The 72,089-nt window shown below is 42.0% G+C and overlaps 2 protein-coding genes and 1 long non-coding RNA gene across 3 annotated transcripts in view; 2 read left to right on the forward strand and 1 right to left on the reverse strand.

Annotated features, from left to right (window-relative positions):
- Window positions 1–7,570, forward strand: part of hcrtr2 (hypocretin (orexin) receptor 2) — an 18,930-nt gene extending 11,360 nt beyond the window's left edge. The window contains exons 3-7 of the mRNA XM_064317895.1: window positions 1,310–1,553; window positions 2,907–3,022; window positions 3,807–4,027; window positions 5,462–5,583; window positions 6,003–7,570. Coding sequence (XP_064173965.1) covers window positions 1,310–1,553; window positions 2,907–3,022; window positions 3,807–4,027; window positions 5,462–5,583; window positions 6,003–6,172 — 873 coding nt within the window. The 3' untranslated portion in view covers window positions 6,173–7,570. The remainder of the gene's footprint in view (window positions 1–1,309; window positions 1,554–2,906; window positions 3,023–3,806; window positions 4,028–5,461; window positions 5,584–6,002) is intronic.
- Window positions 7,571–11,699: 4,129 nt separating this feature from the next.
- On the reverse strand, window positions 11,700–28,197 carry edrf1 (erythroid differentiation regulatory factor 1). The gene is made up of 25 exons (XM_064317129.1): window positions 27,665–28,197; window positions 26,618–26,826; window positions 26,292–26,358; window positions 25,924–26,049; window positions 25,516–25,640; window positions 24,862–25,009; window positions 24,607–24,708; window positions 24,082–24,203; window positions 23,493–23,604; window positions 23,239–23,386; window positions 22,669–22,780; window positions 22,100–22,211; window positions 21,539–21,814; window positions 20,581–20,652; window positions 19,585–19,732; window positions 18,529–18,720; window positions 17,958–18,158; window positions 17,409–17,627; window positions 16,568–16,794; window positions 16,126–16,284; window positions 15,699–15,848; window positions 15,161–15,314; window positions 14,689–14,816; window positions 14,232–14,389; window positions 11,700–12,768 (listed from the first exon to the last, which is right to left on the reverse strand). Exons 1-25 carry the CDS (start codon window positions 27,746–27,748, stop codon window positions 12,606–12,608), a joined length of 3,714 nt encoding a protein of 1,237 aa, XP_064173199.1. The 5' UTR covers window positions 27,749–28,197; the 3' UTR covers window positions 11,700–12,605.
- A 479-nt stretch (window positions 28,198–28,676) lies between these two features.
- LOC135245116 (uncharacterized) lies at window positions 28,677–30,669 on the forward strand. The gene is made up of 3 exons (XR_010327151.1): window positions 28,677–28,872; window positions 30,292–30,372; window positions 30,612–30,669. It is a non-coding gene; the product is annotated as an uncharacterized LOC135245116 (long non-coding RNA).
- Window positions 30,670–72,089: the final 41,420 nt, after the last annotated feature.

A 72,089-nucleotide genomic window follows, 5' to 3' on the forward strand; every position in this document is an offset into this window, starting at 1 on the left:
GTGAAAGTGAAATATTTTTATAGACGAGAAATTCAGTTTCTTACATGTGGTTGATTACTTGTGGAAAGTAATGGGGTGGTTGTGGGGTGTTAAATGGTGATTTTGTGCCACATGGTATTGAATGTGGGTGTATAGACACATTGTGCTTTGGAGGAATATTTCTCATGCCTATGGTAATGTAATCAATATACATTGATAGTGCAGTATTATAGAAAATATGATTTAGACATTTCTAATACTTATTTTTGTATAATGTTTTTAATTTCATGTTCAAATTCAATAAAGGTTACATGTATAATAATGCCATCCCAATAATACATAATAAGTCCATTTCAAATACCACCATGACTACCTTGGAAATGTAACATCAGTCTTAATTTTCCACAGTGCAAATATGTATATGGTTGTCACTATAAAGAGCATGAATTAGGCTCTTTGAGAGAAAGTTTTAATCTTAAGCAATCTGCCCAGTGGTGAGTACATGTTGTTTGAAGTACAGTAGACATATACAGAGCTGTAGCAGTTGTCAAAGATCTGTGCTGATACCCCTTGATGGAGAACAGGCTGATGTGACCGTTAGGGATGATCAATTTCATTTCCTGTCTTATGAGGCTTTCGGCAATTGCAAACATTTCACTTAAAACATAGTTTTTGTGATCAATTAGGAAATTTGTATGGTTTTCTGGCTTAACATTTAGACTTGTTATGTATGTCATTTACATCAATTCAGGATCACTATTTTGGATGTTGGTTACATTAGTGCTTGTTGCATATACACTCACTGATCTGGGAATGTTTTAGCCATGTCTGACACAGTAGCTCACAGAACTCGGGTGAATGCACTCACCTGAACCAGTAAGAGAAATGATGTTCTTTTGCATTGTAATTTGTTGTGATTAAGAGCAACCTACACTGTAATGCAATGTGATGTCATGCAATTCTCTCCAGTCCCTCAGCTTTGAGTTATGAACTGTATTGTTTGTGCCTCACTACTGTGGCTGGCCAAGTCAGTTGTAAATCGTGTGGTAAAATTGGCAAATTGCAGCTTTGCAGCCATCTGATCAAAGTGTTACACATTTCACATTCTCACTTAACATAACCTCCGCCTCTTAAAAATATGTGCCGGAAGAACGGGCATCTGTTACTGTATGCACTGTGAAGGCTTTTGCTGTCCATGGCGAGATAGCGATACATTTGCAGTAAATTCAGTCTTTTAGCAGATGCGGTTAACCACAGAGTGGCCTACAGCGTACACGCTGATTCCTTGGTGCCCTACTGACCCCGCTGCCCGCTCTGGCTCTGTCTCCAGACCATCTCCGTCTCCGTGTCGGTGCTGACGCTCAGCTGCATCGCGCAGGACCGCTGGTACGCCATCTGCCACCCGCTGATGTTCAAAAGCACGGCCAAGCGGGCGCGCAAGAGCATCGTCCTCATCTGGGCGGCGTCCTGCGTCATCATGGTCCCGCAGGCCGTGGTGATGGAGTGCACCAGCCTGATGCCCGAGCTGACCAACAAGACCAGCCTGTTCACCGTGTGCGACGAGCACTGGGGAGGTGAGGCCTGCCGCTAACCTGACCTGCTGCCGCTCCTCCTATCACGCCTCAGTGCTACATGCCGTATTAACCAATCAGATATTCAGCTGAGCGCGCACAACACTTTCGAAAAAAAAAAAAAATTCTGTCTTTGTTGTCACGGAACCTTCTGAGCACGGCAGAATGTTTTTGATGTTGCGTTTGATGTTTTTTTACTTGTAAAGACCCAAACGCGTCTTCAGGGGTTTCATCTGTCTGATGAAACAGATGGCGCCCTGAAGTACGATTCCGATTTGACATGAATAACCCCCCTCATCAGTTAATACTCGTCATCATTTATTACTCTGCGGAAACTAATTTTAACTTCTGAAAGTCTGTGTAACTGTGCCAAGAATTACCCATTCCATATGAACCTGCCAATCTGCAGTGAACCACGAGACACTTTCATGAGATCAAAGTTATGATGATGATGACGATGATGACGATGAACATGCAGTGAGCAGCTATAGATGACTTCATATCATCATGATCATAGTAATAAGATGATGATGATGAGGGTAATGATGATGATAGTGATGTTATTGTAACATCATTGTGGTATTATAGTGATGATGATGATGATGATGATGATTGTGGTTATGAAATGTGATGGCGGTTGCAGCTCCTTCATTTACAGCATCTGTTTGTGCCGGATCACCAAGTAATTTTATTCAGAGACAAGCTTTGTCTCATACTCAAGCTGTCTCAGATTCCATCATAACCATCTGATCAAACCACTGCCACATCGCCACGCCATGAATAATGGACAAAAACCTCCTTCACCAGCTAGGGCTCAGTGGAAGCTCTGCGAATTTCCCTGGTGTAAAGCAACCTGCCGAAGATTGAATAAATATTAAATTCATCGTAAGAGACTTCACATGGCGTTTTATGTGTCAGGAAAAAAAGAGTGTTGGTGGTCCCAACAATCTTCCATGGGCAATAAGCAGGCTGTACTGCTACTGAGGATCCTGCTGGGCTGGATGACAGATAGCATTATTTAACCAAACAATTGAACTGATTGAGTCAAAAGTGAAGTAAAAAAGTTAAGTGAAAGCCATGTTTTGTGCTTAAGCAATGCTTTCATGGGTTTATCTTTCTGTATGTGGGTGCCTATGCCTTTGAAGCTCTTTTTCATGTATAGGTGGGTTTGTGTGTGGGTGTTCAGGTCCTCATGACAAACGCCTTTATTATATGTTCTGATCGGCAAGTGTATTATACGCCTCAGTACAAATCGCATTGTGCAGAATACAAGGAAACACAAAAGCTAAGCGAATATGTTATTGTCTGTGCCTAATGTGACAGGTGCCTGTCAGTGATTCTCCTTTCATGTTGCAGCTGAAATCTACCCCAAAGTCTACCACACCTGCTTTTTCATCGCTACATACTTTGCTCCCTTGTGTCTGATGGTGTTGGCCTACATTCAGATATTTCACAAACTGTGGTGTCAACAGGTACGTGTGCATGACAGAGACAACTACCCAATTACTAATAACGCAAATGTGATCATCTGTATGCATCCAAAGCTTTCAAAATGTCTAGAGGTGAAGTACAGTAGACACCCTGCAGGGAAACTACGCTGACTAATTGCTTGAACACAAAGGCCAGTATGCTTGAGATGCAAAATGAGAAGAACTGAAATCTTTAAATAAGAAACACACCCTTCAGCACCACCCCCCTACTGACAAACACACACTGACCTCACCATGGAGGACATACGAGAGGCCATGAGGAGGGGGTCACGCTTCCCTGGAGCAAGTTTTATTACTAGTTTCAGCACAAATCCTTAGGGACAATCAGAAGATTACCTACATGTTCCTAACATTGACACTCTCTCTCTCTTTTTGTATTTAAAAGATGTTCCTGTAACCAAATATTCATGAAGAGGCATGGCAAAGGACATGAACATTCATGAATATTCATTTGATTCTTGTGATCTGTAATAAAGCACAAGACACTGTTGTACCAACAAGGAACCTGATAAAGTAAGGGAATGTAGAGAGTGGAAGGAATGCAGCAGCTGACAGTCTGGGGAGGGGGATGTTCAGTCTCATCTGAGAAGGCCCAGTGTGGGTGTAAGCTTTTGCATTACCTCAGCTCTAAAAAAGCAGCTAATCAAGGTCTGCAAGCTTAACGGGATGGTGCAGAGACAGAAGAAAAGGCAGCATGCTTCTCATGCGTAGGATTTGAACCTGTGGTCTTCAGTGTGTGGTCTTCAGATAAGCCTTTTCATGGCAGATTCCGGGAACGTCCACCGTGCTGCAGAGGAAATGGAAGTCTCTGCAGTGTTCGGCCCAGGCCCCCGGCCCGGGCGAGTCTGTGAAGGTGCGGACCAGCACCGTGTCGGCTGAGATAAAGCAGGTGCGGGCCAGGCGTAAGACCGCACGCATGCTGATGGTCGTCCTCTTGGTCTTCGCCCTCTGCTACCTGCCTATCAGCGTACTCAACATCATGAAAAGGTACCAATGCTCGGTTTATAGTTAAAGGATAACACCATGCTGAACTACTTATTGAAAAAGAAATCGCAATCGTTGTCACTTTATAAATTTGTTTCAGTAAAAATGATGAAGGCCAGGTTCTTTGTAATGATGAATTATGATAACCAAAGCAACAGTACGTCTCTCTGACTTGTTTTAACAATTTTGGACAGTTCAGTGAGTGGTTTGGCTGCATGCTTGTGGGTCTATATATCATTATCAATAATTATTATCATTCACTTATCAATAAAGTAATTACATTCCCTACAAGATTCATAGATCCATCCATCCATTATCTATACCTGCTTATCCTGGTCAGGGTCGCGGGGGGTGCTGGAGCCCATCCCAGCATGCACCAGGCGAAAGGCCCCTACAAGATTATTTTCGTAAACTAAAACTAAGATGAATACTTGCGAAAAAACATTGTGAACTGAAATAAAAATAAAATAAGTTATTGCAAAAATGAAAACTAAACTATAACTATGTACTATATATACCAAGATCACTCTTAAAACTAACTAAACCCAAATGGAACTTAAAATCAAAAACTAGAAAAAAATGAAAACAAAATGATTGTTTAAATTAGGTTAGTTGATGTGGTTAAAATCAATAGTTTTATATAGAATATTTGATAATCACATATAATATTAATGATTGATGAACATTTTGTTGTTAATATGATGTCTGTAACTACTTAAATTGGGTAGGTATAATAAAGCATTCTGAATATAAACAGCTTATTTGAATGCCTTTACATGTGTTTCCAAACACATAGATTTTGATCTTACCAAACAGTTCATTCAGATAAAAAAGATGAATGCCGAAATGTTTGTCTAAACTTTCGTAATCACAATAAATGATCAAATTTGATGGTGTGCAAGGCCCATTGTTCTTCCTTCTAATTTTTCAAACATTGTTTTCATTTATTTCATAAATTGGAGTTCCCCTCTTATTTTACCAAACAGAAACATGGGCTGTGAAAAAAAAGTTTTGTGGTGGAAAAAAAAGATATTCGAGTTATTGAGATATTTGTGTATATAGATTTATCTGAATAGCAGGTGACAATAGAGAGCCGTGGGCCTTTGTCCTAGAATTCTTTAGTAACACACTGCTGTGCATCAGCCCGGAACAAGGCACTTAATCTCCACTGCTGCTGTTGAGCAAATGTGAATGAAATATGTAATTTCCTGCCTGTAAATGTAGTCTCCACTGAGCAGTGAGTCAGTAGAAGCTTTGTGTGCATACCACTACATATGAATGGACTCAGTGAAATAACGGAGATCAGAGGACCTGCATTTGTTGGCTTTGTGTGCCTATGAATCAGTGTTCCACTTACACTGAATTTGTTATCTTCAGTTTACTAGCATTGATAGTTTTTCATCATGTGACTGCTTTTCTGATGCTGCCTCCTCGCAGGGTCTTTGGAACATTCAAGAACACCAACAACAGAGAGACCGTCTACGCCTGGTTCACGTTCTCTCACTGGCTAATATACGCCAACAGCGCAGCCAATCCCATCATTTACAACTTCCTCAGCGGTGGGTTTTTATTCAGTTGCCCATCAGCCTTCCTTTTTTCCAATGTGTGTCACATAGCTGTCTTTAGGAAGCATGCGCCGCCATCTGCTGGACACAGCACCACATTACAAGAGGAAGCTTCTGTGTTCCGTCAGTATGTAGCGTTTCCACCGGGAGCTTCGCTTCAGTTATTCAGATGCACTGTATTCAGAGCTTTTCAGTGTTCATTGGCTCAAGCATCCTCATATACACCCTTAATGGTATGAGTTGTATTCTGCTACTCTGCTCGACCTTTTTGACCACCCCTTTGCTAGCCTATACCACGGCATAATTAGAATTCACTCTTGTAATACCCAAGCCCCGGCACATTCTGTTGGAATTCTCCCTATGGATTGGTACTGAAATATGTTATCAAACCCTCTCTTTCTGCCCATCGACAGGAAAGTTTCGAGAGGAGTTCAAGGCGGCGTTTTCCTGCCGGTATTTGGGGACGAGCCCTAGCAAAGAGAAGCGGGTCAGAGGGAGGACCAGTACGGACAGCCGAAAATCCGTCTCCACCCAAGTCAGCCACTTCGACAACGTCTCCCGGATTTCTGACCAGGTGGTCTAGACCAATCGAGTGAAGGGTTACTGTGAGGATACTGCTGAGCAGGGCGGGAGACACTGCTGAACAGGGCAGGAGGCTTAATCTGGAACTGAGAAAGAGGTTGTACCTGAATGGGACACGCGGCTTGTTTGGGTACTTCTTACGCTATCACTGATGCCATCTTTCAAGGATTAATCCCTCCTTTCCAGCAGCTGGCGATAGAAGTGAAGTGGAACAGAGTGGACTTGAAATGGATGTCGACCAGGCCATTTGAGCAGAATGTAACACAAACTGACCAGGCACTGTTCACTTTCGCTGTGAATATTCTGTTTGTTTCCTTTGAAGAATGAGCGGGTGAATGTATGCATGGATGAGTGTGTGAGCTAGAGAATGAGTGAATGATTTAATGAGTGAGTGAGTGAGTGAGCTTGAGAGTGAATGTATGAATGAGTGGGTGAATGGATGACTGACTTCAAGGCGCTAAAGAGAGAGAGAGTGAGCTGGAGTAAAATAGGATCAGTGGTTGAAGTATGGCTTCCTTCAGCCCCAGGCAAATAAAAAAACACAATAAATTTGTGACACGCATTGTGCCAGGAACAAGTCCGCATACAGGGTATGGAAAAACACAGAGATAAAAAGAACGCAGGAACAGAGAGAAAGCAGTGATCGAGGGTTATTCTGATTGACTGAGGCTCACGCCGTGCACAGTACAGCTAGTTCCTTTTCTTTTTTTCCCCGGTAACAGTGAAAAAGACATACTGTGCTAGGCGAGTTGTTCAGATTTCTCTGTGGTTTCCTTTTGTAATTCCAGTTGTGTGCCTGTGATATCATGTTGGCAGACTGTCTAGAAAGTATTTCCGTGATGCCAAACATTTTATTTTTCAGGATTAATAATATAAATTTACCAGATGATACTTGGCAAATTAAGGGAGAGGGTGGGTTGTGTCCTTCTCAGAATGTCAGCGAATCCTCATCAAATGTGAAAGCCCTGTCTGTGAGGGACCAGAGAAGTAGCCCAGCAGGGGGAGCCACTGTCCCAGAACTTTTTCTCTTTTTCAGAATACTAAACCTAAGTTTCTAAACTCAGTCTCACGCGCTTAGCATAGCTTTGCTCAGTCACTTGCTGTAACTACTGTACTTCAAGGGAAACATCATGCTTTGCTCTGGAAGTTGATTTTGCCTACAGGTATTGCACAAAATACTGATTACAATTTATGTGTGTATATACTTGCTCTTTGTTCATCCTTGGTTTATTTACCTTTCAAAAATGATTTTGCTGTATCTTGTTTGTTGGGTTTGTAAGTTATTAATGTACTTATTTATTGTATTCAGTAAGTTCTGCCAGAAAAGGTTGTGAAATCTTAAATGAAAGCATTTAAATTATCTTATTTCAATAAAGTATTTTCCTTTTTTGTGGACAGATACATTTTCAGCCATATTGCCTTCAATGTCTTCTGCATGACTGTGATGCTGTAGTGAAATCAATTGCAAGTGACAGTATTTCCAAAATAGCACTATTTTTCTTATTTTGATGACACATTCCTTTTGTACTTAAATTCACAACATACCAAAGCACTTTGTGTACAAAAATATGAGGGTGAAGTTGGGATACAGAGTAGTGTAGATGTTATTTGAGAAAATTTACTGGTAAAGTCCAATCATTGATTTGCACTGAAACACTCCGTATGTAAAGTGAACCCTGCTTAATTTATGCATGCATATTTTGCTAGATATAAGGGGTTTATTGTGGTTTCTATTGCCTTATAGTTTGCCTTGAATATAAATAATACACTCAAGGTGAAGGTTTGTTGGATCAGCCTAACCTGCTAGATTCACAATGGTCCAGCAATATCCGCACTCTCAGTCAACAGCCTCATATTCAGTACCGTCAGTGCAGTAATTTATTAATGCAGATCGCTAAATAAAAATAAAAAGAGAACATAAATGGAGAGCTATTTTACGGTACAGTTATGAATTGTCCTTGAATGCGGCAAGTTGAGTTGTAATTATCTGGATAGACTTGCTGAGCATTACAAAGTCCAAAGCAGACTAATAATAAGCAAATGCGGCACCATAGGCCAGTAGACAAGTGGAGACTTGATGGACTAACTTACCCATTCATGATAGCATGATTCCACACAATTCTAATGGGTTGTGTTATGGAGTCTATATGTGAACTGTGGAATCCACTTTACTGCATAACTGATTATCACTATAATGTGCGTACGCAGGGTTTTTTCTGCACATACTGAAGTAAATCAAGGAACACATTTCCAGTGGTAATGTGAGACCCGCCACATGCTTAGATTATGAAGCATGGGGTTTTAATCATGAAAAGAGATGCTTTTTTCCAGAACTTTTTTTAGCAAACTTCTTAGCATTCTGTTCTTGAGGTATCTTGCAGTGAACCCTCCAAGGTTGTGCTGATGTAGTTTTCTCTTTATTTCAGTCTAGGCCAACATCATGGAGAGGGTTCTTGATCTGTCTGATGGTTAAAAGGGGGTTTTTCTTCTCAACTGAATGCATCCCTCTGTCATCCACTACAGGGGTCTTCTGTGATCTACCAGGTTATTCGCTATTACTGAGCTCACAGGTGCGTTCTTGCTTCTCATCAACATACCAAACCATTGATTTTGACACATTCAATGTTTTGGCTATGTCTCCAATGAATTTATTCAGATTTTTCCACCCCATGATGGCCTGCTTAATTGGCATTCACACTTCCTTGGTCTTCATGTTGAGAGACAACAGTAACAAACTCCAAATGCAAATACCACACCCAGAATCACCTCTAGACCTTTTTTTAACTTTCCTGTGCAGGAACTAATGATGCAACAACACACAGCTGGCCAAGAAACAACTGAGCAGCCAACTGTCCAACTACTGTTTGTTCCCCAAAACGGGGGGGTCTATGTATAAAAAGGGTTGCAGTTACTACACAGTTCACCCAACATGGATGTATATACCTGCAAATTAAAGCCGTTACAGTACCGCTTGTACCACACTGTTTCTGCTTGGCTCTGAGACGGCAGGTAGTGTTCCACTCACCAATACAGTTTGTGTCAGGTGTTCGTTATGCTTCTTCTCATCATAATTCACAGCTTGGTGTATGATTGTGTAAGCCATCTAACACTTCCAGTTTGTCGCCTTGACAATAAACCTCCTGCGCGAGATATTTTTATACCCCTGCTCCATATCCGTGTTATTATTAAAGTCTTGTAGTCTTTCATTATTTTTCTCTCTAACTCTCTAACTATTTTGAATATTGAAGGAAAGATGCTCCTTCAGAATAATTTCATAAAAATGTACTTCTATAATGAATGAGTGGGGAAAGCATTGACAGTTTGTTATGAATAATTCATAACATGAGCACATTAGTAATCCAATTCAAATATAAAGGGCATTGTTACTCATTTTAAAATGACACTGATCATTTAAAAATATTTACAGGTACTCTGACTGCTGTACTGTGGTAGCATTTGTGTGGAGAGAAACATTACCTGGAGGGGCAGCAGGATTTCTAGTCCTACTGTGGTCCCTAGGGCATATTCAGAGAAGTGCTAGAAAAACCGTGTTTTATAAACAAATATAAGGAGAACATGAATACAAGTACAGGTGACAGAAAAACATCCCTTAAAATTGCCTTCAACAAAGAAGCTCTCAGACTCTTAGCTGCTAATAAGCATGGCAATAAGCTTGCTACCGCAACAAAAACTTGACAGAATAAAATTATAATAAAGGATCATATTTAATCCTATCCATCAGTTTGGAAAATGTGGGAAACATTTATCAAAATAACCTCAGCTCCACTGTCTAATGCTGGTGAATGGCAGACAGTGATTTCTTAATTTATGTTGTCTTTCACTGAAATATTTCAAAATATTTTAAAATTGTATTTGTATTTTAATGTATTCTTAAAAGGCCCTAAATACAATTTGAAAAAATGTTTGGTTTTCCATTAAAATATACATTATTTAATACAAATTATTTAATGTGTAAATGTATATGAAAATACATAAATGAGTATTTAATTACATTTTCAAATACAACTACAAATACGTATTTGTATTTGACCCAGGTCTCCATATATTCAGTGCATTAAGATACAACCCAGTTTGACACTCCTAACTTCAGAAAATATAGCACATGTGCTGTAGCAATGGGCAAAGTGTCATTGCAAAGTTGTCCAAGCTATCATGGAGGAACTTTAGATTAATGAACCTAAACAATACATTACATCACATCACATGGATGAGATGCTTTGGCTTTAGTGTAGAATAGGTATATAGCTGTCTGAAGCACAGCAAAGCCTTTGTAAAAAGTAAAAAGCTTGATGAATACTGACCATCTTACTGCTTGCAGTGGTTACTTAAGATGCTCTGCCAGTGTACTTTCTGCTTCCAATGGAGAAAATAATAAATAATGAATCACAAAGTGCTGATGAATATGAAGTTCAAAGGACTGTCAGCTTTAAAATGCAAACAAAAATGTGTTTTTGTCAGTGCAAATTTGATCCAAGAGCTATATCATACAGAGCAGGGCACGAGCAAGAGTTTTTCCATCATAAGTGCATTTTTATAATCTCATACCCACAGGGCAAAGTTTGTTCTTATTAAGTGTTATACATAAAAAAATGTCTTTGTTGTGCAAAGGGACATTGGAATTTCCCTTGTGTATCATAGCAACAAGGCTCATTTGGATTCCAAATTTAAATAAACATTATTCAAAGTTGCACAGCATTAAAAAAAAAAAAAAAATTCTCCTGAATAACCATTAAGACTTTACAGTGATTACCATGCAGGTCGAAATGAGAGCACAACTCATTTAGCTAAACTCTAAAATGCAGCATTTATTATCTTAGCCACGGGGACAAGCACAAAAGAGAAAGTCTGAAAAGGTTCTTGTGCTGTGTTTGCCAGGGAAATGAGCTCAGCACGTTTCCTCTGATTATCAAAGCAGCTGAACGTTCATGTGCAACTTTAACAGCAGCATGCCCTCAGCTATGACTCTGTGCTAAGAATATCTGCAGATTTTAAGACAGCTGTTATTGCTTGGGAGAGTGACGCTCCTGGTGACTATTTAACTCCATTGATTAAAAGCGACTCATTCAGTGACTCATTCCTCACCGAAACAATGAAGTCGTTGTTCCTCGCCCATCATCTGAGCCGCCACTTTGGGATAGTCACCTAGCTGCCACTGATTTGGATCAACAGATCCTGTACCATGGCAGCTCTGTGCCTTATAAAGGAAAAAGGGGGAGGAGCCAGACCCTCAGCAGCAAGGTATACCAGGACCATACAGGAAACTAGACTTATGACGGGCGTGTCCAGCAGAGACCCCGAAAATAACGCGTCCTGTGTCCTGACTCTCTCCTCGCTCTTTCTCCTACCTGTACACCTGTACATCCATTGAGGCCAGTGGCCTTTTTTTGGGATCGCACGCCATATAAACTTTTTCTTTATTGTTTGAGATAATTGAAATAATAAAGTGTAAATAGTTTAGAATAATAAAGCGAAGAGCACATTTATTTAACATTTCTGACAACTCAAAACAGCATTAAAGCCTTTATTTTAAGTCAAAGAGCCAAAGCAAGTCACACTCAAACCCCATGATAGTAACGCCTGGGCAAACTATCCCTTCAAACAAGTTCCACCGAACGTTGTCTGTGTATTGCACAATTATGTCATCATACAAAGATTATTTCCACATTTTTAAACATTATGCTTAAATTTTCAAACCTTGTTTTTCATAAACAGTAGCTGTGAGGGTAACACAAATATCTTGCATTGCAAGTCCTTATTATTAACAAATATAGTAATTCATCAGTGTAGTCAGAACACATTCAATGCAGTTCATTAATTACTCCACTTAGGAAAACACTCAAGGGTGGTTTGCACGCTCACCTGTCCATTTATAAAAATGTGGACTGGGAAAGGACAATCATATAAGAAGTTTTAAAAAAGTATAGAAGGTGTAACACTAAGAAAGTTGTCCTAAAATGACGGACAGCCACAGTTGGCAAGGCACAGCTGGCAGAATAACATTTTTTTTTAATATTCACATTCTTTTGAGCTTGTAGGCATGTGTGTTCAAGAGCATGCATGCATGTGTGTGCTTGTGCATGTTTTCATGTCCATATGGGTGTATGCACGTTTGTGTGCGTATACGCACGTTTACAGTACACCTTTACTTAACCGAGAGACTCTAATTTCTCTATCACGTCCTGCACAGTCCCTAAGCTACACGTCTTTAAATTGTGGGAGGAAACCGGAGTACCAGGAGGAAATTCACGCGAGCATGGGGAGAGCGTGCAAACTCCACACAGGAAGGATCCAGGCCGGCTGGGACTTTAACCCGGAACCTCCTTCTAGCGAGGCAACAGTGCCATCCACTGCGCCTTTGTGTGTGTGTCATGTATGTCAACCTGTCTGGTGAGTGAGACCTGAAGCAGGTGTTGTCATGGCGACGCTCTACTGTCCGAGCTTTCTACCTGGGGCGCCAGCTGATCCAGCAGCTCCAAGCACAGCGCCACCCGCTGGAGGAGAGGGGCGGCCTTGTCAGCGCGCAGCAGCTTGGAGTAGACCTGCTTGTACAGCTTCACTGCCTCTTCCTCCTTCACACTGTTACAGCACAAACACAAAGATCGATTTGACTCGTATACACACTGGCTGATTTTACTCACAATACACACACAGCAAATTTTACAAATACAAATTTTCAGCGAGATATACTAATTTAAATCATAATTGTCACCAAACTGTTTTTGAGAAAAAGAGTTGAAAAGAGTTCAACTGTCCGTTTGACGAAAATGAATGAAACGATGGAACATGTTTCCCAATGCATTAAATGTGTATTAAAACATCATAAACGCTGGTTTTATTGATTACCGAACACAACAGAATTTTGTATGCCTTTGCTTCCTCCTACCCCGAGTGGCTTATACAGACTGCATTCTTTCCAGACAATCCATGTGTACAGCTGGACTTTTACTGAAGCAGCTCTGGTTACCAGGCTGAAGGGTAGAGCAGCAGTGTCCTACCTGAGAATGAACTCTAACATATATACCTGTGATTTCTGATTCTAAAACAGGTGTGTGGCAGGACCACACTGTCTCCACTGGGCAGGACTGACGTTTAGCGGATGTACCATTTCATAACGCGCTGCACTACCTCAGACACAAACTCAGTTTCAGGCAGCCCCACGCCCTCAAAGTCACGTTCTGAGCTGCCATTAACGTTACAGCTTAAATCAATCATCTCCCAGCATGCATTTAACCCGTCCCATTTACCTCCTCTGCGTGAGAGTCGCAATGCCGGTCATTATCGCCGCGGAAACTACCGCGCGCGCAAGGGCGCTGCAGGAAGCTGCGATGAAACTGCGGCTCTTTAGCGCACAAAGACGTGACTAATCGCAGCGAGTCTGTCTGCGGGAACGGCAGCGAAGCCCAGAGCCCTCTGGGTAAAAGGACGCGGGGATGTTAAAGAGAATCGAGCGATGGGCCCTCAACACGCTTTGATTACCACTTCCTCCTGATGCGTAGCCACCGGCAGACGTGAGCAAATAGCCGACTCCCCACAGACCCAAAACAACACAGGAAGGCAAGACAAGAAACAGGTCATTCAGCTCATCTAAGAGCATCCAGCACTGCGCCAAGGCCGGAATCCAAGTCCCTTTCTGTGACACTTCCAAGAACTACTGAAACTTTCTTTAAGAGCAGTGCCCGGATCTGTACACTGTGCTCTTAAGTGTGGCCTGACAAGAACACTGTATAGTATCACTATAGCTTTCATTCATTTATACGCAATGATTTTTGCCAGTCATTCCAGCACCCGCTGGCCTTTTAAAACACCCTACCCTACCATCACACGATGTAATGAGAATCAAGCAAACCAGTATGTCTGCTGCCACAGGGAAGTGATGTCACGTACACATCCTGCTCTGAGCTATGGACAGGAGCAACAGCTGAGGGATGAAAGGAGAGGTAAAATGATGGTGTAACGCAGGCAGGAAGGATGGAGGTCAGACGGTCGTAAGCACAGGCGCGTGCGGCGGAGGGGGGCGGTCGGACCGCACAGGACCGCACCTGGGTTTGCGTTTGCCGGTGGAGAGCAGCTTGACCAGGTGGAGCAGCAGGAAGGAGATGCTGGGCTCAAACACCCCGACCAGCTTCAGCACTTCCTGCGTGCTGAGGCCGGAGGAGGCGGAGCCGTCCGACACGGTCGAGGTCTCCGCGGCGCCGGCCTGCAGAGGCGAGAGGAAGCGACAAACCGGATGCGATTTCAATTATGTTTCATTTCCTGTTCATTAAGGAAATTCCATTTGAAAAAGTTGAAAAATGCTCAAAAAAAATGCTGTCCCCACAGTACAAAAATAACCCACTCATCTGGCAATAAAAAATGTATCAAATCAAGTGAACATAGTGTTCAAATATTAATTGAAAGAATGTGAAGAAACTTCCTGAATTGGCTGAAGAGAAACACTAACGACCCCACCCCCAGAGGTGCAGCCCTGGCTTGTTTCTGGATGTGCCCACAGGAGGCGCTGTTGCGTACCTCTGCCTGGTCCGCGAGCAGCTCTGTGTGGATGAGCCGGAAGGCGTGGCGCGTCTCGGTCATGATCTCCAGGGCTCCGGACAGGGTCTTCAGCTTGGCCGCGCTGCTGTTCTGCCCTGCACACGTTCACACCTCAGGTCTTTAGCAGCTCTCTCACCCCGAGCCACTCACACAGCTTCCACTTATCCAGCCGTGTATTTACTGAAGCAATTCAGCATGAGAGCCTTCGCTCACGGATATATCGGCAATGTATCAGTGGCTGTGTCAATGTCAGCGACTGCGTCAGCCGCTGTGTCACTAGCTGCGTCAGTGGCAGTGTCAGCAGATGTGTCAGTGGCTGTGTCAGCGAGTATGCGTCAGCAGCTGTGTCACTAGCTGCGTCGGTGGCTGTATCAGCATCTGTATTGGTGGTTGAATCAGTGACGGCAGGCAGGCAGGCAGGCAGACGGACGGCACGGACCTGACATCTGGAACTCGGCGAAGGCCACCCTCTCCAGCTGAGTGCGCAGCAGCTCACAGGGCGCGTCCTTCAGGCTGAGGAAGAGGCGCACGGCCTTGCAGTAATGCAGCTCAGCCAGGCTGCGGTGCTGCTTCCTCAGGTGCTCATCTCCTACCTGAGAGAGACAGTGCATTTATACAACCTCATATACCTACTGTACCACACTGCTCCTCTCCCACCTGAGAGAGACAGCAAGTTTATACAACCTCATATACCTACTGTACCACACTGCTCATCTCCTACCTGAGAGAGACAGTGCATTTATACAACCTCATATTCCTACTATACCACACTGCTCATCTCCCACCTGAGAGAGACGTGTTTATACAACCTCATATACCTACTATACCACACTGCTCCTCTCCCACCTGAGACACAGCATGTTTATACTGCCTCATGTACCTAATATACTACAGTTCTCATCTCCCACCTGAGAGACACAGTGCGTTTATACAACCTCATACACTTAGTTTAGTTTAATGGTGGTAGCGGGGCGTACCTGATTTCGGAAGCAGCTGTGGTACATGGAGGCCAGGCGGTGGTGTATGGTGGCCGCTCTGTACTGGTACAGGGGCTGGCGGGCCGATTCCGTCTGCAGGTCACAGTACTTGAGCGATTTCATCATGGCCTCTGTCACCTCCCTTTCAATCTGCCAACACAGACAAGGCACCCTTTAAACCATATCACCCACAGCATGTAGCATACGGGCATATGGACATGTATTATGCATTTTATCCAAACGTGTTTGTATTTTGGTTTTATGGGACAGATGAGATTTTCTGAACCCCACAATGGATGAGCTACAATGAGTTGTCAATCAGTTGTCTGAATAAGTATTTTTGGCTCTGCCCACTCCTGGTTTCATTAAGCCTCGTTTTCCCATCCCCAATGATGACAGAGAGTCTGGGCAGGACGTGGACTCCTACCTGTTCCTGGGCCTTCCTGGAGAGAGGGGCGTAGTCCTGCTGCAGGGTGGCCAGGGTGAAGTAGGTGGTGGAGAGCTCCCAGTTCACTGAGTCCCACACGGCAGGGTGGCTCTCTCTGCTCCCCAGGGACTTCACGGCCTTCAGGTAGTATTCGATCGCCTGGAGAACGAGACACACCCACCATCAGAACAGAAACCAGCGCAGGACTGGGGCCAATTCCACTTTAATTCATGAAAATAACCGGAAGTCAATTTATTAATGGAAAACACCTCATATTTTTCTATGATGATTTTTTAATTAAACTAATTTGCAATAATATCCTAAACTGACCTTAACCGGACCGATAAAACTTTCTAAAAAATCAATTCAAAAGCTCATTCTGTAGTTTAATGTAACACTCATTAACAGAGAAACGGAGCGGTTTCTGCAGCGCTTCTTGTACCTTGTTGTAGTAGAGCGCCTCCTCTGGGGAGAACTCGCCCCTGCTGAGGTCGGCGGAGACTGCGCAGTGGCCCTGCGCGCAGATGCGCATCAGCCTGCCCGTGTTGCACAGGAGCAGCGCCGTGTTGGCCCCGTCCCCGATCGCCTCAAAGTCCCTCACGCCCTTCTCAAAGCACGAGAAGCTCTTCTTCCACATCTCCTGCTCGGCCACCGACACCGTCTTCTTCTCTGTGAGGAGAGCCGCCGTTCAGACGCTCGTAGACACGGAACGCCAGCCGCACCCACCCCCCCCCCCCAAACCTGGTGTACACAGCGCTGCACGCTCAAGGGATCGTTTTTAAGCAAACGTGTGTTTATTCGTTTGTCAGCAGTAAGATAAAGTTGTTGCCGGAAAGATGTTTTGCACAGAGCTGGGTCAGCAGGACGTACAAGAGTGTGTATGTGACTGAACCCATCAATAATGCAATCATATACAAGGTTGAAACACTCACACAGTATATAACCAGAAAGCTTGTTGCCTTTCTTCAGAGCAGCACTAAACTGATGTACTGGGTTTATCTCTCCATGCTGTATGTAATCAAGAGTGCCTTACCATGTGATCCTGGAAAACACAAAGTGATTTATTTCCACGGCAATGCTTACAGCACAGGTCCTTAAGCTTTTTAATATCAGGACACAAATTAGAACTACTTTTTAATGGCGGGGACCCAAATGAGAAATTTAGTACCATTCAGGAACCCTTCCAATACACATGCTAGTATAGCCTAGTGGACTACAGACCCATTCCAGGGCCCACCTCACACACTTCCCTGATCCATAATCCAGTAATCCCCTCGGCTCACCTTCCTTCTCGGTCTGCAGGGCGGCGGCCTGGTTCATGTAGAACACGCCCATCTCGTTCCGGATGTTTCCCAGCCTCTTGAGCAGCTGAGCCAGCTGGTCGGCGCTGTGGTCCTTCAGGTCGCCCGAGGTCAGCAGCTCGTGCCCCGCCTCGTAGCACTTGGAGCTCACGAACAGCTGGTACTCCGCATCCATGGACAGGTCAGTGACCAGGTTAAAGGCTGGAAAATTAAGCACAGTGCACTCAATCACCTGTATCCTGGCAACACACATCTCAACCACAGATAACTTGCATTTAAAGTCCACAAAGATACTATGCTAAATGGTAAATTAACTTTTCTCAATTCTGTTTTTAAAACTGATGTAAGAAATTAAACTATGAACCAAACTGTAAACTACAAAACCAAACTTTAAACCAAACAGACGCATGACCTGTGAGAGAAAACCATAAACTGTAAGACAAAACTCTGAAGCAGACAGAACTCAGAACTTTGAACCAAGAAGACCAGTGAGCGATGATTCAGAGCCATGAGCAGCGAACAGCGCCTCACCCTGGCAGCTGCATTCACGGTGCAGGCTGTGCAGGATCTCCTGGTCCTCCTTGGTCTGGTAGCTGTACTCCTCCAGGTAGGCAGCCCGGTTGCTGGCGTTCTGGGCCAGCATGAGCTGGATGTCCCCGCAGAGGGACAGGCACTGGCTGTGGAAGAGCAGCACCTCGGGGTGCAGGCTGCTGCACACAGAGCAGTACGCGTCTGCGGGGGAGGAGACAACCGCTAAAACCACAGGCCGTGACTCACAGGGGTAAAGACCATAAGAGCAGAGTCAATACAGACAACCGCTAAAACCACAGGCCGTGACTCACAGGGGTAAAGACCATAAGAGCAGAGTCAATACAGACAACTGCTAAAACCACAGGCCGTTACATGGTAACATGGTAACATCAACCAAAAATCCCCGATTACCATTGTCTGAAGTTTACTGTTACTTATCTGGTTAAACTGAATGAACAGAAGAGACATGGAGCTATAATGCTCAGAGACAGGGAGGGGATAGGCAGGTCTTCAGTACCCCCTCCCTAATTCCAGCCTACAAGCAGACCTGGCGTACTCCAGGGAGACTGACCGTGGCATTGCAGGGCCAGTTTTATGTAGCGCAGGGCCCGGCCGTACTTCAGCAGGTTGGTCGCGGCGTCCGACAGCACGTAGTAGGCTTTGGAGGCCTTGAGGACCAGCTGCAGCTTCATCCTGTACTGCCAGGAGCCCGGGATCATGCCCGAGCGCGTTGGGTGCTTCAAGTCCTCGTGACAGGGTCCGACTGCACCCCCGGGGAGAGGGTGGGGTCCCAGAGGAGAACGGGGAGGGAAAAAGAGAATCACAAAAATTTCACAACACGCAGGGTTCTGCATGCTTACCTATGCCATAATCTAGTTATTTCAGGGTTGGGGTCAACTCCATTTCAGCTCAGTCAGTTCATGAAATTAATTGAAATTTACTTCATGACCAGAAAAATGCACACAATGTTCAAAGAATTTTCAATTTACTTATTTTTTTCCAGAAGAAGGTCAACATTTTGCAGTATTTTTACATAGTTCCAAGAACTAAGAAAATAAAGGGTCAAAATGAACACCTTACACCCACAAGCATTGCTTTTACAATGCATTTCAAAAACTTCTGACCTCCATATTGTTACTGCATTAATACTTTATACATGAGCAAACCTGAATTGTAATGGAACTCACTGCTACTCAAGGTCCCATGAATCCCTGCACAAACTGCACAATGGGCAATATCTCAAGTGCTGTAGTCCATCAGGAAAGCAAGACTGAAACCACCTCATTATGGCTGAAAATGAACGCTGTCCCAATGTCCTCATTTTCTACTCAAACCGCGTTCTAACAGAATGTAGCTTCTGTCCCAGAACAGGTCATTAACAGCATAATTTACCCAAGAAATGGATATGGAGCTTTTTTTAGAATACCAAAACACCAAAATCTCATCAAAAAAGTCCAGCACCTCTGTAAAACATTTTAATGAATTTTGAAGTCCTGGATTTTATTTATTTATTTACTTTCACTCGGGGGAACCTCAGGGGCTGCCAAAGGAACCTGCATACATAACGAGAGATGGACGGCAGCTTGATTGGCAGCAGGTGGGCGGGGGAGTCGGGCACGAGGCTCACCTCTGTCCAGGAGGGGTGCGATCTCCTCCACTGCGCTGGGGCCCGCGCTGGGGCTCCCCTCCTCGTACTTGAGGGGGATGGGGGTGTTGGGGTCGGCCGCCGGCAGGTCGCTCTCCTTCTTAATGCTGCTGTCCACCGCTTTCAGGCCCTGCCAACGGCAGCCAGCGAATCAGAGCCCACGACCACGGCCGCGTGCTGGTCACAACACGCTACTGACAAACAAACTTCGCTATCATGTTAGTTAGCTATCACTGCACAACCCACCTGAAAGTCAAAGCCACTTAAGACAAAGATACAGATGGTAATGTGTCTTTATTACGTAGGGCAAGCCCTCAAATGAATCCCTTGCTTCTTCTCACTTCACATTAAGGCAAGCTCTCTAAATCATTTGAACAGGAGGTGGGAGAAGGGCTGTACAGAGTGAAACACGAATGCCGTTCTTTTTCGTCGAACGGGGGGGGGGGCAGCGCTGTGGGCAGACACTGCTCAGCTCTCTGGGCAGACACTGCTCAGCGCTGTGGGCAGACACTGCTCAGCGCTGTGGGCAGACACTGCTCAGCGCTGTGGGCAGACACTGCTCAGCGCTGTGGGCAGACACTGCTCAGCGCTGTGGGCAGACACTGCTCAGCTCTATGGGCAGACACTGCTCAGCTCTATGGGCAGACACTGCTCAGCTCTCTGGGCAGACACTGCTCAGCTCTCTGGGCAGACACTGCTCAGCTCTCTGGGCAGACACTGCTCAGCTCTCTGGGCAGACACTGCTCAGCTCTCTGGGCAGACACTGCTTAGCGCTCTGGGCAGACACTGCTTAGCGCTCTGGGCAGACACTGCTCAGCTCTCTGGGCAGACACTGCTCAGCTCTCTGGGCAGACACTGCTCAGCTCTCTGGGCAGACACTGCTCAGCTCTCTGGGCAGACACTGCTCAGCGCTCTGGGCAGACACTGCTCAGCGCTCTGGGCAGACACTGCTCAGCTCTCTGACACCCTTCTGCTCACCTTTAAGACGTAGCTCAGCACGTGGCGACAGCGCTCCTCCGTATCGTGGGAGACCGGGAAAGTGTAGTTGGGCTGGAGGGGGACACACAAGAGCACTTTTACAGCCGTATCGTCACACAACAAATCTCTGCGGTGAAAATGGCATAACTACAGAGACTGAACAGACACAGCAGAGTACTCCTGTCTCATGTGGCGCTATAGTTAAAGTAATGGCCTGAAATCCCGCAATGGGAAATTGATTTTGCACCCGTGAGCAACTGCTGTACCCCGAACAGAAACCAGCAAAGGCCAGGCTGGATGAAAGGCTCACAGGTGTAAATCTTTTCCCATTGCTGCTTTCCACAGATAAGAATGCCCACTAAGTAATTAATTACTGCCATTAAGCTTACAATACTGCCCATCTCACGGAAGATCAATACGTTTTGTGTGATTTATGCCCTTAGAAACTGGTCCTGGATCAGCAGCGATATTCTCCGGATATGTGGTTTGCACAGGACGGAGTGTGGCACAGTGGGTAAGGAACTGCGCTTGTAACCGAAAGGTCGAAGGTTCGATTCCCGGGTAAGGACACTGCCGTTGTACCCTTGAGCAAGGTACTTAACCTGCATTGCTTCAGTATCTATCCAGCTGTATAAATGGATACAATGTAAAGTGCTATGTAAAAAAGTTGTGTAAGTCGCTCTGGATAAGAGCGTCTGCTAAATGCCTGTAATGTAATGTAATGTAATGCATTTAAGGAGTTCATTTTCAAGAAAACCGAGCCGACTTTATATAGACATACTGTTGCTACGCAACATCTGCGACATAACCATCCGCATGCCATGGTGAGTATGTGGCCAATATGGAGAAGGGAGACCTTGAGTTGGGATCAAATCCATTTGAAGTAAAGCCCAGGACAGAGCCCTCTGATCTGAATATAGCTCCACCCCCCTGTATGGAGGACTGCACAGACACTCACTCTGATCTGGTGTGTGGACTTGTACTTCTCTGGGACGGACAGCTCCCCCACAGACTTGATGACGGCCACGGCTTTGCTGTCGCCCGGCGGGTCGGAGCCCGTGCTGTACGAGCCGTTCTCGTCGCTGTCCACCGGCAGCTCTTCGTCCTCGTCTTCCTCCTCCTCGCTGTAGCTGTCCTCGGAGCCGCCGGCGCGGAGCGAGCCGCTCCCGTCCTCGTCTGGCCTCTCGTCCAGCTGGAACAGCTCCGACAGCATGTAATTCGCAGAGGCAATGATCTGGAGACGGACAAGCCAATCATAGGAACAGTCTTTACTAACAAGCCAATCAGAGGAGCAGTCCTCGCTAATAAGCCAATCAGAGGAACAGGCGTCACTAACAAGTCAATCAGGAACAGTTCTCACTAACAAGCCAATCAAACTAAAGAGCCTCGCTGGCAAGCCAATCAGAGGCATAGTCCCCACTAACTAGCCAATTAGATACACAAGCCAATCAAAAGAGTGATTACTGATAAACTCATCATCATAAGTATCAGGTGTAACAGGTGCAGTGACATGCTGTACCTGAGGGTGCCTCTCCTGATCCAGCAGCTTCACACAGTTCAGCAGCAGAGTCCTGATGGTGCCGTAATGCTTCCTGTTCTGGCTCTTCTTCATCATCATGTTGCTGGCCACTCTACAGAACAACACTTACAGTCACTCCACCACAGCCTCGGAAACAGAAGAGAGCTCAACTGCTTGTGCCCCACGTTTACATCTCTGTTCCTATATCGATGAATGTCGCTGACTACACAAAAACACACAAACAGTGATGCCACATTATATTCAGAGTGATTGCGTTTTATCTTTGTATGTGCACAATAGCCTCCCACTCACTGACAGCCCAAATAACTGGCAAGACCGCCTGCTCATGAATATTCATACAGGATTTCTGAATGCTCCTGCTTGACAGTGGCCTGATTAACGGTGGCCGGTCAGAATCCCATACAAAACCAGAACGTTTGTTTCGCCTCAGATTAGACCTGTGTGGTTTATTGCCCCCCAGTGGGCAGACTGTGCCATTACAGCATGTGCCCAGAGCACATTCTCAGTATTCACTCAGCAGATGTGTCACGGACAGGCCTTGTACGCACTTGTAGAGCAGCACAGCGACAGGAAGGGTGAAAGGGTTCTGGCATTTCTCTTCTGTGGCCTCCTCGCACAGAGTGGTGAGGTCATACAGCTTCACGATGTCGCTTCCACTGGCTGGGGAAACAAGTCAAACACGAGATTTAGAACAGGTGGAACTGACGCTTGAAGAAAGCTATAAATAAAACTAAAACTTGCAGAGCTTTACCCTACCACCACATGCACATGCTTTGTTTTAAATATCTCATACTCACAATGTCTTTACTGTAGAACTCTTGCACACAATATTAATACACAGCTTTTTTCAATACGACTCAATCAGTTCAATTAACTTTACCATCATTAAAACAGTTGTAAGTATAGCCTTCATAATGGTTTATTTTATTCAAAATAATACAATAATGGATATATAATAAATATTTTATGAAATATGAAATTTAGAAAGAAAAGCGACAGTTTTACAGGCACAGTACATAAAACAGTTTTTTTTTTCCTAGTGGATTTTCTCTTTAAATCTGGAGAGCATTATATAGCTTAGCTGCAACATGACCAGGGAGCTCTGTCTCCTGCAGTACCTTTGAAGAGCCAGTAGGTGTGTCCTTCTCTGGTGCAGTTGGACTTGAGGAAGGACAGAATGTTCTGAGCGATGTCCTTTACCACCTTGGTGGAGAATGTGGAGTTCTCCAGGTCCGGGATGTCTTCTGTTTTGATCATCTCGTATTTCTGCAGAGGGACACGAAACAGAAGACAATCGAAAAGACATCGTTGTCATGACAGCCTATAATACGTATGAAGACTTGTTTAAAAAAAATAAAAAGTACTCAATTACCTGCACAATGCCGTTGACATGAAAACACATGACAAGCTCAGGCACGTTGCACATCAGGTTGTCCAGCCAGTAATCGATACCCGTCAGAATGTTAATAGGCTTATTGTTATCCCTGAGAGAGGAGAGAGAAGCTGCATTAAATAGTGCAGGTATCAGCAGGGTATTTAAAAAAAACTCATTTTTACCATACAACAATGACAACAACAATCATCTTCAAAAGCAGCCCTTGACAAAGATAAATAAATCAACAAAAACATCACCTTTAAAGTTTCCCAGGGAAATATATACTGTTGTACTTCATAAAACACAATAAAGACAGAGAAACTCTCTCAGTCACTGGGATTATATATTAAACCTCAGGTGTAATGTGTCAGATAATTAGCTTTCTGGTGTAGGAGTTCTCTTGTACAACCATAACACACTGCTAAAGCTCATTTCGCATGTCAATTTGCCTCTAGGAAAGAGGGAAAAAAAAGCAAGCAATACTCTGATCAAATACAGGCTCTCTCTTGTCATCGCACACATTGATTTTCGGTAGGTCCCCGCCCCACGGATCGATGAGGATGGTTTTGAGGTGGAGAGCGCTGACCTGAGGCGGAGACTGACCGCGGGGTAGCGGCCGCCGCCGAAGATGGGCATGTTGGACCCCACCAGCATGTGAATGTCCTCGAACGTCCACAGGATGTTCCGCACAAAGTCGTTCCTCAGGCCCTGTCACATTTCAACACGGCACAAGGTCAGGTCTTTGCAGTCTACTTCACCAGCCCGCTGAGCGTCAAAATGTAACTAAGCAACACAACCCCTCATTTCTAAATGACATCCAACCGCTTCCCATAAGTATTCATTATATTTAAACAAAATATTATCATTTTTGTGTAAGTAAAGCACAGTGCCAAACATTCTTCATACTGAATTAACTGTACAGAAGACATCAGAGTGAAAGTAAGGTCAAATAGATCACATTAGAACTACTTCTTCGGTATGATGTAAAAAAAATTCCATTATGGCATTTATAAAACAATTTCCAACATCCCCCACTAAAGCCTAATCCATGTAGGAATCAAATGGGCTTTGCTTTGTGATGGAGTAGGAAAAGGCTGGGTATGAATGGTACCTGACTGTTCTCCCCTTCATTAAAGAGCGTGGGGAGGTTCTGTTCTTTGGGAACCGATGCCACGTGCCCCAGGGCGTACTTGTGTTCCACGGAGACGCCGTCCTGAAAAGCAACGACCCATTACTGGCACCGCCAAGCCGAAAGATTCGATACAGTTTGACTAAGAGACTTCACAGGAGCGCAGGACAGATGGGAAAGGCTGGGTCGGAATGGAGGCCTTTCTGAAAAGCCTATCCTGGGAAAGGGTTGCTGTACCTCTTTCGGGGTGTCCGACTCGGACGGTGAGCTGGTGAAGGTGGCAGGCCACGAGGGGCCAAACTCTTCATCCCTGCACTCCTCCTCTCCCTCGTCGGTGTTGCCCGAGTCCGATGGGACGGGCTCCACTGACCCGTCGCCGTTAATGCTGAAAAGACAACATTCGTCATGGCAACGCAGTCCATCACGTTCGGGCGGAAGTGGGCATAGTGCAGACAGTACAGAATGTGACATCTGGGGCTCCTGCAATGTAATAGTATTCTTAATTTACCATTTTCTGAATTTCTGAGCTCATGTTTTTTCATTCAAATTGTACCCTGGTTCACCCTCATAAACTCTTGTATTTTCCCTGAATCTTCTGGATATATGAACACCTCTGCTGCTCCACTGCTCTACTGAATTATGCTCTGCAGTGGAAAGCAGCCCTTAAGCTGTTTATATGCATTGCTTTCAGTTATGGTTGCATTTAAAACCGTGATTGCTGCCAACAAGACACACCGTGAGAAGATTCGGCACTATGTAAGTTCTAATGTTCCAGAAGGCCTAGTTAACAGTCTCTGAGATACAGCAAGATCAGAGGAGAGGTGGACAGAGTCATCCACCGCACCCTCAAGCAGGGAGGTCACCGGTGTCACCTGTGAAGGACAAACTCACCTGTAATACAAGAACTTGGACAGAATGGCCTTCTGGTACCAGTGCTCTTTGCTCTTCTTCTTCCTCTGCCATTTTTGATCAACGAGCCTTTGATAAAATTCCTTTAACCACGTCCAGTCTCCTGTCTGTAATTTACAATTAAAGAGGAAAACTGCGTATGACTAAAGTCAGACGCACAATTTACCGTTTACAGCCTAGACCCCAGACATTCAAGAGAACTGAAACAGTTACTCCTAATTTTGAGTTAAGCAGCAGTTCTGGCTCCTGCCAAATTGGACGCAATCGCCCCATCTATGTTTAGACACTGTTATTACATTCCATATTTATAACGAGGCAGCACTGTACCTGTTCTTACATCATTTCCACAAAAAGAACACACACATACAAATATTTATGCCTCTTCCATACCTGGGATGACCTCATGAAGAGCTCCTGGATGTCCAGCTCATCCAGCAGGAGAGTTCGCCCCACACGATGAACAGCCATGCTGACATGAGATTTGCTATACGGGATCTTCAGAAGTTTCTTTATGTTCTGAGAGAAGTCCAGTTCTTTGTGTTAGTTTTTCACACTCTTTAAAACAGGCTTGTCCAGCAATAATGAAACATGATTAACAAGTAACTGGCCAGAATATTCCAGAATGTTCCACATATCAGGAAGGGTACCCCATATTCATTGCGGCTCTCAGTTAAACGTCACCAACCACCAGTCTGATATAGTTAAGTGTGAATCATAACTCCCAGACATAACGAGTTTAGGACATATGTTGCACCTACCTCTGAGTCAGATACAACATCCACATCATTGCCTATGGAGTCAATGAAATCATATGCCATTCCAAAACTGCAAGAGAACATTTACAGAAAAACTGTCAATAACCAGCAACAGAAAACTAAACAACAAATTGATAAATTGGACACAAAATCAGCAAATTTACCCATGTTATTGACAGATAAAAATTAACTACTATTTCAAACAGAAGAAATGGCCCAGCCTAGCAACATAGCTAAATAAATTCTGAACAAATGAGGAAGATATGAATGCATTCTGGACCACTGACCTGTTCTAAAGACCCATAACATTTACTCTGGAGTAGGCTTACCTGGAAAAGGGTTTGTTCTTGCTACTGGAGCCCAGGACAGTTGTGCCAGCCGCCCCCAGCTGGGCGCTCTCTCGAAGCCAGTTGGCAGGTGGCAACTTCAGGTCCGTCTTCTCCTGCAGAAGGGCGTAGGTAGCGGGCGGTGGGGCAGCAGAGTATTTCACCACCGCCCGACTCTTGATCTCGTTGCCCAAACATATCATTGTGTCCTGCTGTACTGACACAGTGGGGTACATTTAATTACAGCACTCAAACGCACAAATTAAACTTACTAACATTTCTGTCTTGAATTTTACATTAATTTTGCATTCACATCCCAATGGCAAGCATCGATCAAGTCCAAAGCACTGCTTCATGTGTCCTTTCAAGAGTTTCAAATTAACACATGCTGTAACGTTACCGTTACGGACTGTCCGTGATTATATTTTCTCGTAAAAAAAAATGTTGCACATTGGCGTATGATGCCTCTAGCATTTGCAGTCACTTTGTAGCATAACGTCAACATTGTGTGGAATTTCTGCGAAATTACCGAATCAGCTGTGTAGTGCAAGCACAAACAGGCATAAAAACGACCAAGTCCTAAGGAACCGTGTCTTTTACAAGTTTATGATTTGTGACATAAAATATATACGTAGCTAACAGTCCGCCACCTAGTTAAGCAGTAAACCATCTGACAATTCCTAACGATTGCCAGAGCATTTGCTTATGAGACAGCAGAACAGCAGGCTAACGGTAGCTAACCAGACACAACATGTTACCAGGGGTTAGAGAAGCCCGTCCAACTAACTGCCACTAACTTAACGTTAACTTTTAGCCACCGTCCTCAATACTGTTACCAGCAAGCATTAGCGTAATACAACTTAACTACCTAGCTATAGTGAAACAACCTACGTTACAAACAGCAAAGTTATGTAGCTAGCAAGCTATGTAGCCTAGTCACCCATGGGGCAAATGTTGTTATATCCTGGCCACCCACCCAGCTATCGGTTTAGCTCCCGGTTAAATATAAGATGCAATTACTGTACCATTAGGCACAGACTGTAACGTTACCTGTCTGTTGTCATCTCTACATTCATCTTCGTTTCCATGGACTGTAGAGACGGGGCACCGAGTCCCATCTTCTTCTGCGCTCATTTTTTCCCAAAGAGCAGCAGTGAGTTAAATTAGTTTGCTAGCTAGCTCCCTAGCGGATGGCTAGCCTAACTAATAAGTAGCGTAGCCAGGTTAGCTTTTATCCAGATGTCCTGAGTCTGTGTGGCAAGCAGTGGGCTAAACGGTAACTACATATACGTTAGCCTCCATTTGTAAACTGTTTGTTGGCTAGCTTATCTGGCTGGTGGGAGCTTAAAAATCAATCACGTTTACTAGCTCGTAGTTTGCTAACACCTAACTGGTTGCACCCACTCTGGCTAGTTATGATAATGTTAGTTAACGACCGGTTTTCATCCACTGATTAAATAAGTGGAGTCTGATGTATAATACCTAACCCTCGCCTTTACACCTAATTTCACACTATAATGTCCACCGATAGGCACAGCACATCGTAGAAAAGCACAAGTTTAGCTACGACCCGGATGTACATGAGGTCACTAGTTTTTTTCATCCTGTCTTCCAGAAAATGTAGAATGTTCTTTGTATTCGATGGTATATTGTGGTTGCTGACTCCAGATCAGCCTCAGATTTTTCTCTCGTGGTTTTTGTCGAGTCGATTGCGCGAACTTAGCTGATCCTGGATCAGTTTCCTAGTGACGAATCGAAAAGTATCCAGAGCATTCCAGAAAAAACCCTTAAAGTTGTATTATTTATTTATTTATTTATTTATTTATTTATTTATTTATTTATTTATTTATTGCAGGGGAAATGTTGCTACATACATTAAACCTTTCTTTTAGGTGACATTTGAAAATTTATATGATTATTATCTGTGAAACATAATGTAAGAACAAGTTATACAATTCCACTCTCATTTTATCACTAATTTTAGTGGTCTAAATAAAATTTTACTTCCATGACAGAATATCTACGCATGAGCGTTCGTTTCTTTAGCAACAGTTGGGTTGTATTGTGTTTCTGTGGTTACGGTTTGCGGAACGGCTGCGTGCTTGTGATTTGTTCTTGCATAACTTTTATTGACTGAAACGAAAGGCATCGCTTATTTAGCAGACCGGGGCTTCTTAATAATGCAACGTTATGCACATAGATTGAATCAGCTTTCAAATGCAACACAAGGACTCTCATCAATGGAAAGTGATGGCTGGGTAAGGTTTTATTACATCAATTTGATTACGTTTATATACTGCGCGCACGCGCACACACACAAATAATAATAATAGCAATTGTTATTATTATTATTATTATTATTATTATTATTTGGCCTAGTTCAAAAGTTAATTACCTGGGATACTTGTACCCCCTGGAACTAGTTCAACTAGTTTAATTTGGTTTACATTAATCAAAGTATGTAGGCAAACCACATTACAATCACCATATCATGCAAATGTCCCAAGGCAGGGTTCTGTGGTAGTGCTTAGAGGGTTCACATTTTTTAATGTGTTTGAGTTTTGGAAACATTAAAAAGCAACTATTGAATTTGTGATGTATCTATTTCTCCATTAGCTACTGAGATGTCAGCAGCTATTCCTCCTGGGACCCACATACATTACGAATCATTCTAGATTGAAATATAGGCTCACAACAGAAATAACGGGACTAACCCATAGCACAACAGAAATTTAAAGAGAATTCGTGGGGTCATTCATAGGAGAATTAAAGAGGTAATACATATCAAAATGTAGTTTGGCCATTTTTACAGACTTTACTCCTGCTCATTTGCTTTGATTTTATTTATTTTATTTTATTTTTTTGTGGTAATGTGCACGGCTTCTATAAGTCAGAGTGATTTGACAGCATGGTCATTGTCTGTACCCACTTGACATATACACAATGTTCCTGATGATCATGTATTGACTAAGTCTGGGTGAGAGTGGAGCAATCATATAGTGCAGTAGAGCTTGTTACATCAGCAAACACCCACTCATCTTCACAAGGAATAGCTTTCATAAACTCTTTCACTCGAGGCAAACTTGTAGTGCTTGTATTTATTTCATGTCTATACTTCAGTATTGACAGCATTCCCTATAACACTGCCACCAGTTGTATCAAAAAAAGAAGAAGAAAAAAACGAACACAAAAATAACAGCATTATTTTTGCATGCGCATAGTGCCATAACATGCCATTTAATAGTGTATCGTCAAATTATATCATTACATAGCCCCAACATGTTACTAAACTGTTTAATTATTTGTCACCATTTATAAGGAAGAGAAACCTCTTACACAAGCACTGGGTCCATGTATGTTGTTGCAAGCCATCTAATCACCTGCACTGACTCCTAGCACAGATAACAGTTCTGAAAAGAATATTATAATATAAATATTCTTTTCAGGGGAATCAAGTAGTTATTTACAAAGGAATTGTAATTTTCAGAATTTCATTTTTGCTTTTAACATTTTTTGCCTTGAACACAATAAAAAGTAAAACTGACATTTCACAACTCATGATGCATTTTACAAATGTGTCATTTGGTGCATGCACATAATCATGCTATTTGTGATAAACACATTTACAGGAGTTGGTGTTATTGTATTAAAATGATTGAATGTTTGTTCTTTCTTAGAAAACAGAGGACAGAGATTATCCTTATTCAGCCCATGATAACAAGGCTACATTACAAAGCAGCATTGAAGCATATGACAATGTGAGTATATTAGAAACTATTCATCTTACGGTAAAGTGCTTGGCACAAAACAATTTACCTGGTACAATTTGCCATTTTATAGAAATATTTGTTTGAAATTTATTCTGAAATAGATGCTTTAGATGTACAGTGTACATGTTTTGCTGATGATTGTAAGGTTGTGTCTGGCTGTTAGAGAAAGAAGAGCTTCGCTGTGGGTCTTCAGTGTTCAGTACTGACGGGTGTGCGCCTCTTTAAAGGGACTGGGCCGCAAGAAGTTCCTGGGTGAGAAGAGACAGCATAACTCCCATTTCTGCTTAAGCCATGATGGCACTGCTAGGAATGATCGGACCCAGGGCTTCTCAGCCTATCAGACGGACTACCGGGGTTGCCAGGAGACAGACGGCGTGTACAGCAGGCGATTTCCCAGAAACCACTTGGAGAGGACCCGTGGAGCGGCGGCCCAGGCAGACGCGGGCTTCATGTGGTTTGGAAGGCACGACTCGAAAGGCTGCGCACCCCTCGGAGTCCTGGCCGCCGCCAATTTATCCTGTCTGCGAAACCCAGGGGGAACCTCCACTGGAGCTGATAATGCAATCATTGAGCTATGAGGTACTGAGTAGTTTAGTTTATATTCACTAAATATAGCAAATCAGCGAAGCTTTAATGTGCCCTGGAAAATATTAGCTCATAGAAAGTTGCCATCTTGAAATGTTGGGACAGAAATGAAGAAAAAACTAGGGACTGAAATGATTCTCTCTCCGTGAATCTCTGTAGGACTCTTAACTTGACTGTTTCACAAATAAAAATACAGGAGGCATGTTGAGACAGGACTAATGCAGTTGCGACACTTTTATTCATTGGAAACGGTGGTGGCGGTGGGGGGAATCATTTAGCAGTCGGTACTGTGGGAGGCCGCTTAGGTTTTTCATTGAATCTATGAGATGGGCCACCCTGTGGGTCTCAATTACCCGCCAGAAGCCTATCGCAGGCTTTATTAGCAAATCGAATCACCAATCAATCACAGTCATAATTATCTGGAGAAGGGATAAGTGGAGCAAAATAATGGATTGTATTGAGTCCACTAATGCATAGCAGCACAAGCTCCAGCCCCGATGTCTTCCAGTGTAGAAAAAAAAACCCCAAATCAGTTTTCTTAAAATCCTCTCACCATACAAAATCAGTTTGTTTTTTCTGAGACGAGTCACTTTGCATTGCAGTGGTAAGGACTCTGGGCATTTCTAAGGCAAAAGCATGATTGGGTTTTTGATATTTAGGGGTTATAATGTTGGGGTTTGGGGGGTCCTCACAGTCTATAGTAAAATCCAGACCCTTCCAGTGCCTGGCAGCCCCTCAGGGCTGGTATCACTCAGCCTAGATTACGCAAGCCTGCCTGTTCAGTATGAGGTGCCGATTCATTCAAAAGTCTGTCGAAAACAGCGCAGGGCCTGTTGAGCGTTAACTGGCACAGTGGATCGAGGATAACTGGCGGAGTCTGTCGAGGAGTTAGCGGCGCAAGACGTGACACATGAAGTGTCTTCTTCAGACTCATGTCTGCAGGAGCCTGACTTGTGAACTGCAGTGTGATGAGAAGCAGTGCTGGGCATCCTGTCCTTCAGAGGAGGACCCATGCACTTGTCTGCGCTCCCCCAAATCGGTAGCGTCGATTTCGGGGAACACGCGCTGATAAATATGACTGAGCATTCCAAATGGGGGAGAAATAAAGGGGCTAAAAGGGGGCGTAAAGAAAGAAAGAAAGGGAATGGCAGCGTGTGGGAGAGACCTCTCAAGGCTTAGCAGCGAGCTCCCTCTGAAGCGCGGCTAATCTCAGTCTCATCGATCTGCGAGCGACTGCTAAGACGCGTGGCCGTCCGCTCTCGGCCAGGCGTGGGACGGCGCGCAGGCAGGCGGGAATCAATTCTCTCCACCGCCACCTCAGAGTGAACATTCCAGCTCAGAGCCCTGCCCTGGCCCCTGCATTCAAAACATACGGGGCTTGGAATGAAATGGATGTTTAGAAGCATCTTAAAGGCCAGCTGCTCTCCAGTCTGGTATTCCTCCAGGCTATTCTTGGTCAGGTCCTCATTAGCAGGTCAGAGGATCTGTTCAAATATTAAAATATTCACTTGTTTGCTCATCTGCAACCATGGGCATAATGAGTCTCAGTAAGTAGCCGGGAAATGATTGGTTTGATGTTTCATTTTTCATAGCCTATGTGTACTACACATACCATTAATAAAATATGTACGAGATGATTATTATCATGTTTTAACCCTGGGCAGTTTCTGGTATGCTCACGTCGCATCAATGTTGATATTTTCCTAACATGTTTGGCTTTCTATTCGTTTACTTGCTGCTGGCATTATAATTTGTGAAAAATAATGAAATGATTTTGTATGGAGTCACAGGCCTCTGTTCAATTTAACTGGAATCCACTTCCAATTAAACTGTTTGCCATTTAGATTTTTGAAACCATGAATAATTCAGGTCCTGGAAACCATGGACCATAGTTTTGGATAAATCCTGAGGCTTCACACAATCTGTTTGTTAAGATTTGAAAGGGTGTTCTTGTCCCACGCTGGTAGCTGTGAATGAAATCAATAGCTTCTGGGTTAGGGTTATAAAGCTTGTTGATGCTCTGGACCGTAGTCCAAATGTCTTTACACTTCGTCTGGCCATGGCTGCTATTGTTATTATTAGTATTATTATTATTATTATTATTATTATTATTATTATTATTATTATGCTTTCAGGTTCTGAAACTCAAATGTAAAACTATTATTTTATTATAGGCATGTTGACTAATAAGTAGCTATTTTATTTGGTGGTCTAGTGCTTTGATTTGGGAGTTTATGTACGAGTCTGTCTTCAAAGTTAAAACCTGGCATGGAGGATCATTAAAACAGCACTTTCACAGGCAGCCTTAGATCACAGTCCTTTGGTCACAAGTCTCACTTTCAAAGACTTTCTCAAATTAAGATCCCTTTGAAATTATGTCCTTGCCTATTGGGAAAGCTGCTTCACTTCAAGACATTCAAATACTGTATGATCTGTACAATATGAAATGCTGAGCTGCAAAGACATCTTTGGAAACTATTACATCTAATTTAAGATACACCGTAAAGTAAGTAAATACAATAGTCTCCCCCATTTCCTTTTGAAATGAACAGCATGTGTAATAGCCTTCAAATACCTGCCTCACTAACAGAATCAAGCAACATTAACATGCGATTTCCTATTTTCACCAGCAGAGGGCATTCATAATGCACGCAGTAGCAGCTGCATAGCTTTATAGATGCAGCAGCTCCAAGAAAAAAAAAAAGAGAAGGATTGAGAGAGGGAGGTGAAGGAGTGCACTCTGGTCCACTGGCCATAATTTTTCACATCCACTTCTTCTGCAAATGCCAGTCCCATTAATTAGAGATTATGTGATGCATGTCAAATGGGACGCACAGTAGGGTTTATGTAAATTTCATGTGAACAGCATTCATCTCCATGTGTGTTGCTCTTCTTTATTTATTCCGCACATGTAATGTATTAACAAAACAATTCCAGCCCTTCGTGCCTGACGAAGAACTCCCAGCACAGTGCCTGGCAAAAGATGCTTTCAACTCTCTTCTTTCTACTCAATTTCCTCAGCATTATTCAGCCTCAAAAGCATATTTACATAGGGATGGTCTCTGTACAGCGGTGTAAAACGTTTCTGCATTTTGCGCAAGCCAGTATGAGTGTCAATGCTGTAGTCTCGTGCCTGTAGAAGGCCTCCCTCATTGATTGCGCTGGCTTTCATTGCTTCCTCCCCCTATTTGCCTCCTGAAAAGACCTGAGCTCATAAATGAACTTTATCCTTTCTCCATTTTGTAAAGTTGTGGGAAAATAGATGGCTTTCACTGCATCCTGTATACAGTGGGTAGGTTTTTTTGAATGTTTTTTTTTTTTGCCAAAATTTTAAGTCAGTGTTCTAGAACTTTTACCAATAGTGATTGTTACATTGAATGTGTACATACAGAACATTCTAATCACATATTTGTAATGTTACACCATAGTGGGTTAATACTACTGATGTCTTTCAAGGATTTAACATGGACCTTTCCCTCCTTGTTTATGCTGGCACATGGTCTCGCTGTGTTTCATTGTAAGCATTTAGCAGAAGCTTTTTATCCAGAGGTACTTACACAGCTTACATTCTTCTACACGCAGTCAATTTATCCTGCTGCATATTTGCCATTCAGGTTAAGTACCTTGGTTAATGGTACAACAGCAGTGCCCCAACTGGGAATCAAGCCTAGGCCTGCAACCTTACAGAACTTCAGTTGCTGTATGTAAGTGTACAGTCAGCATCTCTTGAACAATAGGCCAACTATATATTGTGAGGTTCATGGCTACACATTTGAAATGGATATTGTAGAGGCATACATTTCAGCTCAGACTGTGGTTTGACTTTACAGTTACTCAAACGTACTGAACCTCTGATCATGCAGATCAGCTTTTTATCCACAGAAATCAGGTAGGAATCCTGCACCTCTTGAAAGACACATTTTGAGTGGAATGCTGATTTGCAGAGTTCTGCTAAGCGGCACTGCTTGGGTTTGTTTACCGCGGTTTTAGTCAAGCACGCTCCCTCCATACCCTGATAAAGTTTGGATTACGATTGAGAGACTGCTGCAGACAGCCACTCAGATACACGTCCAAATAAATATTTAGTTTTTCATCAGCAAACATTTACCCGGAAGTTCAGTGTAGGATTGCTTTACTGTTAGAGGTGGAAACTTGACTGGAAGGCTATTGTACTTAGATACTTTGATAGGGTTAACTAGTTCAAAAACACTATATACATAAAATTGTTCTTTCAATAAAGAACAATGCTTGCCCCGCAAGGCTTGCTGAACAACCAGATAAATATTAAAATCTGGCTGGATCATTTTCCTTTCTTCTTTTGTAATTTAGCCTATATTTCGGTAAGCTGTAGATATTACAGAAATGTAATTACTCCCCTGTTTGTACAGAGATGCTTTTCATCCATTAAATAAAGCAGTTTGCTACCACGTTTTGTTTAATTAAATGTTCTAGCATGCTGAATAGTATTTGTTGCATTAGTATCTCTATTTAGCACCAAAGCCACAGAATCGGATTGTCCCTTGTGTTGTGTAACATAAGGAACATTAGCAACATAAGAGGAAATCCAATATATCTCTGACTAATATTTACCTTTATATTCAGGCACAGACACGCACACACACACATGCACGCACACATGCACACACACATACATCCTTCATAGATCTTCATTTGTAGTGCTAGACTCTGTCTTGTTTGTGCCACTGGATGATTGACAGTGGAGCCACTCCAGAGAAGGGAGAGCTTTGACCTCTGACACAGGGGTCAACGAGGGGTCAGTGAGACAAAACTGCCAATGAGCTACAACATCCTCATCTGCGTCAGTGTGATTGACAGACGCAGACTGGGCTGAGGGGGCCACAGCCTGTGTGCAGCCATGCTGTGCTGGGTCGCTGTCAGTGGACTGACTAAAGCAGAGAGCATGGGCTCTGACAGCATTTCACCCTGGAAAAGCAAACATGAGGCAGAGAGGGCAACCGTAGCTTATGACCTCAAAAAATAAAAATAAAAATAAAAAACATAATATTCAAAGTGGTTTATCAAAACATTTACCCAGAAGTTGAGTACAGCATTGCTGTGCTGTTGCTGAGGGGAACAGCTTTCATACTTGAATATTTTAACTTCATATACACATTCTAGTGATAAAATTGTTCTTTCAATAAAGAACCATGCTTTCCCAGCAAGGTCACCAGTGTGACTGACATCTGCAGTCAAGGCAAAAAACAAATTTGTACAAATGGGCATTCCAAATTGCAGGAAAAAGGGAAAAAGCATTTTTAGAGTTTAAAGTTCAGACCATGAGATATAACACCTCACCAGACCCCAGTTTGGTAGCACAGAGCATAGAGAGTCCCATCAACAGCACAAACTGTTTTAAAATCATAATAATAATAATAATTCTTATGAAAGTATAATAATAACAACACTAATAATAATTATTGTTTATTATTTTTATTTATAAAACAGAACACTGTTCCTTCCTGGACTTTCACATGTATGTGTGCATGCTGCCTCTTATTCACAAACTCCTGAGTGCCCTCCAATCAGCACTACAGCGCGGTTCACTGAGCCGTTTGGAGTAGATGGATTCAGCTCCAATGAATAACAACAGAACAGGAGAGGAGAATATTCCATTTAGGCCAGACCTGAGTCTAACAGTACTAAAGGCAAGGCTGCCAATCAGAGCCTCACAGCCCCGAGGATCATCTGCTTCTGCTCCCGGCAGTGTGATGCACTTATTGATCACGCCAGTGATGATTCATATTCAAAAGTGATTGCATATTCCTTTCTCCTTACCAGGTTGTAAGTGACATAAATACATACAGCCATACGAGAGTGGCTGTAAATGTATGAATAAATGCATGAATTGATTTCCGTTTCTCTCTACTCTAGTATGCAGGAAAAAAGTTACTTATGAAGGGCAAGCTGGAGCCTTTCTGCTCAGAATAGCTGTTAGAACTACCTACTGGGGAAGCTGAGGTACGACAGGGGTCCCCAACCCTGGTCCTGGGGGGCCACAGTGTCTGTTGATCTTGGGCCTCAGACGCATCAAAAGTTTGTTCATGCAAAATAAAATGCTTCTATTATTATTATTTTATTTTTTTCCCCTTTTTTAAAATACCAATTAGAATTTCCATTTGAAACAGGCTGACATTGTGTAAATATTTACACTCAATGCCATTACAGGATTAATCTGTGACACTCGCCAGTTCTTCTATGAACCAGGTATGCGAAAATGAGAAAGAAGAATTGTTTCCCTGGGGGGGCGGGGGGAGTTGGGGGGGGGGGGTACACACAATAGGTGGCAAGAGCCTTTATGTCCCGCGGTTATTTCTAGAAAATGGAGCGGGAGAAGCACAGGGGGAAGAAAAGCCATTATCCAACAACACGCGCTGTATGTGCTCAGCTATTGCAACTATTGAGATCAGCCATGCAGAAAAGCTATGTGCTTACCTCTGCATTGTGTTAGGGGCACACCTCCCATCACCCCAACGGTTCCTCCCTCTTCTCCTCCACCTGCCTGGCAGAACAGCAGCATTATCAATGAGCTTCACTGACACTGCAGTGACTTTATTTTACTAACATTTATTTTACTGTAACATGGCTCTTGTGTTACATGTGCATCTGTATGTTTTCACTTATGCCATGATGGATGTTCCATCATATCTACATGTTGCTCTGGTGACTGTGTGATGATGGCGCTGCAACAAGGCCCTTCTGTTTTTTCATGGTAATCTCCACAGGGGGACTGAAGTCATTAATAATTTTGAGTAAAGTCATTGGTATTTGGATTATGTGAAACATTACTCACTGAGCTAGGTCAAGGGGATATGTATTTCTATAGATGTTGCACCATTTTGCCATCTAAAATTGCTCTGAATGTGAGGATGCTCACAGAACAACACAAACAGAACAAACAACAGTGTGCTTAAGATTTACTGAGGTCCTAATTACATTGCACTGCTTATTTATGTAGAAAACATTGGTACCTGGTGTTACTTTCAGTACAAACCCTAACGGGATAGATCACTAGTAAAATCAGTGCTATTCATTCACTTAGTTTTACTTACCTTGAGTAATAGCTTTTTTGCTAACAATGACAGCTCTCCTCAGCACTTTTTCCTCCAGAGAAGTCCAAGGCTCTACAAATCCTCAAGTGAATATGGAAGCTTTACAGACCAGGAAGATACAGCTATGGTTTTGCTATTCAAAGACATTTATTTCTTAAGGTCACTGACAGTTCAGAAGAGGCTTTTAGGAGCCTTTAAGAGGCTTTATGAAACCACCAAAGATGACAAAAATCTAAACATTTTTCCTGTCCATTGTTCCAGCCAAGTCCCTCCATATTGAAATGGAGCAAGTGCCAGCATGTTGCATGATGGGATTAAACCATTCCCAAAGACAAATCAAGCATTTAATGTACAGCTGGGCCAACAGGCTGATGCTCTGAATTATGAAGTTTTCACCTCAAAGGACTGGATTTCAAAACAACCTTGTTAAATCAATTTGGAACATACTTGCTCTAAGAAGCAAATTGTGTTGGAAGGAACATTCTCTTTTTTGGACATTTTTATTTGTATTTAGTATTAAAAAGGATGAAATATTGCTTCTTTTAAAGTCAAAACTGGATATATGTACAATAACTGCCAGAAATGTATTTTACTGAAAGCAGTACTGAATTGATTGGCATGCATATCCACCCCTGCAAAAGCGAGATTTTTGTAAAGTGTGGTTTGATGTCAGGGGCTTTGTGGAAGAAGAGTGGGACAGTGAAGTGAGTAATTCACTGTCATACTGGCAGAACATCCCACTTAAATGGCAGGAAGTAGTCGCGGGGTGTCTTTATGTCTTTGTGTGTATGCTGTTTCTGTCACATCCATTCATTTTCATTTTCTCTAAACAAGCATTCTTTGCACTTCTCGTGTTTTACAAATTTAAAAAATCTGTTTTCACGCGAGGCTTCGGGTGTTACTAAAGGTTGGGGTTTGGAGACATGTGGCAGAAAATGGTTCTGGCATATGTGCTACGATCAACAAGTTCACAGTTAAAAAAAAAAAAAAAAACTGTGGGTTTGTATGGCAGCCAGATGATTAACCAGGATTTTATTTCCGCAAAGTATATTGACAATGATAGTATATTTACGGTGATTCTGTTTCCAAAATGCTTCTTTAGCAAGATTCTGTTCCTACACATATCTCAAGATTCACAATGAGTCGCCATAGTTCTACTTTCTCGAAGAAAATTAACCATGATTCGCCAGTCAGAATATTACCATGATTCTATTTTGACAGTGAAGCTTAAAGGTTCAGCATTGTTGGTTTTGAACATCCCCGCACACACACACACACACACACACACACACATGCACCAGAGGTTATTTATTGCTGTGTCACCACGGCAACTACAGTGTGAGTTACAGCCCGTCTGTACCTCCCTGTCCATACAGCCATGGCACACAGCATATTCTGATAAGAGACATTTATCCCGCTAAACTGGAGACCAGGGTCCCCAGAATAATCCCTCAGGATATAATCAAGCTCTTATCAAACCCAGCGGGAGTGGTGACAATCTCTATGATGGCTCCTACAGACAATGAGCTATCCCACAATAAAAGGAAACATTTTTGATCCCATATTAGACCCATTTATAACATGGGAGCGAGAATACTTATATCTTATATGAAACTATTCAATGAAACTGTTTTCGAAAAGCAAATGAAATCTTTTTGAAGCTTAATGGAAATTGCTCATGAGATAAGTAACTTGAATCAAACACAAATCAAACTGTTTTAATTTTTCTAATTAACTGCACTAATGACAGGATTAATTATTCATCAGATGGGCATAATAATGCACTTCAATGACAAACTCCACAAATAAATATTGTGTAGAAAACTTCCAGTCGTATGCAAATAAATATACATCAGGAATTTAATTATGGCCTCTGTTCAGAGTAATAAAAGCCAATCTCTAATGTGCTTTTTGTGTGAGGGATTTTGGCAGTCTGTGTGCACTGTCCCAATATGCAATGAATTCTGTTTTAAGGGCATTAATCTGAAGACTAATTGTACAGCAAACCAATACATGTCAACGAAGAACAGGAATTCCCAGAGTATCAGAGGTAATGAAAACACATGGAATGGAAGTAACCAATCAAAGCTGAGCAGAGGGGTTGTTGTCCCTGGCACTGATACATTTAAGCTTTATCATATAGCCACATTAAGGATTATTCTCTATATTTTACATCATACACATTTTAGGCCATGCAGTGCAAGATATTACAGCGTTACGATGCAAAGATCTGCACTGCAGCTCAGCTCTCCAACTATCATCACAAATCATTTCATTTGCTCAAGAATTCTAGATCAATATTTGGCCAGATACTATTTTTTTTTTCAAGGCCTTCAGAAAATATACTTCAAGTACAGTTCTTATTCCTCTTGTGTATGTACTGTGTTCTCTGTAATGCTTTGCACATGTGAGTGAAATGAAAAGAAACGCCATCAAAAAAAGTGTCCATTCTCCAGTGGTTGGTATGGCATTGGAGCACAGGCATAAAGACCCTTTTGTGAGCAAACACAGAACGGCAGAAGTGTCATCGCTGAAAACTATATAGCCAACTCTCATTTCCGTGAAAATCCGAGAGCCATGAATCCTGTGGTAATTGGCATTCTGGTTACATGAGCAGTGTCAGAGCAGCTTGTAATCCAGCTTCTCATCGGAGCTCTCCGTGCCTTCAGACTCACGTACGCGATGTAAAGGGCAGATACGGATGTGGATCGTGCTTCTCACATGTACACACAGGAGTGCGCGGGAGCCTCAGCACCCCCGACGCTAATTAAGCAGTGCGTTGTGTCCCTGGCCGCGTTCGCTGAAAGAGACAAAGCTAAACATCTTGCGGTGATTCTTTGTCTCAGAGAGGGAAGCCAGGTGTTGCGTTCGTTACACTGGCCTCTGCGTTGCTTTCTCTCTGCACAGTGAACAAGGCAGGAGCTGATTTCAGATCTGAGACAGCAAACAACAGCAGACAAATTAAATGGCGGGCGTTTGTGACAAATATGACAATGGCTTAATGCCAACACACGATTGTTCCGCGTGCCCTCCATGCTAATTAACTTCATTAAACATCAGAAACTTCTGAGCCTTGATTGTGCGAACACCGACCTTATAAATATTATTATTTGTTGGCTAAAGCTTCTGAGCGTCGTGTCAGGAGCACTTCTAGGAGACAGCGGGTTCCCAGCTCCGGCTGAAGGCTGTCTTTGTGCCGCGAGACACACCACGCACAGAAGTCACACTCCTCATAATTGCCCTCAGCTAATGAGGAGGAACGTCTGCTTTAGCCGAGCACACAGTGCGCCTCAGAAGAGAACTGCACTGTGTCTCAGCTCAGTCGGGTCATCTCTGTTTACCCCACTCCGCTCACCATGCGTTCCGCTGATGGAAGATTTTAATCTCCACTCCAACAGTGTGGTAATTAAGTTCACAGAAAGGATGGATCCTGACCCCGCCCTCACTAAAATTCCTCATTGCAAATGCCATAAAAATTGAAATGGAGATATGTTCCATCCCATAGATTATACTGTTTCTTTTTTTTCCTCCACAATCATGTTTGAACTAAAGTGGAAGAAGAACGCTGAGGAGATGTCAAACTACCACCTATGTCCACTTCAGGAACCCTGAGCGAAAGAAAATTGCTTATCTGAAATGATCATTTGAAAATACCGTAAGAGGAGAATTATTTTGGAACAGTGTAGAAGGACAGCTTCCTGAGTGAGCGACCCTTTCCCATTCCTGTGTGATGGCTCTCTTTAATGATCTGATCTCAAGCACATCTCTCTATTCCTTGCATGCCTGTTTGCATTTCCATAAGTATGGTCTGGCATTTCTCTCTGTGTGCGCACGTGAACGTGTGTGTGTGCGCATGTGTGTGTTTGTGTGCTGGGTGTGTGTGTGCACCTGTGTGTGCATTCTGCGAGCATGTGTGCGTGTGTATGTGTGTGCAAGCATGTGTGTGTGTGTGTGTGTGTACAAGCATGTGTGTGTGTGTGTGTGTGTGTGTGTATACCTGTGCTCCTGTGTTTTTGTGACTCTGTGTGGTCTCAGAGAAAGCTCTAGAAAGCTCTTGAAAGCTCTTGAAAGCCCAGCGCATCTTACCTCGCCACGTGTCTTGGTTCATCAGTTCCGTGCGGACATGTGTCTGTGAAAGCACATCTACAGATCACGTGTGTGAGCAAGTGCGTGCGTGCCTGTTCTGCCTGTGTGTGACATAGACATGAGCATGAACACCAGCAATATGGAGAGATACTGTATTGTGAGAGCCTTTAATATTAGACGTGAACAAGAGGGTGAAATCATTAGCGTACTTCAGCAAAGACACGCAAAAGACATTCAGTTAAGCACGCCACAAAAAAACCCAGACGGACGTCCGTGAATATTTATGTTTCAAATGCTTTTGCCACCAAATGCTTTGAAATAATCAATGATACCTCCTCTCTTTTTCAGTGCAAACAGAAGAGATGAGCGTGTGTGGCTCCTTGATTGGACGGGGTCTTTGATGTGAGGAGGCGAAAGAGGGCTCGAGCACAGCCTCACAGCAGCAGGGCGAGGCTCAGGCTCACATCCTCAATGGAACGGGGTGCATGGGAAAATACACTGAAATGAATATTTTACCAATATATTGCAACGTTAAATAACATATTGAAAACTATACAAATTACTGCATCTTTAGGATTTTAGTCCTAAAGTCCCCATATTTAAGGCATATTGCAGTCTACTCCATTTCCATTAGGGAATACACCTTTAGATTAAAAAGGAATAAATAAAAAATGCCCTTGCCTTTCCTAGCCTTTGTGTAGTAAGGCAGGCTTTAATCGTGCTCACCCAGACTACTATTACAAAGCTCCTCCCCCCACACCCTGTGAGAGGGATGTCATTGTGCCGAGGGAGGCGGGGGGGGGGGGGTTAATAATCAAACCCTTAGTCACATTGGCACATTGGAGGGGGGGTTGGGGGCTCTTCACTGTATCATTTCTCAGAATGATCAGATATCACACTTGATACCATTACGCCATGCTTAGCTAACAGGTTATAGCTAATACTGTGTGTGTAAACTGCGCACTCTGCAGAGGTCACAGCAGTGACTCAGCATTACATGGGCCTTCACTCACAGAAGGGCAGGCCGACGGTTTTCTTCACTGACCTTGGGTGCTTATGCAAAGGTAAGGAACAACAAAAAAATGGGCCAACTCCCATTCTAAAAAAATAACTATATCACAATTGCCCACCCCCCTACACCCTATCCCTCTCTGCACCCTTGAGGGAGGGTGGGGGTTGGTTGTGGTTTGTTGGGTGGGGGGTAAATCTCCCGGAAGCTTCACCAACTCACAGAGGGGCTGCTTTTTATGGAAACACGTCCTTTCAGGGTCTCTGTGGAATCTGCCTAATTATTCACCGAGTGGTGGGGGGGAGTGGGCTGAGGTGTCCTCCTGATGAAGGAAGCCAAAATGCACGTATGATACACAGCTCCTTGATCTCCGCTGGCCATTTTAAAATCAATTTCAGCGCATCGCCAGCATCATTACAGTTTGCAAAATGGTCGCCTCTCAAGGTTATTGTTATAATGAGGCAGCCAGCGAGAGAATAAATTACGCACCAGCGAGACACCGATTCCAATTTGACGTGTATTTACCTTGCGCCAATGAAACAAGCCGCGCCTTGTTCAAGGTGGCACCTCACAAGACAGCGGTAAAGGGCTGTAAGATCCAATTAAACAGACACACGTCACATATCAAGTTATCACACCTACAATTCAGCCCGCTTCAAAAAATATATGTGAATATTAGGAATTCTCCGCCTGTGATGCCATATCCACCCAACATGCATGCAAAGACACTGAAGAGAATGTGAAAACATAGGGCGTAATAAATATTTTTTTTCTATGCGCCTGTCAGGGAAGTGAGGATTAAGCAAAATATGTTTAATTTTCTGAATCCACCAGTTCTAACCACAATCACACTTGTGTAATGCCCGAAACTCTGAAAATTAAACACAAGTGTATCAACAGTTAAAACCCCTCTCTTACCCCACATGTAAAATAAATTAATTTGATTTAATTTGTCAATTATTATCAAAGATATCAACGATAAATTCAATCGTCAAATTTGTTGATAGGCAGAACAGCCTGTTGGATCAACTTTTACCAAAATGTACAACTCACAACCTGATTTAAAAATTTTAAGTTACAAGTATGTAACATTTAATCTAGAGACTACCTTCAAAAAGACAATTAATGTTACAGACATAGACAAGTTACAGTCACAATTATTAATAAAAGAAAGTACAAAACCAGCTTGTTTCTCCCAAAATCATCCTAAGAAAAAACCAAGTAAAAGTTAAAAAACCAAAGATATTTATACTTATAAGATACTTATATTCCCATAAGCCATGGATGAAAATGTTAAAATGTAAGACAAAAACATCAGACCCTGCACACCAAACACCAAGCAATACCATGCTTTGTGCAGTTCATTCTTTGCTGTATGTTACCACCAGCAGCAATCTAACGAACATTTCCATTGACAGACAGAACATTTCAAATGCAACATTTGTCTGTTGAAAAATATGACTGGGTTTTTCTATAGGTATTTGCAAACTTAGAATTGATTGATTCATTGGCTCTTCAAAGAGCAGTCATTTGCTGACATTTGCCTGACATGCTTTTGATCATCCTTTAATTGTCTTACACCTGCTGAATGGTTTATCCACTTGTCTGTTGCTCTATCTAAATGCTCTGAAGAAGTACTCAGCATCCAAAATGAATCAATAATCTTGAACTGGTTGGAACACTCAGGTATTGCAGACCAAACCAAATATTATTCTCAATATTTATGATATATGATTTATTTGCAATATACTGCTTCTGCCACTGTGTTCTTCTTTATACTACTGTCATCTCAACCATTTTTCTCTCTTGAATGACAGTCATTCCCACTGGAAGCGAGCCAAATATACAAAAGAGCAAAATGTTACATTTTCATGACTAATTTAAGCTTTTCAATTTAAACAGCTATTCAGCCTCACTCCTGTTTGGACTGGACCAGATCTTCTCAAAGGATCCTGCCACAGAGACAAAAGCAGATCCTGGCAGATTTTATGATGGAGAGCCTTCCATTCAATAAGCAAAAAAAACCCTCAGTTCAGTCTCATCTTTGATAGAGATGTTGAATATATCATGAAGGAGAAGGCTCTCTTGAATTTAAGCACACAATCCCCGTACCAGCAGAAATAGATTAATGTTCAGCCCTCTCTTCCTCTGTTTGCATAAACCCACTACTCGAATTCTGGCTTATCACCTCCAGAAACAAGCTTGCTTCCCTGTCTAAATATTCGACAAACCTTTTCCGGCAAATGACAGCTCACATAATTTACTTTTATTGCTGATTTTGTACCAGTAATGAAGTTGTGAATGTTACATTTCTTTCATTACCTATTCATTAAAGATAGGACTGGAAAATATAGTTGCCATGGAGATGGCTCCGAGAATTCTCGGCACATTATAAGAATTTCAGTGTTTACTCTGGTGCCAAGATAAGTGAAGGTTACATTAAGGGCTTCATCTTGTTTTCTTATTCCCTCGTTCTTGCTCTCTCTCTCTCCCACTCTCTCTCGCTCTCCCTCTCTGAAACATGTTCTTATTCTTATTCTTCAGTAGTTCTATATGTATATATGCCTAGACTGTTTCATTAGCTCTTAGTTCTCCCAATAATAACTGGCACAATTCATTTGAAATGAAAAAGGCATATTCTTAGTCAGAGAGCAGTAATTTACTGGCAAGTGGACCATCTCAAATGATGCGTAGTTCCATTGTCCGCCTGTCAGTTAATGGCTGGCCATTGTTGCAGTAGTTCTCCATTAGTCTGCCGTTCAATTTATACCAATTTATTCCTGGAAAAGGGAAAAAAGAGGTGGCCTTCATCAACTTACATTCAGCAGCATTTTACCAAAATCTTTACCAAAATATCGTTATTGAGTTTGTGAAGTGAATGCTCACTAAATAGCAAATTTTACCATAAATTATAAAGAGCTGTTTTTCCTGCAGGTTGAAATAACAGTGTGCAGGATTTCAGGCTGCCACTTTGTGACCCCGCCCCTCCACTGCGTGACCACCCACAGAGGCCTGTGTATCCTGCATGGCTGCTGTTAGAGACCTGGGCGTCTGGCCTTCTACGGCATGTTCCAGAAAGGAGTGTGATTGGACTGGTACAGTGGCTTGAGTGTGGCAGTGTTCTGTCTGGGCACATCAGATGACCTCCCCCCCCTCCACAACACAGACTCATTTTAGAGGGGGGGGGGGGGGCTACACAAAATCACTGACAGGAAGAACATCCTGTATAAGCCTGTAGCATGCCTCTGAGAGACCAAACACAAACCTGTCCACTCAGTGTGATCACAAAAGCAGAACACAGGAAATGGCTGCACTGCAAGGTACAATGCTTCCCAACACAGCTGTTAAAAAGGGTTATTTGTCTGCCCTTTCAGCATGCATGTTTACCCCTATACGGTAATAAATTGTGTTTGTTAATACCCCACAACACTCCCCTCTCATCAGTGACGTTTTCCAACTCATTAGCTCTGCTGTTGCCTCCTGCATTTTCCATGCCTATCGTCTTCAATAGTTGTCACCCTTTCAGTACGCTGTCATGTGATTGGTTAATCGAGGGCTTGTGCCATGCTCCCCGTCCAATGAGCCTCCAGTTAATTCCCATCCCCCAACCCCACACCAATATTTTGTAATTACTGCTTTCACACTTAACAACACTGCCTGGAAACCATGGTTGAAAACGAGCTGAAGCTGGCATCGGCAGTCCAGAATCCTCCTCCAGCCAATCAGACAGGTGAACGTGGGGGGATAGCGTGAGGGACTCATTTGTGCCCTGTGATTCTGCATTTCCTGCCTGTGTTCCTGACAGATACACAAACTCCCCAGCGCACTGGAACTCTTTCTTTACGAGTCATTACCAACAGTCACTTCTTAACTACCCAGCCTTGCACCACAGGGATTAACAAATTCATTACCTTATTTTAAAAAAAGACCCTTCATTTTCACCATCATTTAAATCTCGGTCCGTTTTTCTGCACTATCAACAAATGTGTTTACTGATAATGTTCTCCCATGGTTCGCCATGTGCTATCAATCTCCCAAAGCTGGTTAAGTACCCTCTAAATGTCTTCTGCTCATGATCCCCACTGTCTCTGGGTCATTATACAGGACTATAATTGTTCTGCATGAACACAAAGTCTGCTGGGGGCACAGCTCTCATTGGATCATTCACGGATGGCTTTCTCAGATAATTCAATATTAAATTAGTCCACAGCCCTTCTATCTTCAGGCTGAGTTTTCTTAAAGATACTGCAACCCCTTTTCAAGTCAGCCAGCCAAACAAATGGATCCATCTGGAAAATATGAAAGATTACAAGGCGGGTGTAAACACCATTTGGTTGGCTTACGTTTCCTTGATTTACTTCAACTATATTTCACTCAAATGTTTCTCATCTTCAAGCACCAAGCAAGCAAAAATTATTATGCTTATAACTCAGCAAAACAGACCGCACATTTTATATTTTAGAAGTGTGAAATATCTGTAATATTTTTTCTTCCTACTGGGGAATTTTTTTTTTTTTTTTGGAGGGCCCGGTCTTTCCTAATTTTCTAATTTATCTGAAAGGAGAATATATCTGTAGTTATGACTGTTTTTTTTATAAATGAAATATATTGTCCTGTTATTTAATAAACAGTTCACATGCAACAATGTCAAAATCAGTTTTTATGTGATAAAGCTCCTGCAGAATTTGTACAGTGGGAATGTTCACTCTGCAGTCTGTTTTGTGCGCTTAGTGTTTTTGTAAAAGTCTTTATCTGCCTTTGTCCTTTGTTCGTAATGCCCAACCAAGACGCTGCAACACTCTTCACAGCCTTCATTGCTGATTTAGGAGAGGGCAGACACAAGCGTGCTCCCCTCCACAACAGGTGATGCCAGCCCCCACTTCTCATGGCAGTGCAGCTGGGCTTGCACGGACATGAGTCAGAGGAAGACTATTCATGCGCTGCTCAACAGGTGAGGTTGCGGGCACCGGATTGGCCAGTGAGGGTTGCTGGTGTGCAACAGCATGCTGTCATCCCGGGAGACTGAAACCCTCCCAGATTAGACCTTAAACTGACATGGTAATTCCTTTCCAATACCTTAAGTCCTTTAAACAGTGACTGAAGTGTGCTCTTGCTTTGCTAAAATCACTGCTGTTAATTCCTGCTTTCACAGTTGAATAATCCCTGAATGTTACTGTCATTTTATTATTTTTGACTGTCTCTGTCTTTTTACCACTATGTGAACTAGACTTGATGTTCCTGGCTGTGGTTTGCTGATACTTAATGAGAATTGTATCTTATCAGACCTGTGTTCTGCAGTTGTTCCAATGGCCTTCGGTATGCACTTACTGTGCATCGCTTTGGATAAAAGCATATGCCAAATAAAATGTAACAAAACATAACATAACAGAATGAAGAGAACAGGCCATTCAGCCCAACAATGCTCACTATTTTCCTGTCATGTACTGTTATTTTTTTGTTTTTTACAAAAAATCATAAACATCATTGGATGAGAGTCGTGGGACTAGATTGTGATTTTCTCTTTCTACAAACACATTTTTACATGTGTTTACATGGAACTAAACTGTGTGCAGCCTTTCACTATTGTGTGGTTACCGGAACCTCATTCATCCATGCAGTTGAGTATTTGGAAGATTACAGGACCCATATGCCAAGATCCTGCTTGTAGAATCCTCAAGACCCATTAGAAACCAGTAAGCCCGTCACAGCTGTGACCGACAAATGGAACACCAATGCAGGTTGATGTTTTTTTCTGTAATGGATGAAAGGAAAAAAGAACAAATGCACAGACCTGATGGAGAAAAAACATATTGTGAGTAATGGTGCCATATTATCACAAACAATCCATGTAAAGGAAACCCACACACACACACATACACATGCACGCACACACACATGCACATACTCACATGCACTTATGCACACAAGCACACACAAACACACATAGAAAGAGAAATTTACATTACTGAAATCTATGGAATGAGATAAAGGTGGACAAATTAAATTCCTCTATATGCTAAATGTGTGAGAAAAAACAAAACAAAACAAAACTGAGTATGGTGTACTGTAAGACCACTTCAGTTATTGAAGGATTGGATTTGATGTAATCAAATTATCTCTTATAAGATTCAATTGAATGACTCATCTAAGTATCTTTAATTCTCAGAGTGGTTTGCTGTTGGCTTTAATCAGCCCGTAATTATCAGGCGTATTCAGAAAGCCGCAGTAATTAAAGCATTTAAACGGCATGTGAGGATTTGACAATCTTTTCATTTCTTTCTTGTGCCAGGGAAAGCCTACTCTCATAGAGCAGCTTTACATACATCAGGAAGGACAGGCTAGCAGCAAAGCACCTCTCCTCATTTCGATTGCCAATAGCGGTTATTTTGAACTGAAAAATGGAAACACCACAACCTCTGAACTGGAATATAGGGACATTCATAGAACATTAACATCTAATTACTTGCCTCCTTAATTTAAAGGGAAAGCTCTTGATTTTTATTCACCTGTTGAGTACCCCCCCCCCCCCCCATCTTCAGTGGTATTCATGATAAGGTATTATGTACAAATCCTGTAGGTATTACAGTAACTTACTCAGGAGCCCGACATGTAACAGCCAAATAAATCAAAATTTGAAGGAACATTGTTTAGGCAAAGAAAGAGTTTGAGCACTGTAGCAAGAATCCTCAGTGTTAAATTATCCCTAGACCAATAGCAACTAAATGCACCCTATTAGACTAAAAAATATTCTATAACAGTTGATGTGCGATGTTGTTTTTAGTTTTCTAACAAAACCTGCAGGACCTATTGTTTGCCTTGATTTTGGTAGCTTTGATTTACTTAATGTTTGTGCCTTTGCGCAATTTAATTTATGGTGCAGATGTAAGTTTGATAAGCCTGGTGAAGATTAATTCACCAGAGAGCATATAAACAAGCAAAACAATTTTCACTTTCATATCTCCCTCTTTGGAATTGAACTGATAAATCATTCACATTAAGCAAAATGCCACTCAGCATGAGCGAGTACATTATTGAAGGACACAATGTGGTGACATAAAAAAAAAAAAAACAATTTAAAATGCAGCCGCGGAGATAAGAAACTCTCTGCATCTGTTCTGGGTGTTGCCGCAATCATCCGCATTCTGAGGACATTTCCGTTCGTTACGTGACCTCTTTATCGAATTTTCTTCACACCTGAATTTCCTGCGCACTGCTTTATGTACTCCCAGTCAAGAACAAGAATTCGGGAACAAGCAACGGAGTGGAGCAATTAAGAATCAGCGGGGAAGCTAACGCAGCGGCGGAACGGTAGCAACGGCGAGACAACGGCGTCTGAGGGAACAGATTGCGCCCGTAGCGGGCCTCCTTCTGCAGCGCAGAGCCATGTGTCTCCCCACAGGCAATATCGGAAGAAAATGGGACAGATCCTCAATCTCCTTTTATGGCCAGAATTACCATATTGTGAGGTGATCTCATTACTAAGGTACGACGGCTGCTATGCGAGGCTGCTATCGCAAGCCACCCGGCAATCTAATCGGAAAATAGGAGCCGACACAGATCGCGGGGTGGATGACACGTTGGCTATTTTAGAAAGCATTATCTTTACTCCCGGCCTGGCTTCCTATTCTTCCGAAGGTTGTTTTGTTACATTTACTCAGCGTTCGTACGGGTTCCCTGGTTTTTGTGTGGAGCTTTTCAGAACGCATGCCGCAGTACCTGCTGTGATACTCATTTGGTTTTGTCCAGCGTGATTGGTGGCCTCCTGTGCACTGAGAACATCTGCCCCCTCAAACCTATATATTAAAGTTCATGACATGCCCTGTCATCTGTGTTTCATGAACCATGCCCATGAATTTTATTAATTTATTTTTTAATCATAGGCCCCGTGTTCGCACATTAGTCTCAAAACCTTGAAATTTATTGTATTTCATTTGACCTTAAAATAATAAAATGAACAAAGAAGAAACCAGCCTTTAACCAGAGCAAAGATGCCGATAAGCTGGGGTCCCTCAGACCCTAAAATGGACCTTGAAGGCTAGTAAATAAAGAGATGAGTCATTAGTGCTACAGGTTCAGCTTTCTATGGAGTTCTGTATGGGACTAATCACTACCTAAGCGTGTGTTTTCCGACTATTGCTTATACCAGTCTTCAGTGTTTCCCCACAAAATAAATTGTTTGGCAAGATCATTTTGGTAATTGTTGCACTCTCTGTTTGATGAAACTGCATTTAGAAATAAAACCGCAGAAACATACACACCTGTTTCATACACACCTGCTGGGGTCTTAGCCAGGTCTACATCACTGTTGCCCCTATAAGTACAGGAAATGTTAAGGGCAAGTATTGAGCAAATCTAGGATATGGGGGGGTACACAGTCAGAGGAACTGGGACCATGTGAACAGACCACAGCATCAGTCATTTCCTTAAATACCGGACCAATAGTAATTACATTACTATCGGCCCAAAATGCAATAAAACCTCACCCACCTCACTGCTCCCCAAACCCTTTAGCGACTGCAGCCAGCAGACGATCACTGCAAAGAACACCCGCTCGGCTGAAATGCATTCTGGGAAGGATCCTTTTCAATGCTCCATTCTTCAGGCCGTACGGAGGAGGCCTCTAAATCTGTAACGCCCGCATCCACTTCATTAAACACTGGGCTCTCTTTCTCAGCAAACTGCTGCCTCGACAGTTTAATCCCATTAGCCGAGCAAGTTAAAGCTGTCCAATTTCACAGATTAAGAATAGCTCTCGGAACACAGCCCGTCCTTCTGTTGGGTTTTTGATGTGCTCTCAGCCTGTTGGAGTTTTCCAAAGATCCGCTTGAATGTTTAATTAAACGCAAGGCGCTAGCGATGCACGGTGTGCTGGGCGGCCAACTGCCAGCTTCCTGAGACAAAGCCTTGAGATGAACAAACTTCCAACCTGGTTTACATCTGCTTATGTCCAGTCCCGTGTGTGTGGCAGATACACACATTACTGACATGAAGGAACAGTACCTGTAGCCGTAGATAAATGAGATGAATACAACCAGCAAGTTTTGCAATTACGCATTTGTCAACAGCCGCTCTTTTCCCGAGCAACTCACACAGCTTCGTTTGTCTCCCATGGGTAACAACAACATAGAAATGGGACTAATTATTTCACCTGTAAATGAGCTACTGACATATTAAGGCGACTGTGTGTTTATCTGTGGGAATGTTTCCACATTATGCAACTCAACCTGCACTGGTTCAACTATTCTCTGATTATTCAGATTCTAAAAAACTTGAACTTTTATTACGCTTGTCTGAAATTCAGCTTCTGTGGAGATAATGCTGTGGGCTGGTACTGTCCTGTACTGAAATAGTACTGTTCCCAAGCAAATATGGTAATGCATTTGAAAAATTCTATAATGATTAGAAGAAAGTGACCCTCCAGTAAAAAGCAGATTTTTCCTGCTCTGATGTTTACCTTTAGCATCCGACTGCATTTCATAAGTCATCAGGTAATCAGGATAAGGCCCGTTAGAAGGAAAGCGAAGCGTGGTTTTTTTCACCGACTGACTGTGACTCTCTCACGACCGTTTAAAAGGTGCTATTTGTTGTTAAAGCCAGAGTATCTCTGCTCATAAATCCATCAGCTGCTGACGCTCAGATTCCCTCGGCTCTCAGAAACAGCTGCAGCCGCTCTCTTCTTTAGATGCATCATCCCAGAAAAAGGAATGGGAATGAATTTCTCTTTTCTTGCGCGGTGATGCACCCTCTCACACACTCTCTCTCTTTTTAGATTGACCATTTTTTCAATGTAAAACAATGTTTGAATAAATAAATTAATAAGTAGTAAAGTATAATAAATTTGGCCAAATATACAGGCCAAATTTATGCATCGCACTGAGAATAAGGGGGGACTTTTGCTTAGCAGAATCTTAACTCGATACCAAGTGCAATTTTGTGCTGAAGAATTTCCAGCATAGGGAGGTTCCATCTGATTTTGGTCTGGTAACGGAACACTTCCTATCAAATGTGAACTCTTTGCCATCATGAGGGTGAGACTGCAGCATAATTAGGGGAATTAGGGAACTGAGCTTACAACCTTTACAAGCTGATTTCCAGGGAGAGAATGCCATTGTGCCCTTGAGTGAGGAACTTAGCCTGAATTGCTTCAGTGACTATTCAGCAGTAGAAATGGATTGCTTTTAAAACATGGATACTCAAATCTGGCCCTCAAATCGAAGTTCTGGTCCTTGTTTTCTGTTTCCCCAGGTAATTACTGAACAGTTAGTGCTCCTGATCGGCCAGACCAGTGTTTGGGGGCCCCGCTGTCTATACTGGTTTTCATTCCAACCAAAATTGCAATCCCAGAATTTTAACAAGCTGTTACCTTTTCGTATTTAAATGTTTGTCATATTTAGAAGGATTGGTTACCCTCTTAAGCCCCATTATGTCAGAAATAGCTATACATTCCATGAAGAATACAATTCCCGTGTTCATAGTGTGCTACATAGCAAACAATGGCATAAAAAGAGGTTAATTATTTTTAACTGATCAAATTAAAGACTGAGGTGAATCATTTAGCTCCTAAATGGTGAAAGTGTGGACACCTGACCACTAAAACTAACCAACTGAAAGATAATGCAGGATTCAAAGACAAAGCAAATGATAGCAAGCCAAACCTGCATTGTGTTAAAAAGTTTGAGTAAAAAAATATGAAAGAAATTAAACACATGCTTTCAGAAACCTAATTCGGAACCCACTAATTAACCTCAGTCTTTCATTTGATCAAAAAAATGTGTTACCCTTTTTATGTAATTGTAAATAATACTTCTAAACAAGAAAAGCACCTAATTAAGAAAAATCAACAGCTTGTTAAAATCCTGTTATTGAAATTGTGGTTGGAACAAATGTCCTCCACATATTTCTGGGTAGGAGACGAGTAGTGGTGTGGGAGTGGAGGGAAGGAGGTGAAGAGTGAAAGTGAAAAGTAATGGGACGCACCCTGTGATTTAAGGAACAGGGAAGTAAGAGAATGTAAGATTTGTAAATTGTCCTGGCTAATAGTGATCAATTCACAAAATGTTAGTGCTAATTTCTGTGTATCCCTGTGTGCTTCCCTGTGTGGGTCCCATGTGACCCAAAAATTTTCAATGAAAGTTAGCATATATGTTCACATGTCATGCACAGATGTTTCCAGGTTTGGGTTTTTGTGCACTTACACAGTGTTGTAACTTTGTATTAAATTCCCAGCGTATTCTCAGAAACTTTTGGCCTTGTTATTCCTAAAAGTACTGGCATATTTTCACCAGCTGGTTTGTGTTTTCCCTGTCAATGCACCATTCACTAGGAGTTCAGTTCAATTACCTTTTAAGGGGCTGGGTTTAAATTTAAATTTATTTTAAATTAGGCAACATCTAACTTCCGTTATTCCTCTGTAAAATGTTTTTACTCAAAATATATATATTTTTTATATACCACACAAATTCAACTTAATAGTTTTTTTTCAGATGGTTTTAATTGACAAGCCAATTAAAACCATCTTTAAAATTACTTATACGATTTTTTTTTAAAGTTGCATCCAGTAGTAGAGCAGTCGTTTTGATTGACTGATTAATAAAGTTGGCCAAACTTAAAATTAATTTAAACAAATTAAGACTAAATTAATTTCCCTTTGGTTAATTCAATAATGCAAGTGTCTTCAGCTATGTGGAATGTTAATTTAACACAAGAGGCATGCTGGGAAGGATGTATTGTTTGTTTACTCCTTTATCACCAGAGGAGATATGTGGGCTTGTTCATTTGGCAGCTGCTTTTCGTGGCTTAGAAGTATTAAATAACTCATGAGGTCACGCACGCATTGCTGGTAATGCCCATCACTATTAGTTTTAGTTCGCTGTATCTGAGTGTGTATATAAAAATCTGAGGCATGTGGTACAGTTTTTAATATGAAAAGGATGCTGCTTGCAATTATGCTGACTGATAAAACTAGTTGCATTCATTTAGGAGAAATCTGCTTTATTAACTTTCCGAAATGGAGTTTTCCAGCATAAGTAAAAACTGGTTGGCATGCCCGCACTTGAAGAAAAGTCTAAAAGTAAGTTCAATTAAATACTGTTCTGAGTGATTTGTGCATTGATGCACTTGGGATATGAGCTAAATATCCTGTACTCATGAAGGTTCCGCTGAGGATAGTGATGATATGGAGCCATCCTTGCACCATGAGTACCTGAAGGAAATGCACTAAATCCACACAGAAAGGCCCAGGCTGGAATCAAACCTAAAACCGTCTTGCTAAGAGGTGACAGTGCTACCCATTACACCACCCTGCCATCGCTCTAGAATTGTGTAGAAACAAATGCATTTGATTCCTATCAGACTCATATTAAGCTAATGGTTGAATTAATACTGAACATCTTATCCATTTGAGATTACGTTTTATTACTCCTAAATTGAAAGAGTCCTTAGTCATCATACTACACTGCCACCCAAGATACTCATAGCCATAGAAATTCTTTAAGTCATTTTATGTGTTTGTATCTTTTTTTTTTTGCCCAAGCTTGTTGGCTTGATATTAATGCAGCATTACCAAATAGACACTTACCAGGAGTGGGGTTCAAACCCACGTGGACGCTTGTCCATTGGATCTTAAGTCCAACACTTTAACAACTAGGCCATCCTGGTTGGCACAGCAGAGCTCATGCCCCCAAACCTACTGAACCCTCAAATGTCCTTGGTGACACAGTTGAGGTTGCTGTAAGGAGCGACCGGCTACAGTTGGCACAGCACTCAGCGCAGTGCCCAAACCGAATGAGCCACCCAGCAGTCACCTCCCTACAAGACAATAATGAAAAACAAACTACTTGAATGAATGCACACATTTTTAATGAAGGGATTAGTCCTAAAGTGTCTCACCTTTGACCCCCTGACCACTGTATCCATGTGAAAGGAACTGCAGCCCATAGAAAGGACCTTATCCACAGTCACAGAAGAGTACAGTCACAGAGCTCAGGACCAGCACATCACTGAGACACTGTTTCTGTCTGCAGAAAATCATTTATCAAGCTGCGTGTGACAGGGTATATGTGTGAATTGAATTACTACCAGCACAGTACAATAAATCTTTTTTAAATGTATAAAGTTTATGGTGTCAGAATAAAATAAAACAAAATGTGTCATCTGAGACGTCCGTTTTTTGCTCATGCTTTGACAAGAATTTTGTCCCAGTGCATTACTCAACAATCCATTCAATGTTCATCACCTTGCCTAAACCAGTAACATCTTTGGTTTAATATAGTCTATAAGTACCTTACTAAGTTGCCATCACTAAAATGTGATTCACAAGGGCAGTCATTACAGAATGGACACTCACAGCTCAGTCGATCCACAACTCGATAACAGGAACACAAAACATATCACCTGCGTCACTATAGTATGGGCAATACATATCAATAGAGACAATATCACTGTTGTAATAATGCATTGGCAAGTTTGCGTATATGGAGCTCACTGGCCATCCATGTTGTGTACTGTGGTGATGCAAACAAAGGTATGCTAATTCATAACACAAATGAGGATTCACCTTTCTGTGATTTCCTACATTGATCAGTTGGCAGTGCTAATTGCATTAGCTGGGTGTCAGTTTCAATATGCAGAATCCCGAGCTGATGAAAAGGTCAACATATGACCTTTCGCTAAATGTAAGCTTCAAAGCCTTGTCATTTACAGTTTTGTTAACCTATAAATAACTTGATAAATGCAGTTATTGGCACTGCTGAACTAGGTAATGTTTTTAGTGGCAGAAAAAAGATACAAGTCAATCTCAAGGGCAAAGGTTGATTGGGACAAGGAGATTCTTTGGAAATCTAAAATGGAACAAACATCTTCTGCAATGATGTTACTGACAGAAATTGACAGGCAGTTATACAGAAATTCTGTATTCAGAAATGGAAGAAAACTGAAATGGAAGAAACTCCAATCAATCAATTAATCTCTGCTGGGAGAGAAAGTTCTTTCACACCCTTCAATAAAACACACTGGAAATTGCATTCCTGCCCTTGTCCAGACTTCCTGTTCCCTGCAGTCCCTGATAAACCTTGGCTGATGGAACCTTTTGAGTTCAAACTGCTGCACAAGCCCTAAGCAGCATGTCATGCACCTACAGTGTTTACTTCAGAGTGCAGATCTCTGAAGGGCATGCTGCTAGGGGGACTGGAGGATCCAGAAGTGAACTGTGGTTTTTTATTTCTCATTTGATACAGCTAATGCCACTATGTACCAGTAATAACATTAACTTCATCTGTCAAACATTATGTTACAACAGCACTCCCTAGGTACCACACTTATGTGTCACCCAATAACTCATGACAAAAACCTGGGCAAATAGGTTGCCCATCTTCCAATAGAATGCGTAGGAAATTAAGCAGGATAAGCAGGTTTAGATAATGGATGGATTATTTATCTTTTTTTAATTTTTTTGCACCTCAAAAAGATGCTCTTAGATTCAATATCTTTCCATTCTGTACTGACTGAATTTTTCTGTAATAGCTTTGGTCCACAAGATTGTTGAATATTTGGCGCTAGATGGCTTCCAGCAGTGCACAGTGGCTGTCTGTACAGTCTACATTTGCCTGGAGCAGAGAGAGCATTAACATCATCTGCAGATATCTAATGCTGCTGGCTGTGCTGTACAGCATTGCTGTTGTAATGTACAATGTTGTTGGCTGCACTGTGCTGCTGGTTATAATGTACCATGTTGATGGCGGCACTGTACCATGTTATTGCCTGTAATGTATAGTGTCACTGGCTGTAATGTACCATGTTGCTGGTCATAACGTATTATGTTGCTGGCTGTAATATACAATGTTGCTGGCTTTAATGTAGCTTGTTACTTGTTGTAATGCACCTTGTCTCTGGTTGTAATGAATCGTTTTGTTGATTGAAAGACTTCAAAGCCCTCTGATCTAATTAGACAAAGTCTTATGTTCTTTCTCTGAGTGAAATGTAAGGGAAGTCAAGTGTGCTACAATAGAGAGCAGAGCGGCAGTGTTTCATCTGCCTCCTCAACCCTGGAGAGAACAAAGATTAAAAGGCTTAATCAGAGTGAATATCTGTGCGCCGTCAGGGGATTCATTTGGGCTGGTCGAGGAGCAGGGAGCACAGCCCTTTGCAGAAAGATATTAGCGCAGCGCTAAGCCCAGTGTAAGTCCTGTAATCTTTCAAGGTAAAAACACTTTTTTTATAGTATCAATCAAAAAGCCCCACCCCCCTCTGCACCCCCAGCTTAGACAGCTGAAATGAGGCGTGGAGGCGTCAGAGTAAATTGAGCAGTTTCAGTAAAATGAGCGCGGAGCCCGCAGGTGAACAGGGATTTATACGCTTCAGTGATGGCAGATGTTATGAGTGCATATGTCTCTGTTCACTTCATTAGCATTAGCACAGGTCTCTCTCTCTCTCTCTCTCTCTCTCTCTCTCTCTGTTGCTCTTCTCTGATTATTTTATAGTGGTACATAAACAGATTTCTAATATGATTATTGTACAACAGGTATAACAGGTTCCCTGTATCCCAGTTCCTTCACTCTGTGAGCCAGTCTGTGCTCAGTACAATGGGGCTATGTATAAAAAGGGCTGTGATTCCTTCACAGATCTCCTGATATGGATGTGAGTAGCCTCAAATTAAAGTTAACAGTCTGCACATTAACCTCATATTCATAGTGTTATTTCAAATCCATTGCGCTACAGAACAGAGCCAAAGCAACAAAATTTGTGTCACTGTCCCTATATATATATATATATATATATATACATATATGTGTGTGTGTGTATATATATACAGCCAGTGTCATAATGCTTGGGACAAAGAAAAACAAAACAAACATATTTCTATTGATTTTACACAGTTGCCCACCGTTTTGTAATCAAACAACATATGATTAAAGTACACACTTTCAGCTTTTATGTATGTATTTCCATACATTTTGGTTTCACTATGTAGAAATTACAGCACTTTTTATAAGCACACACAAGCAGTCTATGAAGGAGATAATGGTCTTGAGCATCTTTTCTCAGCAAAATATAAACAGTGTTCAGTTAACCTCACCTGTGTGGGATGCACCCAGAGTTTGGCCATGGGGCCAGCTGTCTTGGCAGCATATGAACAGATCTGAGTAATCGTTACAGAAATCAGACCTTGGCAAAAAAATAAACTGCTGTCTGGTTGGGGAGGGGAGGGGTAGATAATGATCAAATCAAAGGGACAAGACGGGCAGAGGCTTTGAACACAGACAGCTCTTTTAACACGCAGATTGCATTTGTAAATCACCCGGCTCACCACCCAACCCCCGCCTCCCAGCTCAACGCGGTTTCTGATAGCAGCGCTAATATAAATGACGTAATAATATGAGCTTGGGTCAGGCGGGAGGCACTCCGTGGCACATTCATAAACTTTAACGGCCCTTTAAAGAGAGCGGGGCGCGCTTCATCTTTACCGAAGTTTCAAAAACAGGAGGATAGAGGGGGAGGGAAAGCGCCTTTCCCTTTAATCGACTCGTGTCCATCACCGCTGACATTTTCTGGGGATGGGAGTTCGGAAAAGACTGGAAAGGTCACGCAGACATCAGGTGCTACGCCGCGTATCTCCATTAGCGAAACAGCCGCCCCGGTGCGGCGGGGAGCGGAGTGCGGTGCATTAGTGCTCGCCGTGTTCCTGCCGCGAACGGCTCCACATCCTCCCTCTTCTCCCCGCTAGTTAGTCATATCATTTGTCTTCGAAAAGGGGTCCTCGTGTTGTTCCCATGTTGCTTCCTATGCCTGCTATTTAGTGGAGTGTGTTTTCTTTTCTGTCTGATGATTAAAAATAATTTTCACCAGCCTGATAAGTGCCAGATTGTGCAGAATAAATGGCAGCCCAAGCCACTGTAAAATGTTCACCCAAATTAAGTACTTAAATGCAATACAATAGTCTGCAATCTTGGATTACATAGTCTGGGTTGACGGTTATTGTATCTCCCACATCTATGGTACAATAAATTTTCAAAATAAAACAAGAACAAAAATAAAACAAGCAGAGTCACTTTTCCTTCATGGGGTATTGATGCCTCTATTATTATTTTACTTTTTCAGATAATAATCAACAGTAACTTCAACTCCAGGATTTTTGTGAATCACTTTGCATTTTAAAAAGGTCAGACTTTGATTTGTATTCTCTGGGTCCGAACAGCTTTTATTGAAATATGCTGCTATACTGTACCCATCCAAGCTAATACAATCCAAAGTGTAAGGATCTAATTAAATAAATAAATATTTGAGTCCTGTATTGAAGCAATAAATATCAACCTTTATTATCCCAGAGTGAAACTCCAGGTGTGGTCAGTCAATAAAAACAACACTTGGGACACAAAGGGACATACAAGATTCAACTCTCATGCACAACAGTAATACAGACAGTCATAATTATAAGAAATAAATACCCATACTTATTTAAATCAGAGTATCCAAGGTGACAGTAAGGTCAATTAGCGTAATGCTACAATAATAAATACAATAACATACAATAAATTGCAGTATACAATAAATGTGCACTGTATTTTCAAATGTACATGGATTTTCACTTTTTCATTTATATGTGCTAAGAACATAAAAAGAAAAATAGAGTGCCATTTACTTGTTAAGTAGTGTGAAGGCTGTAAAGATAAACGCTTGTTTGTAGCGACTGCTCTTGAGCCTGGAGACATTATACCATTGGCCAGATGGTAGAAGCTGATATTCACACTCATTCAGGTGGACTTATTCTGAATGCTAATCATTATCACAACACTGTTGCATTGCTCATTGTCTTAGGTAAATTCCCTTCTCGTTTAACAATATTTGCTGGATGTATTGCATTTTCAATAAATAAAGTAATGTGCCACAAAAAATACGTAGATGTGCCCCATGTAGTTATGAAATACGTGTGGGGCTGTACAAAAAGATGAGAATTTTAATGGTGCAAATGGTATTAGGTTGATGATGCAATTTAATGGGGGTTTTAGCCAGGTGTTGTACTGAAATGGATAGCCATGACTTGCTTCTGTTATTTTTTTTTATCAAGCCCTTCAGTTGAACACATGTTCTCATAGAGGAATTTTGAAGTATTTCTTGTAAAAGGCCAAGACACCTACTCGTTTTCTCTGTCAAATAAAGCTGCAATGAATTTCTCAAAGGAAGCTTGTCGCCCATGATGCACCAAGAGACGCTCGATAATAATTGGGCCCAGATTCAAACATCCCCACAAAAATTGTGCAGCAAAATGCCAACTGCTGTGTGGGATATATGAATGTCTATCTGCCAAATGTGGTGTATATTAAGCAGAACACCCTGCAGAAATTTTGTCAGAATGAAGCACAGCCTTACTGCATAAACATGGTGGAACCTGAGATGAGTTGTCGTATACACACCTGTGCTCACCACAGCCTTTTTTCTGACATTCTTCAACCTCCACACTCCAGTTTTAAAAGCACAATGCTCACTCTACAGTATTGAGACGTACTGACAGGAACAAAATGAAGTCAAGCTGAATCCTGAGTCAACTGAATTGAAATGGAATTGTTGGCAGCACTGACATGGTTTCATTTTCTGTGGCTTTGGACAGCAGACAGAATCACGGACAGCTTTGTTGTGGTGCATGTTAGATAAATGATTCCTTCTGACAAAGATTCAGGCTTCAGTTCTGATTTAAGCCTTGAAATATTCCTCCACAGCTTTCACGGGTGTTGTCAATTCCTTAGGCGATTAATTTCACAATTGTTTAAAAAAGAAACTTACATTAGCAAATTGAATTCACACGTCATTGCCCATTGTTTTAACCACTGGAGAAAAACATCAGATAGGATTCTTGAAAGTTAAGCTTAATAAAACCATGCTAATCAGTTTTTAATATAGCTGTAGTGTTGTCCTACCACTGTAGGTTGGATGATGCTTTAAGGGCTGCTATAGATTGTAGTCTACCCCATTATGTGTTTTATTTTCATAACCTTGGCATAACCCTTGGCCTCCATATAGGGCGAGTTAGTCCTTCCAAACACTGATCAGGTTGCAGGATGTAGTTAAAAGGATAATTCACGGTATAGGTTTTTCATTTTGTTTCAGCTTGAGTGCCTGTTTTTGATCGATCCAGACAGTTTTTTGTATGATGAAGGACATGTTAGATATTTCAGATGATGTGCCGGTGAACAATGGCAGAGATTCAGCATTCCAGGGTTCGTGGTTTAAAGCAGTAAAATACATTGAAAGCGCCTCCAAAGCAGCTTATACAGTGTTGTCAGATTTCCAAAGGCTGTATTAATATAAATACACAATTAGATTTAATAAACAGATTTAATTCTGTAATAATTGTGCAACATTATTGACTAATTTAAACACAAACGTCCATTTCCATATTGTGCTGTTAAGCCTTTTACTGGAGTAAAACAATAGTAAGCGCAATTTTTGAAAGTAAAGAACTTAAATAAAACAAAGACTAAAATCGAAAAAAAAGAATTTGTGTGATATAGCTTATGTACTGTACATGAAACCACTGTAGGTATGATGTCGCTGTTCAAGCTGCTGTGGAGTGTATAGGTGGCTACCCCATTATGTATTTTGTATTTTAAAAATATAACCTCCTAACTCCTCCCACTGCGGCCTCTGGAGTATGGCAGCCCACTGCAGCCTTGTCCCTCCTAACCCTAATGACCAGGCGAGGATCAGGATGGAGGAACATGAGAGATGCATTGACCAATGACAGCATTTAGGGAGAGAAGCAACACTCGATAGAGGCAGGGCAAAACTGGACGGTGGATTTACTTGCGCCTCCCGTTAAATATACAGGCACACATGCATCACCTCCACCGCCACTTCGCTGGGTTTCCTGTTCCACAATGAAGGCGTGACTAGCGCGTGTCACCGCACAGATCTGACCAATCGCGTTGATTCCCTGGCCCTCTCATTCAGCACCCTCGTGTCTCACGGCGCAAAAGGCCTTCCCGCCACTATCCACCTTCATTTGCTCAGCAGACAGATTTATCATGGTGTCCGAGGCTGCCTGCGTCTGAGGTGCTCTCTGCTTGTGCAGCCGGGCATTCGCTGAAAGAGCTTCAGGGTAAGATTCTCACTCCAAACAGCAGTCACAACGCACCCATGCGTCGTGTGCTTGTTTTAGCGCTGTGTTTCTACTTAGCACTTGGGCCTGTTCGCTATGTCACTGGCAATTATATGCCTGCGCTCCTGTTACTCCTGTTATACACATACAATGTAGCAGCTGAATGAATGAATGAATGAATTCATTAATTCATAGCAATTCTAGCAACAACGAAAACGACAACAACAACAACAATAATAATTTAATTATAATATTGTAATAATAATCCTCATTGTCACAATGCATCATTGAAGTCCATATGAATGTTTGACTGTCGATTGGAATGTTTTCCATTTCTTCTGTAAATTCTGTAATTTTGTGTATGCAAGATTCACTGCCTGCCATTTATTCTGGCAGAAATTAAACAGTGGCTTTCGTCTGAGGAAAGGCACAATGTACCTTTTGTTCAAAACCAAAACCAGAGTCTCTCTTCCTGTATCACTGGATTACAGAGCTCTGTGTTGCAGTTTAAACTTCTATCTCACACAGACACCCCTGGTCTGAAGAGTACAAGGTTGAGAGGGTCTCCTGTTACCCCCTAAACCTCCAGGGGGGACCTCAGACCTGAGAGTGAGTGTGGAGGACAATCGCTCTTTATGTGTCCACTGCTGGACTATGAAGGAGGTCTTGTGGCCCGCCTACATGTCCTTATATGGTGGGATGAGACTGTGAGTGAGGGTAATGCCAGGGTACAAGTACCCATTGTTCTATGAGTTAATAGTGAGCTTTAAGCTGCATATAGGGATTTGATTTCATCCAATCTCAAGACTGAAAAAGAACTACACAACAGCATCTTGATGGCCAATCAGGGCAAAGATGCGCTTTGTGACCAAAATACGCATACAGTGGGTATATACATCACAGTTCGCAATCTTTCTTCAAGACAAATTTTCACCGAAGCAAGAGACAGGGCCTGCAAAGCTTAAAGCTTGCTAATAACTCACCGAACAACGGGGACTTGTACCATCAAGTTCTATATATCTATATCAAGATGGCACTGTGTAGATCTTTTTCAGTCTAGGGACTGGATGAAATACATTTTTCATATGCAGCTTAAAGCAAAGCCAATAAAGAATTCAATTCAATTCAATTCAGAAAACTTTATTAATCCCCAGGGGGCAATTAGGAAGTAGGCATTGCAGAATAAAAAAACAAAAAAACAAAACACATAGACCTCTGAGTGACAGGCCACCTCCCTGACCCTCCTAGGCTTGTTCAAGCAGCAGGACTAAGGGACAGCATTTCAGGACTGTATAAAGCTGCATATTGGGCAGTTTTAAGAGAATTGTGGAAGTGGCCATTTTTTCCTGCCAGTGGTAGTCAGTTAGCTAGCTCAGGCAGCTGTGAGAAAAGGTTGTATGTATCACCAAAGACAAAGAAGCTGAACAAAAAAAAAAAGAATGAAACAAACATGCACACACACTCAGTTTTGCCATCACTGCATGCTCCTTTAATACACTAATTCTTGGATGAGAAATATTAAGTCTGTTATATCTAGTGTGACATCAGGGCCCAGGGTTTGCATTCTGTGTTCTGTGAGTCTGTGATTCAATTCAATTACTGTCTGTTGTCCCTGATCCAACGTTCCTGATCCTACAGTCACAAGAGGAAAATCAGCCAATGTCAGCCACAGCAGCCACCTCAGGGAGAGGACAATTTACTGAGCACAGACATTTTCTCTAAGAGTCAACAGACACGGAATGAATGTAATGAATGCAAGTGCTTCTGTAAGACAGCAACGAAAAAAGCCACTCTTCCAGTGTAAAACTCTGGAGACTGAAAGTATAGAATCTCTTGTGCTTTCTTTCTGAGTCCAAGGTCAGGTCTGTTCATATCTGAGATATAATTCTTCCTGGACATTTACAACCTCGTCTGGCTTCCCAGTTTCAATACAGCCTATAATTCACTTAGAAATACGATTAATCTAATTTGATAGATAAAATTAAATGCATGCTGTTTTTGTACCTACAGTAAGCAAGTGTACTTGATTTGACATTGTTGGGTATCTACTCAAACCATGAGGTGAATTTAAATGCACATCTCTGTACAAATACTATACATGTCCACCATTTGCATCTTATGGTGCACCTACTCTGGTGCTATGAAACACATAAGTGAGCAGCATTTCAACTCATTTTTTGATCATTTAACTCGCAGCAGATAACAAGAAACAATTAAAGTTTAAAATACTGACTAATTAAAAACAATGTCAGTTTATTCTGTGGTGTTATCAGATGCATAAGAAATCGGTATCTGAGAGTTCTGTAATATTTCAAAAATGAGCAGAAAAAAAATAAACTGCACTTGCACCTGCTGGGCTGTGACTCTTCCAATTTTGAAAAATTGTTTATGGAGAGATCTCAGAAATGCCTTGCTTTTGTGTTTCCCCTCCATTCATAAATCACTTTTATGAAAATGCCAGCAAAGACAAAGATATGTGTGTATAAATGTGGAAAATGTTATGTACTTATGACAGATATAGACTCGCAACAAATCATATTCCTTTTCCTCTCAGCGTTCGGCATTCAGTGTTGACTCATTCTTATACATTTTGCCCTGACTTTTTTTTTTTCCTTTAAAGAGGGCTTTTTTCCTCTTTAAATGAAATAACTAGTTTGCTCAAATGCTCGTGACTTCCGGTTCCTTTAGCATTAACACGGCTGTGAAATGGTAATGCAGCACGCGGGACCTGGTCAGAACTGCCTGGGGTTTAAATCCCCTCCATCAATCCTCCCTCCCAGGGGCCTCGGCTGACATTTATTCGCATTGATGGCTGATCACATCCTGGCATTCTACTTTTGTGATGTTTTTCTGTTCAATGACAGCTCCAAATGGCAAGGACGTCATCGGAGCTGCCCGGAATTTCACGCACATTCGTTTATTCAGGGAAATGCGCCTTGGCTCGTGCTGAAGGGCATTTAAATTCCAACGATGGCTCATTTGGGTCTCTATGAAGGATATTCGAGAGTTTCTTTTCTCAAGATTATGAGATGCATTAGGTAGAAAAAACACCACAACGTGTATGATCTTTTCTTGTTGTCAGGGGGACCATTTTTGTAATACATTCATATGAGGTTCATATTTTCATTTCTCAGCTTTCCTCATGGTGCCCTCTGTAGAATGACCATCTGTGAGAATGGTGTCCCCTCAAGGTGAGAACCTGTCACCATGTCAGGGCAGACAGAGTCTAACAGCAGTGCCAGAGCACCCTGCCACTCAAAGATGCCTTTCTGTCAAATCAAGAATAATGACAGCATCTGGTCCGTTCTCACATTCAACATTAATGAGAAGATTGTGTATATGCATATTGTGAGGCAGGGCTGGGGTGGCCACTGCTCATGTGGGGAACAGACAGGAAAAAAGACAAAAAAAATGTGTTTGATTGCCACATTTTACTGGCCCCCAAACACTAACGCAAGAGGAAAAAAAGCACAAAATCAAAAGATTAACAATAACCAAACAACTAGCACCAAGCTAGCAGTGTGTGAAAACTGCAGCTCCCAAACACCCTCAAAACACTCCTCCCTCTAGACCGGAAAGCTAGGCCTGTTATAGAGCACATAAATAGGTAATGGGCCACAGCTGATGTGATTGCAATTAACTACAGCTGTGGTCATACCTGCCAGTAGGGCTGGTGCTGCCCCTTGGTGGGCAGCACCCCAATTACCTTCCTCGCATCACATTATGTAAAGCAGAAATAAATAACCAATAAGCAACTTGCGTGCTTACTGGTGCAAAATAAGCATTCAAAATACATTCTGAACACAAAAAAGTTACATTTTTACTTTTTCAATGTGAGACTGAAGAATGATACATACATATACTGCATATCTGTTTGCGTATCTATATGTAACCAGTTTAAGTTATTGGCCTGGTCAATTTAACTTCATAGTTCATCATTTATTAAATCATATACATTATGAAAGAGGAAACAGATTAATGCATTCTAGTTGCATTCAAAATGTCTGTTCTGCAGTGAAGAGTTTATCACTCACCTGTATGGCACATCTGCAATGAAGTGATGTTTCCACTTTTTCAGGCACTTCTTGGGCAAGGAAAAGACATCCTCTTCTAAACAGCATTGGCATGGCAATCAAAAACATCAATTTAACCTTTTTTTCAAAGACATGGCAGTATGGGGTCAAAGTTCTTGCCGCCAGTGACCACAGCCATTCCAAAGTGTCTCTGAGGTGTGTTTGGATTTTGTACTCTCCTCAGTAAGTCATTAAATGCAGTCCTTTATGAGTTCCGCAACCTTAGCCTCAACTATATTGGCTCCAATTGTACTTGTGCTTTTTTTTTTTAGATAACCACAGAATATGCCCTCAAGAACTCTTCAGTCTCCTGTGATTTGTGGCCATCAGATATGCAACCAGTTTTCACTCAGTGTCTCATCTTGCTTCTTGCTTTTTTTTTTCTTCTGATATATCATTTCAGGTCCATAGTTCTTTGCAAGTATATTATTTAATACTAGTTGTATGAACAGTTCATCTGTGACATCATCAGCCTCCTTTGGGAATTCAGTTCTCTCCCACAGAGAATAACAGAAATATCTAGCAAAATAAACTGTTTTTTTTTGTTGTTTTGTCTTCTTTATAGACAAGGCTGCTGATTTGCCACAACATCTGGGTGACACATGTCACAAAACCATGCTGCGTTGCATACTGGAACAATACTGAAAGGATCACAAAAGGGATGCCTAGTCAGGTAAAAAGTTCATCGAAGTATGAGGGAAGAGGAAGGAGAAGATACAATAGCAGCCAAAACAACCTGAGGGCATCTTAATAATCCATTAGGATTAGGGCTTGGGTTCAGGTTGTTCAGCATCAAAGGTTGGACATAGTCACAATCAAAGGGCTATAGCATCAATCATATTAATATGTTTCCCGGTGCCTCATTCCCCTATACAAACACATGTTCTTTTTTCTAGTATTGTGTGCCTAATCATTTGGCAGAGCTTCTGCACACACACATGCACACACACACACACACACGAACACACACAGTACCAGGCTCCCGCAGGGAAACTGCAGTACGGGAGGTAGGCTTTGTTTTGGCACACCTTCCAGGAAAACCCACAATGCACAGCTTCAGAGCTCCAAGGCTGCTCTGCAGGGTCAGACAGCATCTGTCAGGACTGGGAATTCTGAGAAAGAGATTCTCTATCCACCCGAATCCTCACTGCTCTCACAGACCAGCATAAAACGTGGCACGGTAAAGAAAAAGCTGTGCACCAGTGCACTGAGAGAACAAAACCTTTTCATCACAGAAAATGTTTATTTTTTATCTATCTTACCTTTTTCAAATAAAACAATAATAACTGGACATGCTTTATTAAAATCAGATATTGCCAAGTTATTATATTCAGTGACCATATTTACAGTATAAGACTGCAATATTTTATTTAATAAACATTTAGCAAAGGACATAGCCAAAAACAACTAAGAGTGAAATGGATTCACTCATCTCTGGCCTCTCACCACAGAATGACTAAATCGGGGGAATGAAGCAAAGTTCATCGATAATATATTTTTCTCTTCATCATGACATGAGTACACAGGAAGCTGATCAAGATTCAATGTGAACATTCTGATAAATTCTCCCCAAAGGAATGTATCTCTAGGACAATTATTAAAGGTCATAATTTATTCCTAAAAACAGATATGGTTACTTAACAATGACCTTAAGCAGCACACATAAGCAGGAAGAGTTTTTGTTATTATTAATTATTAAGCAGGTTGTAAAATTCCTCCACAGCACTTTTACTCTCATATTCTGCAGAGAAGACTCTAAAAGAACTACAATTCTGAACGTTTTTGTCTGTGGTTTTCACTGATAGTGGTGTTTCCTTTCCACAATATATGTGTAAAAAATGGCAATATCAAGTGTACTTGATTTGACGTTGTTGTATGCAACAATATTTTGAATAAATAAACACCATTATCACTGTCCATACCTTCTGAGAAAACTATTCTTTCATTAAATAAAAAATATTGTCATATATTTTTTGTAGGTTCTTATAGGTTCCAAACAATTTAAATTATAATTTAACTAAATGGTGCCCTGAAATGGAGGGCCATGTGTAAAAAGTTCTGTAATTTCCAAATGGTGACACCAAAACTGAGATAACATAAATAAAAGCTGAGAATGTGCACTTATACCACGTGTGAATTGTTTGATTATACATATAAAATTAGTACAGAGCCAAATAAAGAAAAAATATATTTTTGTCCCAAACATTATGGAGCTCATATATATATATATATATATATATATATATTTTTTTTTTTTTTTTTTTCCAGCACAGCCTGTATCTCATTAGGCTCTTAAATTAAAGCCATCATTAGCAGAATGGAATCCAGTTAACGTCCAGAGGGGCTTACAGTAGACTGCTGCCTCTGACTCAAGCTCAAGCTCATTGTCAATCCAGTCTCAAGTTCAAGATGATCCACCGAGGCTCTTTCTGCTGATTCTGCTCTTTCTGTGTGTCTCTATTTGCTTATTCGCCGTCTAGTTGAGCAAATCTGACACTTGGTGCACCTTAACAGCTGCTAAATAACACCATTTTGTTGATCCTTCGTTTTCTTGTCGAAATACTTTGTTGCAGTAAAAGCAAGGAAATAACAGACTTGTTAAAAAAAAAAAAATCATTCACCAAATTAAGCATATTGCACTCCTGAACAATGTTCAAATTTACAAAGTTTCTCACAAAATAGCAAACGAACCTAAAATTGATGCCAAATTGCTTGTGGAAGGCTGCTTCTGGCAGTGAGAGAGAAGCAGCACGTTAGCGATAGCGATAGCAAGTCAGGGACACGAAGCCAGACGCCCCCGTTTGTCACAAGGGAATGTGCAGTTCCCCTTTACGTCTGTGCAAGCAGTGACTCTAAAACTAGTTCTGACCTCAGACACGCTCTCGACAGAATGGCTGTAAAGGGATTTTACAGTTTGTGCAAAATCTTAATCCATTTAAATCTTCCTGCAATCTAATTGGTTCTATCAAGTTTTTGAAAGCAATCATTTGTAGATCTGACCTGGTCTAATGATGGACTGATATGATTCATCACAGTGAAAGGACACACAAGTGGAACCATAAATCTGGATTTTGGGGAGGTTTTTTATGGGCTGTTCTCCTGATTTAGCATAATTTCAGCCCCCTCCTCAGAGTGCAGAAAAGCACAGCGATCCTCACATACACTGAGCTGCCTATGCAAAGGTGCGACTTTGAGCCTCACCTGTGAAGGTGTGAGTTTGAGAATCAGGGGTGAAAGGTGCAGTCATGAAACTCTGACCATCTCTGAGGACATGGTCAGGTTTACATTAGGACCGTGTGCCATTGGCAAAATGTGCTGTTACTCCACAGATGCAGAGAAAAGGCTCAGTGGTCACCTTGAGGAGCCAATCTAGCTACGTTGTTTGCTGTTGTGCTGTGTGCGATTGGCTGACTCTGTAAAACTAAATTTCGAGCTCACAAACTGCAGAGGAAATCTGCTAAAGGAAGAGGGCTGTCACCCTTGATTGCTAAAATACATTATGCAGAATCCTTTCTGAGCAGGACCTGGATTGGCCAGTGCTGCTCTGCCTAGGTGAGTGCTTGTATTATATGGTGTATGTTGGTCGTCTTTGGAAAGGCTTTTACAGTTTCTTCACCTTTATGTCAATCAAGTGGGTAACTGTCACTCCCAATACTGACCTTTCCACATTGCAGAAAGTCATTCAGCAGAAATATAGAAATCATGAGCAGAATTCACATTTTGTGTAAATATTTTTTATATACATTGAATGAAACGAAACTGCGAATTTGCAAATATATTCCCTAATCCTTTCAAAAAGCATTTTGCCATAAAACAAGATTGACAGTACAATAATTTGAGGATTATAATGACAAGGGTGTGTCACCCACAGAGAGAGAGAGAGAGAGAGAGAGAGAGAGAGAGAGACCCTCTTTTCTATTTCTACACAAACAGCGAGAGATGTAAAGATCAATACTTGAATGCATCTCGCTCAGTTCTGCCAACTGAAAAAGAAGAAAAATGAGTCTCTCATTTTCCAAGCACCCTTGTTTGTTCAGTCTGAACAGTTTGTTGGGATTTGTTCAGCAACATTTTTTAACAACTTGCTGGTGGTGTGTGTAGCTTCACCTCAGCAAATACTCATCTGAAATTCTGCCCTATTTACATATTAATGGAGATTTCAAGGACAATTCATTAAGAACTACTGAACCTCAGAAGTGGAGTAAAATCTCAGCTATGAATTAGCCTCCCTGTTAATGTTCATTTGATGTTTATTGGTGGTGAAGCAGGACTGCCACTTATTCACGCTTGCTGTGTACCCCCTCCCCCAGTTTTGCTACAGTACATGTTGCAACCAACAGATCCACTGAATAATATTAGACAGCCACTGCCCAACCTGCATGTAATAAGGCTTTAACCGAGTTAGTAGCAGCATTCCCGTCTCCAGCATTTCCCTACAGGAAACACATGTCCTGCAGGCTGATGAAAGTATCATATGTGTGATATCAAGATCGCTCCGGACCCAGTGGTGCCGAGAGGGAATGAGGAGGCTAACGTCACAATTCCAAAAGCCTTGCCACTACAGTGCAGCCAGCCAACCATATTTGCTTCTCACCATCCAAAAAAAAAAAAAAATGCTGCATATTAGGAGTGAATATCCTAATTTAAAATAATGGATTGAAATGAAGACATCTACTTCCAAATTTTAGCTACTTCTGGGCATTCTCAGAATGTTTAATAAGGGCCTCCAATATCCCCCTGGCAGAAATCACAAAGTGGACTAGACAATATTTTGTTTCTGCACTACCTAAAAG

This window comes from Anguilla rostrata, chromosome 18 (assembly GCF_018555375.3).
Source record: "Anguilla rostrata isolate EN2019 chromosome 18, ASM1855537v3, whole genome shotgun sequence".
Lineage (NCBI taxonomy): Eukaryota > Metazoa > Chordata > Actinopteri > Anguilliformes > Anguillidae > Anguilla > Anguilla rostrata.

Excerpts from the sequence above, each read along its gene's own strand:
- edrf1 (XM_064317129.1), bottom strand. The coding sequence starts at position 27,748 with ATGAGCGCAGAAGAAGATGGGACTCGGTGCCCCGTCTCTACAGTCCAT. Across the intron at positions 24,709-24,861 it reads AGTCGGACACCCCGAAAGAG|GACGGCGTCTCCGTGGAACA; the intron begins GTACAGCAACCC and ends GTTGCTTTTCAG. Across the intron at positions 18,721-19,584 it reads CGCACCCCTCCTGGACAGAG|TCGGACCCTGTCACGAGGAC; the intron begins GTGAGCCTCGTG and ends CCGGGGGTGCAG.